Here is a 72,089-nt window from a genome sequence, read left to right on the forward strand (position 1 = left end):
CCCCAAAATTGAATCCGGCCCTTGTTGCTGCTGACCCATGTCTGGCAGAAGGATTACATGTATGTATGTATGTAGGCATGTACACACAAACACTAAGCACCATAAAGAAGGAATGTTATTTCATATATATTATAGGGGTGCATTGATAGAGATTTTTGGGACCAATACAGATAGCCGATTTTTAAGGAGGCATATTGGCCAATACCAATCTGATTTCTGATACACCTGCATGCTGTTGGTAAATCTGGTGTGGTGGAAGGGGAGGGGATAGGGAAGGGGTATGAGTGGGCAGATCAAGGACCCCACAGTGAAGGAGAGAGTGGGGCTGGGGCTGAGGAAGTCACTGCCCAGCTGGGCAGGGCAGGGAGTAGGACAGAACTGCCACTCATCTGGGGGACATGGGCGGGGGGGGGGGTCCTTGCACTTCTGCATGCACCCCAGGAGGGCTTGGGGTGGGGAGGGCAGGGTGTGCCCCCTGGATCTCTGTGGTGTGCAGGTGGAGCAGGCTATAGCTGTGGGCTGGGACTGGCACCAGGACGGTGCCAGGCAGGCAGCAGTGGCAGTGCTGGGAGGGGGTTATGGGGAAGGGCTTCACCCACTCCAAAAACTGCTATAGCCTCTCCATAACCCCCATCCCAGCACCATTGCCACCTGCCCTGTGCAGATCCAGGGGCACATCCCCCTCCATGCCCCCAGACAAGTGGCGGGAGCAGCAGCAGGAACCGCTGGATGAGCAGATGATCTGCCAAACGAGGTGTGCACAGCAGAGGGAGCCACCCCCTCCCCTTTCCTCATCCCCCAGTCAAGCCGTGGCTCCGTCCTGTGCCTTCCCCACCTTGGCTGGGCAGTGCCTGCCCCTGCCCCAGCCCCAGCCCACACCCTCCTCACCATGGAGGCCTTGTTCTGCACCCCCCCATGCTCCTCCCCTTCCATCACAACAGCCTTACTAGCTGCACACAGCTCTCCATGCTGAAGGCTGTGCTTCTCACTGCCTATGTGCTGTGCTGCAGCTGTGCATGTGCACGGGCTATTTAGTGGTCAAATTATTGGCCACCTTGGGCCAATTTTTGATATAGCCAATTTTCTTTATATTGGTGCCAATCCAATATGGGACCAATGTACCTGTGCACCTCTAATACTTAATGTTTGCATACAAAATAAAAACACTCTAATACTCTGAAATTATAACACTGCTTCTGTCCTCAAAAATGACTTCCAGGATTTCATTCTGTAACAGGGGGATATTGCTCCCTGTTACTTGAGTACAGTGAGGAAAGAAACTTATCCCAAGGGTGACAAACCAGTGAGAAAAGCTGATGTCATGAATCAATGCTGGGAGTGTTCACCACACTTGAAAGACAAGAGACTTGGATAATTTACTGACCAGAAATTATGAGGATAAAAGGGAGATGAGCGAGCAGTGTTGAAACCCCCTCTCTCTCCCCGGAAGGGGAATCCTGAGCTGTGATGATTTTTGTAATGGTGATACTCTTCATGCAGAGACACAAAAGAGATGGAGCTCAGCATTTCATGACAGCTGAAGGAACAGAGGCAGCAACTGAAACTGATGGTTGGTTAACCCCAGTGAAGGTAACAGAGGAGAACTATAGACGTTGTTGTAAGATACAGAATTTGATAACAAGTCTGTGAGGACAAAAGCAAGTGCTCTAGACACAAGTTGTGGATAGTGACATTTTTGGAGAAGTTTCTCTTTTCTTTTTCTTTCCATTTTTTGTTTGCAATTTATAAGGATAGTGCTGTGGGCAAAGCACACCTGTAGAAACTCTGAATCATTGTATCTCTCCTAGAGTGAGCAGACCTCAGGGTCACAGTGTCATTCAGTGGGTTAAAATGTGTTTTTCCAACAATGACAACATCACAGTTACCCATGTGTTTGTTTTTTTTCTTTGTCAATTAACTCAAGACATGGCAGGCAAGTAAGCTGTGGGAGAAACTTTGAATCATTTTTTTGCAATCTTAACTTACTTAGAAATAATACTTGCTCACACATTCATATGGAACCATTCTTATTTTGCTTGTGTTTTACTTTGAGTTTTCCATTTTTGAGGTACTCAGGCAGAAAATTCTTCTATCATCATTCATCACCATTTGCATTATGGAGTAGTTTTGAGCCTCTATCCTTATCTTGAAGAGTTAACAATCTAAGTAAAAGAGGAGATGACAGGTATATGCAGCACAGAAGGACAAAAGGAAATGAGTCAATACTTATTACCATGATAAACAGTGATCACAGCATGCCTGCTGCCTAGCCACAGAAGAGATGGATACTTTAGAAACTACTTTTGATGCATGCAAAATTAAATCTTTTTTTTTCCAATTGAGTGTATTGAACTCTCTGTAAAATCCTGCTACAGAAGTATTTTGGTTTTGTAATTTTCCAAGTGTAAATAATCTTTGTAAATTAAATTGTCATGATGAGAACTGAACACTGACATGTGAAAGCAGGATTCCTTCCCCCCCCCCCCCCGACAAATAGAAAATGGAAAGAGAGGAAAGTAATATTAAATAATCTTACAGAGGAGGTATTCTTAACTATACTTTATGTACTATTAAATAACATACTGCCAAGTGTAGGTGAATAGATATTAAGCTATAATTCTGATTTGAAGCAGTGAATGCATAAACAAACTACTCAGATTCACTCTCTGGGTTTATGATCAGGAAGACACAAATAATTTATTTTGCTTTGTATGTTGATTTGATTTGACTCAAAACTATTTTTCCTTTTAAAAATAAAAAGGGAGGAAATTTATGAAAAATGTACACCTTTTGTTCCTTTTGAAATTTAAATACATATATATTTTTTATAAAGTAGTCATATTTTTCAAAACTGCCTTACTACATCATTCCAGGATTTTTTTAAAACCTACTTTGAAATAAACGTTGATGGTCCTACATTTGTCCATCTTGAAAGATTAGAAATGCAAAATGGGCACTTGTGCTGCATGCTACCTCTAGTCCAGGGGTGGGCAAAGTCCAGCCTATGGGCTAGATTGGGTCCCCAACTTACTCCATTTCCCAGCAGGCCCTGCCTATGTTGATGCTGCTTGTTTCCATGGGGACCCCAGCAGTGGTGGAGCCATGATAGCATGGGACCAGGGTTTCCATGGAGACTGGCCCCAGAAGTGCTGGAAGGAGGCTGGGTGGGGAGCTGCTCTGGGGCTGGAATCTTGTGGAGGTGACATTGTGGTCCAGAGCTGGGGCAGAACTGTGATCCACTGTCCACATGCCTCAGATAGGGGCATGCAGGCAGTGGATTTTGTCTCTGTCCTGGCTCCAGACCAAGATGAACCTGCCACAAGATCCCAGTCCTGGACCTGGAACAACTCCCTGCTCTGCCATATGCCCTGCCAGTGCTCTTGGGGCTGGTTTCCAAGGGAAACATGATCCCATGCTGTTACAGCCCCACCACTGCTGGGGTCTCTGTGAAAACCAACCATAGCAATATGGACAGGGGCTGCTGGGACATGGAGTCTAGCCACCAGCCAGGCCTGCCATTTTGCCCACCCCTACTCTAGACTGATCTTAACGGATAGTGAAGATAAATCACTTGGGCCAAATCCTAGTTCCCATTCATGACCCTAATTGTTGGGTATATATCAATGTAATTCCAGTGTTCTGGATTCAGTGGGTGTGTCTACACAAGATGCTTTATTGCACAGTAGACTAATCTTCTGCATCTACAGGTGCACATCATTTACTGTGCAGTAAATTAGTCCATGTGCATTTATCTACTACATATAGATACAGGTAGTAAACTAACTATGCACTATCAACTGCATAGTAGTGCATGTGCAGATGCTGTCTGGAAGCAAATTTTCTTCTGGTTAGCCTCAACACTAGGAAGCCAAAAAGGATGGGGAACTCCTTTGGTCCTGGTACTACTCAGCTCCTTGCTCCCCTCAGAAGCTAGGAGATGAGCAGTGCCCAGGTGAAGTAAGTATGTGTCTGCCCCCTGTCCTCCTTCCCTGTGTCCTGACACTGCTCAGCTCCTGGTTTCCTATAGGAGCTCAGTGCTGAGCAGTGCTGGGACTTATGAGCTTGATGCTTACCTGCACATCCTGGGTCTTGCTGGGAATTGTCCCTTCTGGGGCTGCTCCCAGTCAGGTCTGGGTTGCATGGGGATTTCCCAAAGAAGTCCGGAGCTGGACAGGAAATGTCCCACCTCTGGGGCAGTTTCCAGCTAGCCTCAGGCTGCTCAGGGAAATCCCTATGTTGGGAAATTAAATCCCAAACCATACTTACTTGTCAAAACCTGTAGTTTTGTCACTACTTACCCACCATGTAGGCACATGGGGCACTTTAACGCATGCTCGGGGGGAGGGGGGAGAGGGAGGGGGCATTTTAATTAGAATAGCTCTGAGAGATGCTTTAATAAACATACCACTGTGTCTCCTGTATCAACGTTCCTGTACTTAAAAATGGTGGAAAGAGCACCTCAATGAGCTCTAGTTCAAGTGCCCTCACCATCATTTTTAAGAATGGAGACACTGATAAATGAGATGCAGGAGGTTGCTGGAGCACAGCAATTGTCACGCTCCAGCATACTCAATTAATCAAGTGCAAAAATCCCCATGGAGGGTAAGCAAGGGCAGCTTTTATTAAATACCTATTTTTTATTCTAATTGTGATTTCAGTTGAATGAAATATAACAAATTTATCCAATTTTTACTTACTTTTTACAAGGCATAGCAAATTCAATTTTTAGAAGGAGAAATTTGGGGAAGGTGTCATTTCATGCCAGTAGCAATAGTAATTATTATTTAGTGTATCTATTGTGGTAGAACTGTGAGCTCCAACTATTCATTCCACATTTCCTGCCTCAAGCATCTTACAACACAAATAGATAAAACAGTAAAAAATGTGGTTGGTGGAAATGACACAGAATGATGAAGTACATTTTACCTAGGAAATGTTTGGTAATTTGGTTATGGAATCTAGGTCTCTGATTTCCAGTTGTTTATACCACCTGCTTATAATCTAATCAATCCAAACCACCAAAAAACATGAAGATGCCCCTATTCCCTTGTGGTAGTTCTCTGCCACCCTCTGTAATATGTCTGCCTTCTTACACTTGTACTTATGTCTTGCCTGATGATGCAGTGAAGTCCTATAGGTCAACATATTTATACGATCACCAAAGGTGAAGTGTTATACAGTATGAGCCAATCTGTCCTTAGATATGCATGCACAGTTCTCCTTGATTCCAGTGAGAGTTCCATATCAGTATCTGTGGGCACAATTTGTGCCTCTATTTTTTTTTTTTCTTAATAGATTTAAGACCAAGAGAAGAGCTTACATCTACCTTCTCTTTCTTTTCAAGAAAGACTTGCTCCTTTTAACAATTGGCTTCTCTGTCTGTAATCTCTGATTGCTGTTACTACAAGTTGTCTATTTTTGATACACACCATTTATAAAAAAGGAATACCCTTCATGGCAAGTTATCAATATAGATTAATTAAATTTGGAATGTGGGCCCTGGGCAACCAGCAAATAATAAGGTCAATGTAGGTACCACAATAGCAGAGAAAAAGTGCTAAGAAATAGTACTATAATAAAGGAGATGTCACCAGCACAAGACGTAGAAGAACAATTCCCTTACTGCATGGTGTTGTGTTCAGGGCCTATGCTTCAGAAGCCAATTGGGTTACAAAGACCCTTTTCATAGGGTCATATTTGACCCTTTTTAATTCATCCACTGCTATGGAACCCGCAAGAAAATCAGCATGACTTCCTACTCCACTCAATTGGGTAGTTAGGAAATAATTAATTCATAACTGAGGTTCTTAAAAAAAATTTGATCCTCATCAGATTGATCTGATCCTTATCAGATCCATCATCCCTAAAATTCTGGGGTGGTCAGTTTAATTGCCATATGCAGAAGCTAGGGCAGTGTGGCATATTAGAGACAAACTTTTTCAGAAATGCATGAGCTTTCATAGACAACAGCCTACTTTGTAAGATGGTATGAATGGATATTGTTAAAAAAAGATGATATGGAGAAGGGAAAAGGACAGAAATAGGGAACTCTGCTAAGAGAGGTAATAAGTAGGTTAATTGTATCAACTGACATGAACAAGGCTGTTAATATGTAGAGCAGCATCAGAGCTAATGGTTAATCCAGGGTAATAGGATATGAAACCATAGTCCCTGTTGAGACTATGATTAATGGTCTGTGGATAAGCTCTTGTTCTATAATTTTGTGGTCAAGTTGTTTTTTAGATGATTTGGTGGGCGGAGTTGTTTTGTTTTGTTTTTTCAGGACAGTTACTCAGGTAGGTGTGGGAATGTTCAGGAGTTTAAAATGTTCTGCAATGGGTTTTTATGTGTTTCTGGACTTAATGGCAAATCTGTGTCCATTCATTCTTTTACGTAGGAATTGCTTTGTATGGCTGTTACAGCAGAAAAGAACTGTAAACAGGTGATGGCGTGTATGACATAAGTGGAGGAACAGTGAATAACCCCAAATGTTATCATTTGTGTTGTTCAGTCCAGTGATAATCAGGGTTCTAGTTTTCCCTGATAAAAAAAAGTCAACCCCAATTTTCTGATGAAAAAAAGTAACCCCAAATCCACATTTTTCCGCTATTAAAGTGAAACACCACTCTCTCTATATAGTGGTGTTTCATTTTAATCATGGAAAAATGTGGATTTTGGGTTACTTTTAAATCAGAAAATAGGAGATTTTTTTTTTTAATCAGAGAAAACCAGTTAGGTTGGACTTAGGTAGTTTGTTCCTGGAAAGACAGTGCTTGAGGTTGGCAGGGAGGGAGAGGGGTGCCTGTAAGCCAGGACAGGCTTAACTGGAAAGACTAGCTTAAGGAATCAGTTGTCACTTATTGATATGTATAAGTTATTTGACCTGTAACTGATGACCACAGAGATTCTATTGTCCTTGTCACATCTCAGCACCAAGACTTAACACTAACATCTTAGATACATTAACTACCTTCACCTTCCTTCTTCACCTGGGAATGTCTGTCAGATCAACATCAAACACATCTTGAAAACTTTTCTAACAAAGCCTAGAGAATTCCAGGATAAAAAAGTTAAAATTTGGTTAATACCCCCCCAAATAAACCTTTTTTGGTTTGCTTAAAACATTCTGTTCCAGGTAAATAGTGATCACCTGAAGGGTATAGGAAGGTGCTGCCAGAAAGTGGATGAGAACCAGTATTTACTCCCACAGCATACCTCTTCTTCAGATGATTCAGGCAAGCTCCCAAACTGGGGAAGGTTAGCTTGACATTTGTAGAATACTGGATACTTTATATAAAGACACCAGTGCATCTTATATCTTTCCTGAAACAGAATGAACAAAAACATATTTAACATTGGAAGATTAATTTGAAAGCATTCCCTTTAGAGAACAAAAGTAAGACCCAACCTGCTCTGATTGCCAATGCCTAACAGACTATACCATATTTGTTCTCTTTCCTAACATTGCTGCTAATATAACTGCCCATGTTCTAAGTGACTGAGGGCCAACCTTCTCTGATGTCAAGCTCATAAATTAGACTCTTTTGTTTACACTGTCCTGAAGTGAAATTGGCTTAAAAATCCTCATCTACATGCACAAACTCTGATCCTAAAGCCAAAGGCCAAATTATAATAAAAGTTTTAATATCCATAGAAAGCATCCACTTCCCACTCCCAGGCTGCATCTACATGAGACGTTGACTGCACAGTTGTTACTGAGTGGCCATATAGTACTTGTACAAACAAAACTTGTACAGGAGTTACTGTGCAGTAGTGTCAATGAACAACATTTTCATGAGAATGAGACTAAGGACAGAAGCAACTTAGCCGGGGGGGGGGGGGGGTGGGGGGGTGGGCTTCAGTCTAGGCAGAGCTCCACAGCTGCAGGTTGCCTGAGCAATAGGTTAAAGTGGTAATTAGCCAGCAGGTGGTCAGCTGAGCGGAAGGAGGCAGGGCCCTAGGTACATATATGCTCAGGGTTGGGGCTGGTAGGGTGTACTCTTTGTGGCGACTGCCAGGAGAAGTTGCTCCTGCACAAGAGAGCTACCTGAGACATTTTGCTGCCTGCTTTGCTACCTCCAAGTGCAGTAAGGCTCCAGGAGCTCACAAGATATCCAGGGCTAGGGAGCAAATATCCTAAGGGTGGAAATTTCCCTTCTTAAAGGGGCAGAGTGTGGCCTTCATTGTCAGTGTTATGTTATAGCCCAGGGGCTTATGTTTGAGCAGTTATTTGTAGCAGAGGTTTGGCATGAGGCTGTAAAGGGAGGTACGGAGGCCTCATTAGTGCCCGGAGGGGGCATGCAATTGACGTGAGTCCTGCCAGAAGCAGGTGCAGGGTTCGAGCAGTTAGGAAAGCCCACAACAGACAGAGTGGGAGGCACAGGGCGCACAGGGCCAGAAGGCCCAGCGCCAGAAGAGCGCAGCCAGACAGGGGCTGTGGGCTCAGTGCCCAAGGGGCACAGCTACACAGGGGCTGGAGAGCCTGGTGCCAGAGGGGCACGGCAGAGACAACAGCGAGGGAGCCTGGCACCAGAGGGGTGCAGCAGACAGGCCAAGGAGCCTGGCACCAGAGGGGCACATTCAGATGTGGCCAGGGGTTCAGTGACTGGAAGAGAGTGAGCAGAGCTAGTGCCTCCAAACCAGGTGTGACCCAGTGGGCCTAGGCTAGGTGACCTAGCCAGATTAAAGAGGCAGTGGCTGAATAGGCCAAGGCCCCAATAGAGGTGACAATAGTTATACCACACCCCATGTCTCACAGGTGTTAAAGGGGAGATTTGGAACTACGCAATTAGCCCATAAGACTTGAGGTGCTCCATGCAGCACAGTACTGAAGAGAGATCTGGCAAAGGGATCAAGGAAGGGATCAAGTTCTATTGAGATGCAGCAGACCTGGGCCACATGAAGGCTTGTGGGCAGCCTCCTGATTTATTTTACCAATAAGACATGGCAAATGAGATAAGGTGCCCTCAAGGCAGAGCTGGCATGGTCATGGAGCTGCCAGGGACATCACAGCTACCCCTAGGGATTCCACCCCATGACAGACAGGAAGGGTTGTTCAGTGCACATTTCTGAACTTTCAGATTTTTTGTTTCAGTTTTTAAATGTATTAAGCGAAATATATCATCTATTATATGAAGGCATAAAAGAAAGGAACTGATACGTGCTTCTCAATGTTTTAAATTTGCCAGTGAAAAACCAAACACTGGGAAACAAACACATTTGTGTAATTGAATGTCTTGCTATGATGTCTTACATATTTGCAATTCAATATCCATGTATCAATATCCATTTTCTGTCTTTGCTTGATCCCACAGCTAGACTTGCACCTTCCATGCACTGACCTCAAGTAAACACTTGATATGTTGTTTTCTTTTACAAGGAGGTGAGACTGTAGATCATCGTGGATGATATAAGCCTGATTCTTTAAATTTCTTTAAGAAATACCCTGATATTTTATGTCTTCTATATGAAAGTTAGTTCTAGGACACCTGTTTTCCTGGTCAGTTAGAGTAGGTCTAACAGAGTCAAATTTATTCTATAAGTGGGGTGGGGAGGGGCAACTTTCTTATTCATCACTTCCTTTAATTTGATCCATGCATCATTGGTGTTATATTACAAAAATGTTAATTAATTTATAATTAGGTATAAATATTTTCAAAATATGTTTCTAGAAAACGCAGGCCCTTTAAATATTACCATCTTCTCACGAAGCATTATCTCCTCACAACAAGAACATTGTAATTAAGATTTCCACAGGATCCATAACAACGAAAGGTAAAAATACTCAAGGAAATGATGAGGAAGAAAATACCAGGACTTCTAAACAAAGAAGCATAATTTGTAGATGCACATGTGTTGCAATGAGCTGCTAGAAATGACAGTGGGAGAATTAAAATTCCTAGGAAGAACTTCCAAATGAGAACAAAGAGAAGAGTTTCAAAATGAAACCAAAAAAAGAATGAGAAAACAAGACTTTCTAATATCAATATAAAAGACTGAATCTTTGTTTGGACAGAAACCAAAGATCATTGTACACATTTGATTTTAGTTCTTGGCTTTTGACTTTGTTGATAATGAATAAAAGATAATATAAAAATACCTTTTGGTTTTTTCATCTGATCTTTCAAAAGAGAGAGAGTCAACAACTGAAAGCTGATCTATTCAGTAGTGTGTTTAAAAAAAATTTGAGAAATTCAGAAATGTTAAGCAGATACATCAGTTTCAGATCACAGAGAACTAGGATACTGAAGTTGCATAGCCAGAACTTTGTCTTTTACCCACATTTTGAAATAGGAAAGGAAAGGAAAAGAAAGCCAATAATATCAAAACAAAGAAATGCATGTCTAAGCTTTTCAGGGTCAAAAGAAAAAAGTGTAGGAGAACAACATGTTTCTTCAAAGAAAGTATTAAAATATGTTTAAAATAGTGTAGATGCAATACCGCTTTTTTTTTATGTCTATATTAACTTATATAATTCCTCCAAGGATGAAAAAAAAGAAATACTTTTACTACTGTAGTGACTGACTTCTTTGACGTCAAGCACTGTGCAAAACATGTAGAGAACCATCATTATCCTTTAATTTCCAAGAGTCATTAAAATGATTCATGTTATGTAGGTTTACAAAGATTCAAGAATAAATTTGCTTAAAATAGAAGTAAATATAACTTGATCTTGTAAACTATTTCTGTTTAAGTTTTGCATTAAAGTATGGGTTTCCATATTTAATTGTATGGGATCATATTCATAGTTTAGGTTTGGCTTAGAAAATAAAATGCACAACAAAAAAACATGTCTGTACTATAGTGTAATGCTTCTATAACCAAAGAATTATTTCAGTTACACAAGTTTGATTCTTCAGCCATGTCTTCAAATCTGGATACTCAAACATAGGCATTTAATTTCAAGTCTAAATATGAGATTTATATTCAAGTCTATTCTGCATACTCTAGTGTCACAAAAATCCATCCCTCTTCAAGGTTTCCAAGTGATGAAGAGCTGTACACACTGTCATTAAGTTTCTCCCTTGTATAAGAATTCTCTCCATAAGAACTATTACATAGGCCCAATTGCATAGTGTTTATAACAGGGGCTTTCAACCTTTTTTGAGCAATGTACCCCTGGTGGCCAATTGAGAAGAGGGGGCGGGGGGGGAGTGATAGCACCAGCAGGTAAGTGGCTGGGGGGGGGGGGGGAGTGGCAGTGGCCTCACATAGAGTGGCAGCACTGGGTAGTAGATGCCATGTGTGAGCTTCGCCCCCACCTCCAGCCAGCTGGGTGGTGCCTGTTTGGCCTGTGGAAGGGCGCTGCTGCCCCCACCCCACCCTCGCCCTGCTCTTGTGAGGCAGCAGTGCAGGGTGGCAGCACTCCACCCCTGCCCACCTGCGCATACCCGCTGGGACCCTTCAAAGTACCCCTGGGGGTACACATAACTCCAGTTGTCAACCCCTGGTTTAGAACATTTACCCAGGACATGGGAGATCTGAAGGACTTTGAACCCTCATTTTCAACTTCCCAGAAGTGTGCCCCAACCTGTTGTTAAGATTACTTCTGCTGTTCAATGAGTGTCTAATATACAATGCATAAAATGTTATGGCAAGCAAACTGGGTGCTGCCTTTGTTGCCTATTGGTTAGGAAACTTCTCTTGCTGGGGAGGGGTCCTGGCCTTTTTGCCTGCTTCTTAGCATTGTTTGTGTATTTTTATTAGCCATTTGTTGGTCGCAGTTCTGACAAAAAACTTCCTTTCAGTTTAGACTATAGTTCTTCCTCTTCTGCTTACTTAAAGAGGGTAAATAAAAATAATTGTTCTATCTGGTAATTAGTTTTGGCTGTTTCTACTCAGACTAAGAAAGAGTATTTTGTGCCTGAAAGCTTGTCCAGCATTGTTTCGAACACTTTGTGGGGGGGGGGGGGTGTTTGTGTGTGTGTGTGTGTGTGTGTGTGTGTGTGTGTAATGTAATACCATCCCATTATTTGTTTAGTAATTTATATATATATTACTAAGTACATTTTGCTTTTCATTCTTCTCTGAAAAATACCATATTCAAGTAGTGGTACTTGGCTCAGCAATAATTCTTCCTAGTTGTTCCAAATGGATCAAAGTCTTATATCCATTTCTATCTATGAAAAAAAAAAAGATTTACTGTTGCAGGCCTAGAGAACCTACATGCCTCAAGGGGTCTACTGATTACCATACCATCACTGTAATTCAGGGGAAGGCAGAATATGGCCCACAGGTTGGATCTGGCCTGTCAGGCACTTCCATCTGGCCTGCAGTGCTCCCTAATGAATAGCCCTTCTGCTCATGAGGGTGGGAGCAAGGCAACCATGTGTACATGCCTCCCAACATACCCTATTGTGCCTCACTTCCACCCTCATGGGCAGAAGACTCCTGCTCAGCCAGCAGCAGCTTCCAGGCAGGGCTTCTGCTGCTGCTGCTGCAGTCATCCCCATGAGAATCTGCTTGGCTTCCCGGGTTTACAGTTTGCTCCAGGCAGTAGGTAAGGAAGTGGTGGGGGCATGGGCTGGGGCCTGGGCAGGGGTGGTAGAGCTGCAGCTGGATGGAAGTGCAGAGAGCAGCACAGAGTCCACACCCAGGGGGGCATGTTGGGCAGGGTGTGGGTGTGAGGGAAGGTGGACAGTTCTGGGGACCCCTCATATACTTCCCCACATGGTGTGCAGTCACTGCTGCTACAGCAGCAGCAGGCAGGGGGTGCTTAGACAAAACCAGGATCATGGTAATGATACACAAACTTAATTTTTATATCCCAGGCTGAGTTTGGGAGGCTGAAAGATAGGGGAAAATAATTTGTAAACAGTGAAGAATTATTATTCACTAATCAAGAGAGAAATATGTTACCTATTTTCAAGACATTACTTATATTTTTTCCTTTAAAAAATCTCTATATTTCTACCAGCCACAAATATAAACCATTTTCCTTTTCCTTAGACCATTTATTTATGTGCCTAAGCCTGTTGTATTTGGTTTTATATGCATAAATGTATATAAATGATTGTATAAGTAAGTGGATGTGGCCTCCTATTCTTTCGGTCCCTATTTCTTTAATTTTACATAAGGTCAACAGTGAAACTCTTTTTTACTTCAGATGTTTAGGCTGTTGTTGAGATGTCCTGCTTTGATGCTACTCTGTGATATTATTTTCACATTAAAAACATGTGCGTTAACCTTTAGTCCTATCATATATTTATAGCTTAGGTTCAGATGTTAAAAAAGCCTGATAAGGAATCAATCTAAGTTGCTCAATTTTCTATAAGCAGTGTAATTTAAATTGGTAATGAAAAAAACACACATTCACCTCCTGGGAGCAGATTGGGGGTGGTGGGGGTGGGGAGGCAAATCTTAAACTGGTTCCCACCATTTTAAAACCAGTTGATGCATGTCAAACTTCTGTTCTGTTACAGGTACAAGCTGATTTTGTGTGCTGAACTTCTGTTCTGTTACAGGTATAGAACAGTTTCTAATCACTTATTCCAAGGAAAGTGTAATGTCAGTATCTGGCCATAGAGGATAGGACTTCCAGAGGTCATCTAATCCAAACTGTTGCCTGAAGCAGGATCATCCTTATCCCATCCATCCTAATACAAATCCATTGTTTAATGTCTTAGCAAAACTACACAGTCAACTCTGATCCAACCATAAGATGTAACACCCTAATGTGCCATGAGTAAAGCAGGAGGATCACAACAGCCAGCATCCTGCTTCTGCAAATGTTGTTAAAATACATATGAGAGAATGAAGGAAGAGGGCAAGGCCCCTGCTACAGAGGATGGCAAAAACCCTGATAGTGCATATCAATCTAATCATGGAGTAAAATTCCTTTCATGACTCTAAATATGGTGAATATTAGGTTGGATATCAGGAAGAATTTCTTCACTGTTAGAACAGTGAGGCAGTAGAAGAGATTATCTAGGAAAGTTGTGGACTCTCCAGTATTGGAGGGGTTCAAGAAAAATTTGGATAGGCATAGGTCAGTGATGAATCAGGCATAGATGTGCTCATGTTCTAAAACTGGTATCAGCCATTCTTCTGGGCTTTGCTGGTTGCCACATGGAATTTTTCCTCCCTGCTGCTGTGCCAGAGTTTTATTTTTTAAACCTTCCTCAGAACACTGGTATTGGCTGCACCCGAGGCTGGGGATTTTGACTGAGGTGTGACAGTGCTCCTGCTCAGCCATAAAATTGGAGTTTCCTGGGTCTTGCCCCTCCACTCAAGATCAGACTGATCACCAGGGATCCTGGGTTTCTCTGATAAAAAAAAAAAAATCCCCAATTTTCAGATTAAAAAAGGAACCAAAATCCACATTTTTCTGTGGTCAGTATAAATATCTATATACTAGTGGGGTTTCATTTTAATCACATGCTATGGGTGGCAACATCAAGTGGCAGAGGGGTTAGCTGGGTCATAATCATGCTGCACATGCAGAGCTGTGTGGCTAAGTGGCAGCCAGGATTCTGAGTGAGCTGACTGAGTGCAATTTGCACCCAGGGTCACCGTCTACACATGTGTTTAGTTGCAGTTAAATACTCTGCCATAAGATAGTACTTGTCCCTAGCAGTACTATCTTAGTGCAGAATTAATTAATTTACTGTGCCCTAAGACCAGTGTACATGTAGACAGTGGGTGCATCTACACATGGGAATTTACTGCATAGTAACTGAAATTACTGTGCAATACGGGCACACTTCTACATGTGCACACCTGTACTGTGCAGTAAATATAGTGACTTACACTGCCTTGAGTGAAAATTTGATACCCACATCATGCAGGTATCAAGTTTATGCCTGATTAGTTACTGCACAGTAATGCATGTGTAGACACCTTACTGCACAGTAACACAGTGTGTGTGGATTGACTTGGGACTGACTTTAATGAACTTTAACACCTGCACATGTACATGCTGTCTTTTTCCCACTTACTGCACAGTAATTTACTGTACAGTAAATTTAAGCTGGCATAAATGCATGTGTAGACATGCCCAGTGATGCTTTAATACAGAGCTAATAAGTACTCTACAGTAAAGCGCATGTGTAGATGCACCCTGAATGTCTCTTTCTTATCTCATCCCGTGGCTTGTCTCTTTCCTTAACCAAATAATCTTTATTAGGTGTCTTGATGTAGCTTCATTGTTTCCTGAAGACTGTGGCAAAGAAGTTGTTGAGTAGCTCTATCTTCTTTGCATCTTCTGTTTAGAGTTCCCCTAGTATTTAACAGTGGACCCACGGCTGCTTTGGTCTTACAGAACACCTTCTTGTTGATTCTAACCTCCCTTACCAGATGCAGCTCATTCTTTATCTTTGCCTTCCTAATTTTGTCCCTGTGCATTCTTGCTGTTTCCTGGTATGTTTCCCTGGTGACCTGCCAATTTTTCCATTGAAAATATATTTTCCTTTTGCATTTAAGGCATCTCAGAAGCTCCTTGTACTGCTACATGTGTCTCTTACTATTCTTCTTATGCTTCCATCATGTTAAGAGTATCTTGTTGGAATACCAATACTGTGCACTTTAGCAGCTTCCTTCCTTCCTGGATGCCTTTATCCTTCAGTCTGTCTTCCTATGGGACCATATCTATTAGCTTCTTAAGTCAGGTGAAATTTGTCTGTTTAAAACCTATTGTTTTAGTTTTTCTGACCACATGCTTTCGCATCTCAGGATCTGAAATTCTATCATATCATGATCACTTGCTCCCAGGCTGGCCATCAACTTCACATCCTCCACCAGTTCTTCCCTATTGTTCAGGACAAGATGCAAAACAGATGATCCCCCAGGTGTGTAATATTACAGTAACTGTAATTGCTTTGATTGCTTATATTGTTATTTTTCTTTTTTTATATAATGAAATATACCATTAAGATAAAGTTAATCATGTTATGATTTACTTTTTATAATAATTTAATCAATCATTATTAGTGTTCTGGAATTAACCATCTATTTTACATTTATTATTGCTTAGCATAAATATATTGGATACATTGGTCTCATGATTTTAGACACATTTGACCTATTGGTCTCATGATTTTGGAACTTAAATTTAGTATAAGGAAAATGCTTATGTAAGGATTTCTGGCATGTCTGGCATATGTGGAAAGAGGTAATAAAAGAGTGAACGATGTATATATGTGACAATGTGAAGGAAGACAGACTTCTTGCAGTAGGTGAAAATAGCCTTCTGTGGTTTAACAGTTAAAGGCTACAGTTACATTGAGTCAGCAGTTAAGGATTACCAAATACTAAATAACGCTTCACCCGGATGGCTGAAGACTGCAAATGACAGCCCCACTGAAGACTGCAGACAGCAAAGCCAGAAGATTATGTCCTACCAATCCCAGGCTGCCAACAGGACAAGGAGGATGACTTTCATGTCTGACTTAGCTGAATCCATAGGCTTGTATGGACAGCTATCACTATAAAGAATGAACACAAAGACAAAGCTTTGGGTCTTTTTCCACCTGCAAGAAGGAGTTTTAGGCACGCCCAACAAGACCTGACTCCAGCCCTTGTGGTTAGCTTGCCCGGCCATCAGACTGACCTGAGTGACTTTAGAACTTGGTAACACCTTAACCTTTCCAGGACTGTCTAAGTTCTGTGTGTGTGTGCTTGTTTCTTTTGAATGAATAGATAAATGAATGAATGAATGAGTATGCATGGGAATGAGTGAAGCAAATAACCTTACTGTTTTTTATTCTTTTCATGTTGCATGTTTTATGTTTTATGTTCCAATAAATCCCCTGATAAGATTCTGGCTTGTTTTTAACTCACACCGTATGCCCTGTATGCACAACAGATGTATCCTCCACCTTCTGGAAAAAAATGTTATCCTCAACACAAGTTAGGAACTGGCTTTACATTTTATTTTTGGCTGTATTGTTCTTCATTCAGTTGTTTAGAAAATTTAAGTCTCCCATAAGTACCATCCCATAGCTTTTGGATACATTTGTCATGTCTTTGAAGAGTGCCCCATCCACTTCTTTTCCTGAGTTGTTGGCCTATAATAAATCTCCACCATTATATCAGTGCTGCATCTTTCACCTTTTGTCTTTACCCAAATTCATTCTGTTTTGCTATCTTCTTTTTCCTGAACCAGAAAAAAGTATATGTGTTTTTGACATACACGGCTACATCACCGCTTTTTCTCCCAACCGTGTCCTTCTGAAATGGAGTGTAACCTTCAATGTTGACATTCCAGTCATAAAAGCTGTCCCACTAAGTCTCTGTGATATCAATCAGGTCATAGTTATTTTCACAGGCTGCAGCTTCCAGCTTATCTTGTATATTCCCCATACTTCTCATATTTGAATACATACATTGGACTTATTTGCATTTTGACCTACTCACTTCCCTTTTGTGCCACTTGTTGCTGTCCTGTAGCTCTCTGGCTCTATCCCAGAATTTAACTTCTTCCATTCATTCCCCCATTAATTGTTTGCTCTGTTGCTGAAGAGTTTTGTTCATGATCCCCCCCATTGGAACCTAATTTAAAAATCTTATTAGATTAGCCAGATGATGTCTAAATATGTTGTTTCCAATTCTGATCAGAGGAAACCCATTTCTTGATAGCAATACCCCTCTTCAGAGCATCCATTCATTGTCCAGGAATGCAAAGCATTCACATTGACACCAACATCTCAGACATGCATTTAATTTTCATGATATGATGGTTTCAGCTGGGTTCATTGCTGGATTCAAGTCTGTCTACTTTCCATCAGAAAAGTAACTTGTGTGTAAAATTGTTTATAGATTAGTGATCATATTTACTCCTGGTATAGGCAGACTCATAGGCGATTAAAACCAATAGAGCTGTGCCTGCTTCAGCCTAAGATACCAAAAAATCAATTAGAAGAGTCTCACACACATACTTGTTCTTTTCTGTGTTCCTGCTTAAATCCCTAGAAGGTAAGAGAGGGCACTCTGCCTCAGCATAAAGTATATCTTTTGATTGCTGCAACAGTTTTCATTTAGAGAGCAACACAGTCAAATTAGCATTTAAAAACTTTATTTTTCAGCAACCCCTTAAGCTGGGAAGGGCTGGCTTGCATACTAACTCATCACAACAGGGCTTTAATAGCTTGGTGGATCCCTTCCAAGATGCCTTCTGACAAAAGTGTGGAAGTCTTGATCCAAAAATCAGTTCAAACAGTTCTGTTCAGAGAAACACAGGCTTTTTCTCCATGTCAGTATAGTAGGCAAATATTCTACCACAGCTCAAGGACCTCTGAACATATCTTATATGTTAGAAATTGAGCAGAGAAACAGGCAGAGTATTCACGTTTCCTTGAGACAGAAGGAAGATGTTGGTGAAGATGCATGCCATCTGGAAATGACAGACTATCTCTGTCAGAGCTTTCTCCTGACCCTTCTACCCTCACCTAAAGGCACAGTTGCCAACTGTCCATAAATTTACAGTCAATATGTAAACTAATAGGATAAAAACACTTGTCCATAACATCTGCAAAAAAAGAAATTGAGACATCCATAAAAACCTAAGAAGCCCTATACATGACTGAAGATGTATGATTAGAGTGAGTTTGGATGCAAGCGTTGATAAACATACAGAGCAGAGCAGTGTCACCTTGTGCCTGAGTTTGTGCATCATCTTGCAGTGAGCTCTTCCTCAAGGCTTTGTGGCTCACAGGAGCCTCCACAGTTCTCTTCTTTCCAATGACCACATTGTGCCACTGATTCCTGTTAATTGTTCTCTTTGCATGTGGGCAGGGCCACATGTCCCTAATCAGTTAGTAGCACAGGGCCAGGCAATGAAGTGGGCAGTGTAGCTACAATTAAGCCATGGGCCTGGGAGGGGGGAGAACTGGCAAGTGGGGCTCCATGATAGGTTGTGGGGAACAAGGCCAGAGGAAGTCAGGTTGCAGATTGGGTTGGGGGAGCAGCATGTAAAATCATTGCTGCAGTCCTGAAATACTTCGGTTGTTGTTAAACCCTTAAATTTTAACCCAACCCTGGTTACTGGCATTCAGGGCTGGGAAGAAGGTTTACATTTATATTATGTACCACATCTATCAGTAAAAATACTTGGTTGTCAGTAAAAAGTGTTCAGATTGTTAGTAAAAAAACCTGCTCATCAGTGTTTTAATAGCAAGAAACTGTGAGAGCTTAAATGAGCTGCCTGACAACTAATCATTTACACACTCCTACTGCATATGCTATAATACTTGGGTTAAATTACTAAGTATTCAGAAAGTGTTGTATTTCTGTACCCTATTCAATATCATAGTTTCATAGTTTCTAGGGTCGGAAGGGACCTGAACAGATCATCAAGTCTGACCCCCTGCTCTGGGCAGGAACAAGTGCTGGGATCATAATACTCCAGCCAGATATTTACCCAACCTCCTCTTAAAGACCCCCAAGGTAGGGGAGAGCACCACCTCCCTTGGGAGCCCATTTTAGAGCCTGGCAGCCCTAACTGTAAAGTAATGCCTCCTGATATCAAGCCTAAACCTGCCCTCAATCAATTTGTGGCTGTTATTCTTTGTTATCCCAGGTGATGCCCCAGGGAACAGAGCCTCATCTGTTTTCCGCTGGTCCCCCTGGCGAGTTTGTAGACCGCTACCAGATCCCCTCTCAGTCTCCTCTTGTGGAGGCTGAATAGATTCAGGCCCTTTAGTCTATCTTTGTAGGTAGCCAGTTGGGCACCTGGGGTATAATGGCAATGGTGACTTCTAGATGCCACTGTGCCACTCATCTGACAGCAGCACCATTCTGATTTCATTCTCTTCTTGTTACTTGGTATAATTCTTTGTTTTCTTTCAATTAAATAATACTGCAATTATTTTTGTAGGCCTTGCTGGAGCATTGATCAATATATGTACTGCTTACACAAAGCTTTTGCTACAGCATTGGCCAGAATAGGCCTGACCAACAAACCTGGCCAATGCATGGACTCCTTATGTAAGCAAGACCTGGCATGTGGGCCAGATTGGAACTTCTGCTAGAAGATGAGAGGGGGAGATAGCTGTACAAGGTGTAGTATAGTGCAGTGCCTGCATGATAAGTTAAAATAGGAACACCCAGGTCAGGATGAGAAACAAACCCATGATATAGGACTGTTCAAGACATTCAAGATATAGATGGAATGCAATATGTAATTGCTTTGATCATTGTATAAAAGGAGGGTTGGGAAGTATGGGAAGTTTGTAGTGACCTATGGGAGCCTGCAGAGTCTTGTGTTGACTATATTGTCAAGTTCTTGACTCCTGGTCTCATGTACTTGTCAGACCAAAATGTGTTAGGGTTTTGCTTGCAGACAATAAACCTGTCTGAATCTTTGCCACTGAACTGAACCTGTGGTCATTCTTTAAGACACGACTGGTGTTGGGCTCTCTTGACTGCAACTTTGTTGAAACCGCAGTTCCTGAAACTTCAACTTTAAAACTTCATCAATAATACCCAAGGAGGACAACAGCAAAGATGACACTGATAACACCAGACAGTTACTTACCTGAAGAAAAATATATAGGAAATTAGTATTCCATACTACATCGGAAGTCCATTTAGTCCAGAATCCAACTTATTACAGGGGCTAGTACCAGATGCTTCAGAGGAAGATTAAAGAAAACTCACAGTGGAAAATATGGAAGAATGGCCTTATATAGAAATGCTCCTTTTTATCACATTAAATACTGCTTAGTTCACACCCTGAACCTTTATATCTCTTACAAAATTTAACATAAAAGTCAAATAGTTTATTTGTTTCTAATGGTGAGGTCACACACATACACCCTTGTGAACAGTGAATAACCTTCATTCACATTTACAGCTGCCCCATTTAACACAGCTTTGTTCAGAATCCAACATTTTTTTTTTGCTTATTTTTCTTGTTATTGTAGTCATCAGTGAAGCAGTACAAATATAAATGCGAAGTGTGATTGAACACCTACCTCCCACCCACCCACACATGTAATGCATAAAACTACAGTTTAAATGTTTTAATCAAATTGAAAGGATATTATTTATATTTTTGGCTGTGCATATAAACAGCTAATAATTCCCTTTTCAGCTTTCTACCTTTTATAGCCTTTCATTTAGCTTCAATATTTCCTCTTATCTTTTATATTAGCACCTAAAGCTTAAATACACAATATCAGTTGCATAAGGGTGTTAGCATTTATCCTCATATTTTCATACATTGTAAACAATTTCATGTCAGGGTTTTTTTTTTTCTGGCAGGCTATTTTATAGTTAATTTATCTCTTTTTGTAGGTTGTTGCATAGTAACAATTATAATGTGAAACTCAATTCTGAAGAATATGGATATTTACAAATAACAGCTCAATACACTTCCTGAAGTGAAAGAAGGAGCTGAAGAAGGAAATACTCTAGGATATATGTTACACTGCAGTTCATTATATGGTAAATAATTTACTTAGGCTAATGAAGCACTCACTGCATTTATAAAGCTCAGCCAGCAGGGTTCTCTCTTGCATTATATTTCAGCTCAGCAAGGACGTTCTCTTTTTACAAACATATTTTCTCTTTTTTGGACTATTTTAACCCTGAAACAATACACCATTACTACCAAGAATGGAATCTTGTAACTATGAGTTAAGAGATTCTAAATGATTTGCACTTAGTACGGCTGCTTGTTTAGTGAAAAGATTTCTCAGATGCATAATGTATTCAGTATCAAAAAACTACTACTATATGTTCTTTTTACTTTGACATTGATAATTAAGTACCATTAAAAAAAATCCTTTACTTTAAATTCAGGAAAAAACCTGCAGAATATGAATCATTTGTGGGGAAGATTTTCAGAGGTACAAAAGACACAATGTCTTTGCTCACTTTCAGCTAGTGTTAGGTCCCTAGCAAACTTTTAGGTCATGTTGGGCAATTATTTGGGCTGGAGGACCACCTAATGAGTTTTTGTGAGCTGTTGAGGGTCACGCGTGCGCACACACATACACACACACACACATGCATGCAGGCACGCATACACTCACTCTAACACATGCACAGACACACACACATGCATGGGCAAAAGCTCCCCACAGATCTCCCTGGACCCCTGTCCCCTGCCCCAAGCCCCAGCACACAGCCAAGCCAGACTGGTGTGGCACTGTGTTGTCACACACAACTTTGGGCCATGTGGGTGCAATTGGAGCAGTTAGCTCAGCTCCTGCCTGATCCAGCCAGGTGCTGGGCACTGGGGTTTGGGCAGGAGCTGTGCTGCGGCCAGGCAGGAGCCATGCCAGGGTCAGGAAGGAGCTGTGCCAGCCATTCCAGCTGTGCCCAAATGGTGTCGCCCAAAGCAGTGCATAGCACTTCACTAAGAGCATGGAACTGTGTTAGCAGTGCTCACACGCCTAACAGACCCCAGCCCTGCCTGGCAGGGCCTGGATAACCTAAGGCTCATGTCTCATGAAGAGAATCATACCTGAGCGTCCACCCTCACCAGGGGCCAGGCTGTCTTGTCTGCAAACAGTCACAGGGTCAGACCTGCATATGGACAGCTTTTCTGGGTAAAAGCCTGGCCAGGAGCTCAGCACACCGTGCCTTGGAGCTCAGCACACCCTGCCACTGAGGGCTGGGGCCAGGGTAGGGAAGGCCAGGCAGGACAGTGACTTCCTGGCCGCTGGAGCTGCTGCTGCAGCTGGCTATGGGACAGGGAAGGGAGAAGTGCACCAAAAACCATGGCAGCCATGGGCTGGATACAGTTCTTCTTCAGAGAAACAGTCGCAGCCCAGATAGAACCATTTGGTGAGTTAGATCTGACCTGTGGGCCATATTTTGCCCACCCCTGCTTTAGGTCTTCAAAAAGCTCATTTATATCCAGGAACATTATTTAACTTTGCAACATTTAACATCACAAATGTTTCTAAGCACAAATGTTTTTGTGGGAAAGGAATAAGCAGTGTAACTTTCTCATGGGATTTGTTCCCTGTCATGCACATGCATACAGCCAAAATACATGAGACATTGGGAAATATGCAGTATCATGAAACTGTCTCCTATCTTTCTATTGGTGAAGCCCATTAGGCATCTAAATGGACTTAGGTGTCTAGGTATAATTCTGTCGCACCATACTCAAGTAAACAACAACAACCACAAAATGGCTCATTGATTTTAATGAGGCACAGTGACATAAGATAATACTTAGGTAAGGTTCATACCCAGAACTGGTGTAATTTTAGGAGACACTGTAACAATGAAGTTTCACTTAACAAGAAAAGCTGACCTGTTTGCCACACTCTTGTTCTGAAAACTGTTGTGTAGGAACGTGGTAACGATATAAGGATAGATATTCTGAATTCTCACCATAGTTATTTTTAAACTATTTCCTTTTACCCCCTCTCCCCACTTTATTTTTAATGAATATGTGTATCTCAGTTAAATTACAAATATCTTTTAATTGCTGTGTTTATTGGAACTAATGAAAACACTTTACAGACTGAAACTAGTACCTTTGTCACAAGCTGGGATCAAGAGTTTTTCAAACTAGGATAGCTTAGTTAGGCTCTTAGAACCATATTCAGACATCTAAATGGGAAGCTTCATTTATAAAAGAGTTGGATGTCCAGGTTGTTTATTTAGGTGCCTAAATATGGATTTAAACACCTACTTTTGAAAGCCTTGCTCTCTAGGTTTAATTATGCTCAAGACATATCACATGGACTGAAGGGCATGATTACACCACAAACTTACCATGCCACACAATGGTGACTTCTTGAATCACACTGTAACTACACTCACGGCACTATGCCTAGGATAATTGACATGGTCTCAGCACTTATAGTATGTGAAGGGTTGTTTTTTGTCTTTTATTTTTTTATAATGCATAAAGATATTAATAGAAAAATGAAGATTGAAACTGAAGTGTGAGTTAAAAAGGCCCTGAACTCTTGCACAGTCTTGTAGTTGTCTGGATATGGTTTCTATTTCCTATTATAGTTTCTATAGGGGACCGGATCCAACAGTGACAAAATACCATCAGAAAAGCTGTTCTAGCAGATTAAAAAAATAAAGTCACATGACATTCCCATCCTGATTTTACTTGGAAAAGTACAAACATCTCGCATAGCAGCTCCCTTGCATGTAATTTTAAATATATTGTCTACTGACTTATGGGGAGGAGGGGTCCTAATTATGCTTCACTCACATTAGATAAAATGGAGAACAAGGACTAGCATGATTCTTTCATACTTTCCCCTTTTCAACTCAATGGTTTCCCATGCCAGGATTCATTTCTAATCCCTTTGTTCAGTTTCCAATGCATTTAATTTCTACCAAGGTCAATATGACACATTTAAGAAGTGGAAAACAAACACCATTTAAAAATCATTTTAGGTTGTTAAGTGACAGCAATTTAGTTATCCATCTCATCAGTTAGAGAAGACTTCCCTGTAAAAGCTAGATGAGTAGTTAAGAAAGGACCTGAATGAATAATTAAAGCCTTGAGCAATAAAAAGCATGAGGAATAATGTGTGGGGATGGTTATAATATTGATAGGCTGTTTTATTGTTCTTGTTATTTGAAAGCTCAGATTAGTTAGTATTACCAACTGTTTAGCACTTCAATCCTGTTTAGTATGTTCTGTTGATAAAAGTGTGGTTGTGGATGTGGGTGTGTAATGTTAGAGTTTACCCTTGTAAACTACTGCATCATCAGAGCTGGAATCAACCCACTTAACACAGGAAAATCTCAGGCCATCTGGAAGAGGGAAACAGCAGACAGGAAGAGAATGGAGATTGACAATTTAACACTTCTTTGCAGTTTTGTGCCAGAGTAAATAGGCTTTTGCTTGGAAAAGGGGTGCTAGTAAGTGAAGTAGTCACAAATGAATACAGAATTGGTGTATTGCACACCTTTTTGCGCTTCTGTTGAATATGAGCACAAAATGTAAATTTCTGGTAGGGATATTTTGTAGTTGCATACAAATAAGGTACACTTGCAGTTTCCTTAGTAGCATGGTCTTCTGCCTAGTTTTGTCTTCTGCCTGGTTTTTATGCCACTACACCTAGGATTAGGTTTTTTGCATCACAGTGGATTGACATAGTGATAGATATAGGATAAGAAATGTGCCCTTCTCATGCGATATGCTGTTACTTGTGATGAACACGCATGCAGTCAAAACACGAGACATTAGGAAAGGTGCAGTATCATGACACTCTCTCCTATCTTTCTATTGGGGAAACCTGGGACCAGATTCTATTCTACCTGTTAGACATCTAAATGAATGGAAGTGCCTAATTATCAGTCTACTGTGCCATATTAAAGTCTAGAAAATCTATTAATACATCTTCTTCTGTAACGCATGGTCTTCTTCCCTTAAGATTGAGTCACAATGTTGCCCTATGGTAGTGTAGCGATCACATGGGTCTATACATGCCCAGCAGCTACACTGCTATAGTGGCACACCCCCCCAGTATAGTGCGCTGCTACGGTGACATAGTGGCGAAATCTAACCATGCGCCATATGCACTGTGCAGTGACCACCTGTACTGCACCATGTTTTAGTACTTCCTTTTGGTTTCAAAAGGAAGTACTAAAGCACAGTGCCATAGCAACATCACCATATGGCAAAGTATAGATGCATCTCCCCACCAAAAAAAAAATATTGGGGTAGAGGAGCACAAGGACCCAATCACCTTCTATAGGAGGGGGACCCATTATTTTTCAGGGACTTGAGCAGAAGGAACCAAATTACAGTTAGGTGCTTAAGTTTCTGCATGCTTAGGGGCAGATGCAGGGAAGATGGGGTCATACCCACCTTGGATTTCCAGTCCACCCACAGTTGAAGACAAACTGCCTGGCAGTGGCAGAAACATCTCTTTTCAGACAATAGTGAGGGAGTCACTAACTTAATGGTTCATTATAACCTACTCGATTCTTTCTAAAATTTTCATTCCACAGGTGTCAAATAACCCTCCTATTTAATGGTTGATAGTAATCAAACTATCCTTCTTTCTGAAAATATGCTGCTCCTGGTAGTGTACCTCCTATTCCACAGCCCTGCCGACAGTTTTAACTTTAGCTAAAATCATTAACTCAGATTAACTTAGATAAACATTAATTCAGGAAAGAACTTTCAATAAAGCTCTGGGTGCATTCTCAAGATGCTCAAGAAAGCTAGATTTTGTTTTATGAATCTGCAGAAGAGATCTACATTCAATTCTACAGGACTAAAGAAACATATTGTGATTATTTGTGGCTTGTTTGTTGTGTTTTAGCAAATTAATGTACATTCCAATAAAGTTATTTTTTATTCCTCTTTAATCTTAAACTGGATAGTATAGCTCCAGGCACCTAGCATATTGATAATGTTTTAAGTTTCTTTTTACTTGGAGAAAAATATATGTTGTATTATATGCAATGCATATTCAGAATCCTAGATCCACCTATGCTTATGCTTTTAATAGGTGGAGTAGGCTCTGCCCCTTGATGTTTACATCTATCTGATGTTTGCATCTGTGATGTGCATGTGTTACCCCAAACTGATCATCTAAATTGGATGATAAAAATGACTAGAGGTATGAAGATAGCACCTGATACCTGGATAGTTCTTTGTTGTGCACCTGCCAGCAGGAATCTCTGGACAAAACCTATGGCCACATAGAGATGTTATAGGTCTACTGGGAAAATCACCACTCAACCAATAGAAGGTTGCTTCTCATGGAAGCAACATACCCCTTCTGACAGAAAGATCTTTCAGCTGCCCTGCCAATTTTTAAATTGTAGCCATACTGGCACAAGCAGCAATGAGAAGCTGGGGATACAGGGGACAAGGATCAGGGAGGTTCTCCTTGGTTCCACACCTCCACACTTCTAGCTTTAAATGTGCAGTCCACCTTGTGTACAGCCTCTGGCTATAAATTTGCCTATTTACAGACTGACTCCTGAGACTGGGGAGTGGATAGACTGCCAATTAATGGGCTTTCCTAAAGGCAGGTATTGCCCAGGGAGAAGCTCCTTTAGTGACCCCTGGCTGGAGAGCTTGCCTGTGTAGCTGAAATGCATGTATACTCCAGCTCACAGACTATTTTTCTAACAGGAAAAAATGCAGGTATAATTTGTTCAGGTTCATTTGTGTATTTTTTTTCATCTTTACCACCAGTTTATCCAGGTCCTATAAATCCTGTTAATCTGGACTCCACCCATGGGACCAGTGGCCTTTCTTCTGCCTTTCTCCATCATCTTAAAGCTGATCTTTGATCACAATGGAAGATGGAATGCTGCTGCTACTGCAGTGCCAAGTAGCCACAACCTTCTGCCAAACGATCTTTATCTCTGGCAGCTGAAGTATAATATGACTAATCTAAAGAACCAAAGCATGATTGCTGGTGTGGGTTGGTCCCCTGCTGAAGTCAGTGCAAGGTGCAAGTTCTGGCACAAGCTTTTAGTTACAATTCCAGCTGCCCTTGGAGAGTTCCATATAGAGTTTCTATTCCAGTTCTCTGTTCCAACAAGCTTTTCTACCGGCTTGAGCTGAGTGAAGCTCATTAAGAGCCCTGTTATACAGCTTCATTGTATACACAAGTCCTGACAGAATGGTACAAAACCTTTATTTAATCCTGCATGTTCCAATGGAAACATGCGGGATTAAAGCCCACTGACACTCTTGCAGGGCAACTAAATGATTTGTTTGCTTGCCTGTTATAACTTTGGGTCCCCCTTTCCCTTTCATTTCTACAAGCTCTCTAGACCTATTTTGTTCTTTTTTAGACAGTTTCAGCACTTCTGTTGAACCACTTTCTTGACAATAATGACCTTCTATCAGCACCATAAGAATTTTTTTTTTCTAAAAAAGCACATGCACAATTGGTTCTCTGAGATATCTCTCCTGAGGTACCCGTTCCAAAGCTACAACAATGTCCATTACAATAAGACCTCTATTACTTTATTAAGTGTGAGCTCAGCTTCTGATAGTATTTGTTCCAATTATGTTCATTCCTTATGCCACAAATTAATCTATTTCTCCAAAAGCCTTTAAAGTGTCTCTGAAATCACAATGGTAAGATTTCTTGTCTTGTCTCTCCCTTTTCTTTCTTTTTTTTATACTGGTTGAATCCACATTTTCTACCACTGACAGTTTTGTGGATCAGATAATATTCCAGGATGTTTTCTGGTATCTATAATTCCCCTTTCTCCCAACCTCAAAATGGTTATTTTGCATATTCTCAACAGACTCATAGTAGATATTTTCTTTCTCACAAATAGCTGCCAATTTAGGTCTTACACAAACAATTTTTTTGTTGAAGTTACCCTCTTTCCCTTAGTTTTCTCTTTCCTGTAGTTATATCTGAAAACTAGAACTTTTGGGACATGAATAAAATATAACATTTCTTTTTCCTTGGATGAGAAATACTGCAGAAAAAACGAAATTTTAAAAAATCTGTTCCTCAGATAGCATTATTAATCAGCAGATAGTAAAAGTGCTTTACAAAAGACTCTTCAAACATATCCCTATTTCTCATATGGGGGTAAAGGATGCACAGTGATATGAACAGGGATCCTGGTTTTCTTTGATTTAAAAAAATCCCCAGTTTTCAGATGAAAAAAGTAACCCCACATGCATGTTTTCCTATGCTTAAAATAAAGCAGCACTATATATCTATATCTATATATCTATATATTAGTGACATTTAATTTTAGTGATGGAAAAGCATTGATTTAGGGTTGCTTTTTTCATCTGAAAATTGAGGAATTTTTTAAATCAGGGACAACTAGGAACCCTGGTGATGAATGGACTTGCTGATGAATTCTTCCAGTGGTAGAACTAAGAAAAAAAAAAACATGTCACCTGAATCCTAGTGAAGATCACTATCCTTTCTGTCACATAGGCTACTTACAGGTGTGAAAATAAAAATAAGAAACAGCATTTTAATTTCAGCTCAGTGTGCCCCTGCACCACATGCAGTGCATACCTAGAAAAGGCATTATGTCAATTTGGCTCAGTTCACCCAATGTCTGTATAGATTGCACGCTTCAGCAAGGCTTTCTTGTGCTTTTATCTAAGAGCTGCTTCAATCAGCTTTTAGATAAAAGCCCCACTGAAGCACATTGGGTAAGACAGGTCAAACTGATACATTGCCTCTTCCAGTAAAGTGCTATTTTGGGCAGGGGGAGTTCATGTCTGTTAGCAGCCATAGTCTTCTTGTCTTCTTGTGAACATGCAGTGTCCTCCAGTTTGATCTCACAGACTGGATCCAGACATGCAGGCATGTATGGTTTGTGGTGTTGCAAGCCTCTGTGCAATACCACAAACCACATGAGTTGCACATTAATCAGTGCACCACACTGCTAATTTGCAGTACTGAAGAAAAATTTGCTAACAGGATTTCCTGGTAGCAAAACAAACAAACAAAAAAATCCCTAAAAAAATGCAGCTTATCCTACGCCAAGGTGGTGAGCTCAGGGACAAATGCAGAGATGAGAAAGCAGACAGGGCTGCCTGCTCTCCCATGTCTGCACACTGTGTAGCTGTGCTGAGGCACCCGATGCCTCAGCCAGCCTCTCCCCCCTCTCCATGTGCTGCAGGGGAGGCTAGCCAGGGCACAGGGTGCATCAGTGCAGGAGATGGCTAGCTGCTGCTGAAGCACCCTGTGCTCCAGCCAGCCCACACATCAGCATGTGGAGCAGCAAGACAATGTGTCCCACTGCAAAGCAAACTGGCAGGGGCGTGCACTGTGGCACAAAGTAGCCACACAAATTTGTGCTGCTACTATTTGTAGGCATGACCCAGCCTCAGGTGCCTGAAAAGTTTTAGGGAGATTTTAGACACAGAAATCAGCAAAAATATTTAAGTTGGGCCTTATTCTGGTGGCCAAACCATACTAGAAACCCACGTCTTGCATCTTAAACATCCTTAGGAGCCACCATTTTAGCTTCTAGCTATGGCCACATATACATCATATTGATAAACCAGACACCTAAGCCACATGTAGGGGCATTCTTTTGCAGTGGCACAAAAAGTAAGAGCACAAATTTGTGCTGCTACTTTTTGCTGTTGCACAAGTGATTGCACATGCACTATGTTGAGGGACAAAATTCCCCATTTTGGGCAAACTGCCTGTTCTCCATTTCTACCAGCTCCCAGCATGCTGGACTAGTTGGGAAGAGCTAGAGGAGGGAGACGCTATGGCTGCCAGCAGCTGGAGCATCTTCCTGGAGGACCCAGCCTCCAGTTGTTTTGGAGCATGTGCTGCACCTCTTTTTTTTGCCATGTTTTTTTTTTCTTTGATATTGGGTGCTGCGAATTTATACATATATTTATTAAACTGCAAGGGAATTGCCAAATATTTCTAGTTTGATATGTTGCACTTGGTAAAATGATTGCTAATACTTGGAATTATTTCACTTGTATAGTGTTTGTTCTTCCTTTGCTTTTTGATGGTCTTGCAATTTAATTATTTATCTCTCTGCTGTCCTCTCTAATTTAGGGAATATGTTTAAGATTTCTGAATTAATTAGAGCAAAGACTGAAAATGTCATCCCATAAATTCACCAACACCAACACAATTGAATTCAGTGAAAAGGAGAGTGCCCACCTTTTATATAACTACTAAAGCACATACTCAGGAGGTGGAATATTTGGGTTGTAAGATGAGTCAGTGCTTTTCCAACTACCCCAAAATTTTCTTAAGATGTGAGCAGGTCAGATAGTGCCAGGAACTTGCATAATGCTATGTCAAGCCTCTGGAATTCTGATCATTTCCAGTGGTATTCAGAAAACAATGACTCACTATAAGGTCCAGAAACAGACCGTCCTGAATCTGAATACATCATCTTATTCACTGTGGGCTTCTTATATATGTGTGCTGACTGAAAAACAAAGCTCACACATTTTATGTTATTCTAATCAATCTGGCCCCAATCATATTTAGCAATATCATTTTGCAGTACACTGCAATGTAGTTCAATAGCTAAGATGTGATTAGAGATAAATTGAAGGAGCTGGATGAAGAATAAATTAAATTAATATTTAGAACTCATGGTGATGAGGACCAAGATTTAAGATCCCATGAGATTTTGCCCACAATGCTGGAGATGTTGTAAGATCAGATCTTTGTAATACACAGGTTTGTATGGCTTACCTCCCTTCCCCCCCCCCCCCCCCCCAAAAAACCCCACAACTGATTTTATTAGGATGAAAAGAGCAGCTAAGAAATATGCAAGATTTCCTCTGTTTTCCATTCTCCCTTCTAAGCAGGATTAAAAGTGGCTCTGGTAAAGGATAAGAAGCCTGTAATTACATTCTTTCTCCAAATCCATTGTATCATACAAACAATTTTCTATCTCAGACAGCAACCTTTTCCTTTCTTACAGCACAAAAAATGATCATTAATCACATCCATACCTTCTTTCTCATGTGAATCTAAAATTAGCCAGAATCTTTCAGGACAGTTGTATAGAAATTGAGTTCTTTTGTGCCAATTTCACCATTTCCCCAGTTAAAACATGAAGTCTAGCAGGATGGGATAGGCAGGGAGGAGGTGTTGGGGAAGCATCTGTTTCCTTTTCATTTCTTTGAATCACATAGTGCACAGGAATGGCATTATTTACACATGCATATGACACCAGGAGGTGAAGAGTTGCCAAAGAATGTAACTCGTACAGGGTATTGCAGTCATCACTCAGATAATAGTACTTGTTGGACAAGGGAAGAAATGAAATAAGCTTGTGATAGGTCATGACCAGGGATCCTGGCTTTCTCTGATAAAAAAAAAAAAAAAAAAAAATCCCCAATTTTCAGATAAAAAAAAAGTAACCCCAAATACACATTTTTCCATGATCAAAATGAAACACCACTGATACATATATAGGTATATCTATCTATCTATCTGTTTATCTATGTATATGTTAGTGGTGTTTCATTTTAATTACAGAAAAATGTAGATTTTGGGTTAAATTAGAAAATTGGGAGGTTTTTTTTAAAATCAGAGAAAACCAGGATCCCTGGTCATGACTAAGCCAACTTTGACTTGATTCCGATTAAATATAACTATCTAATTTCTGGATTTTGTTCAACTTCCTCAACTGAGCCTAATAATCTTAACATCCACAATTCAACATACTTAAAATGAAGATTATGTTTGAAAGATGCTAAAAATTCTATAAAGCATCCACAAACAGCACTATGGTTTGTATAGAAAATTATACAAAATTGAATGAAGCCAAAAGTATTTTATAGAAATGGATAAATTACTTTAAGAAGATATATAATTTAATAGAAACTAGTATCTTTCTGTAGGTTTTATAAGATGTTATACATAGGGATATAACTCTCTATTATGTCCTGTAGGGTGATTTATAAAATATTTTTCATCACATTCTATATGACTTTTATCTAAAAAAATTCTTACTCTTGAATTCAGTATCTTAAAAATAATTAATATTAGTTAAGTATCATTTCCACATAGCTGCTGTAGGCTTTGGCAGTTCTATTTTGTTGTTGTTGTTTACTTGATTATTTGCCCTCATGATTCAGATCTCCATAGAAACATCACTTTGTGACTTTTATAGCTGATGTGTTTCTTCTTGGAAAGTGATTTGTTGGTGCTTACTTTTGCAATGGAATTTCTTCTTAACGTGTCTCACTGACTTGTCCAGGAATAGCATTTTTATCTCTCACAGTTCAGTTATATTTCAGAGCAAAGCAGGCAATCTGACTTCATCCTTCCTTATTAATTGGATGAACTCTTATTGGGCATTAGGATGACATGATCTCTTTATAAAATGAATGGAGTCCTTTTTCACCCAGTCCTGTTCCCTCTCCCCTATCCTTACTAAATTAATCAAAACACTTCTTATTTATTCACATACAGTGTCCAGTTTTCTGTACAGGAACAGAAGACATTTTCTTCAGAAACTGTTCCCATAATATGCAAGAAAATAGTTTTTTAATAGGTTTTTTTTTCTTTTTTTATTTACTGTTTAAACATTTGCTGTTATTCAGTAGGAAAATCTCTAATATGATTATGGTGTTAATAATCTGATGTGATTGAACATTACTAATAGAATAAGCATTTAATAATATGATGTGATGGACAGTCACAGTTGTTCACATATTATTCTGCATAGATAGTCTAAATAATTACCTTCTTAAAGGACATAAAATCAGAACACATACACTTAAAAGTTAAAATTTTAAGATGGTTAAAATAATCAGTTGCTTTGCTGGAAGCTGTTTGTTTTTTCTATGGAATTAAGCTGCTGCTAATACATTTTCTAAACAAGATCAGATTACATTTTATCTAAGTGAGAATTTTTAGATCTAGATCTTATGAATTAACCTTTGAAATACAAAAAATAGAATGTTGAAAAATGTATCTCTGCAAATATATGAAAAGATATACCATGATGATATGAGTGATATTCTTTATTGATGAGGAAATATCTTTGAGCCTCCTTAAACCTCTAACCAATTATTAAAATGATTGGTATCTACCTGAAGTCTTAGAACTCTCCTATACTATCCTTTAAAATTTGTATTTACTACATTAGAATAATTATTTATGATTGACTCCTGAAAATGTATCATTACTAGATGGAGAGGAGTTAAGGTTAAATATAACAGACGGAAGTTATAAGTAGTTGTTGAAGGAATCTAATAAAAGTGAAGAAAGTAAAACGAGTATCCCAACTTCCTTCCATGACATAATTACCATGAGTTTTTATTCCAAGATCAGATTAGTTTTTTGTTGTTGCCACATCTCATTGTAAAAGTCATATGGCAGTATTTGAATCCATGTGTCTTCCTCCCACATTTTGAATATCTTGTGTTGTCATTTTCTGCCCATATATCTAGATTCTTGTATTTTTGTTGCGGTACTCATCTGCCCACACTGTTTCCAAAGACCTCCCAAATTAGTATCGTCTGTTGTTTTCACCCAGATAATTAAGGAAATGTTAAATAAACATATATCAACACAACTCCGCATAGAATCATGATTGATAGCTTACCCAGCTTAACACACAAAGATCTATATAAATTAAATCTCTTATTCTGCAGGCCAGATCTGTCAGCCTATGCCAGGGGTGGGCAATTATTTTGGGCCACTTAACAAGCTTTGGTGATATGTCAAGGATCACATGGGTAGTCCTGCCCCTTGTCAATTGCCCACCCTCTTGTTACTTTCTTGGGACCAGAACTCCCACCCCCTAGCCCCTGACCTTTGCTACCAGTGGTCCTTCTCCTTGCCCCCCCAGAAATACACCTTTTGGGGGGGGGTTGCCATCTTAGACCCAGAAAAAAAATCAAATCATACACTAAAAGTCAAACACCTACTATAGCATTTTTTAATTTTGTTACAAAAAATATTTTTGTCATGATTTGTATTTGCATACTGTATATAGCGGTTACTGCATAATAACACACAAATACTTAGTTTTGTATATACTGGAGGGAGGGTGTATGTGTGTTGTGTGTGTGTGCTGTGTTGGGGGGGTGCATGGTGTGTGTGTGGTATGTGTGGTGTGGGGGGAGTATGTGGGGTGTGTATAATGTTTGTGTGTGGTGTGTGATGTGTAGGATGTGTGGTGTGGCATCTGCCTGTATCACCGGTGCTCCCTGCCACTCATGCACAGCCCCTGCACTAATACAGCATGCAGCGAAGCCCCATGTGCTGGAGCCAGGTGCCTTCCCTGCCGGGACTGTGCAATGCCAGAGAGAAGCCTAATGTTCTGGAGTGAGCTTCCTTCCCTACAGGGGCTGTGTTGCAGAGGAGGGAACCCCCAGGCAGGGAAGGCAGCTAGTTACAGAGCCTGAAGTTTCTCTCTGGTTCTGTGCAGCCCCAGCAGGGAAGACACCTGCCTTCAGCACGTGGGGCTTCGCTCCCTGCTGTATGAGTGCAGGGGCTGTGTATGAGTGGCAGGGAGCACCAGCAATACAATCACCCATGCAAAGTATGCGCCCCTTGCTGCGATGTGCAGTGCTGGCCAGAGTCATTCCCCACCAGGTGCCAGTGCCCTGAGTGCTCCACCTGCTGCTGCTGTCACTGCCTGCTGGGGCTGTGCGCCATGGAAGACATGTGGGGGATCCCCACACATCCCACTCTCCCTCACACCCACACACTGCCTACCCCAGCTCCGTGCTGACACTGCCCCCTGCCCCCCTGGGTGCGGGCTCAATGCTGCCACCAGCCCCATGCTCTGGGCTCAATCCCAGCTGCAGTCCCACCCCTGATGCTTCCCTACCTGATGCCTGGAGCCAGCAGGAGACCAGGGAAGCTAGCTGGTCCCAGGGGCTGTGGCAACAGCAGCACCACATGGAAGCTGCATACTGGCCAGCCAGTTCCGTCAGACCATAAGGGTGTGAGCTAGGCAATAGGGTACATTTTTTGGGGCTGTGTTTATATGTGGGTGCCTTGCTTCCACCCTTGTGGACAGAAGTGCTGGGTGGGGCACAATATATTGGAGGGCCCCATAGGCTAGATGAAAGTGCTTGGCAGGCTGGATCTGGCCCCCAGGCTGTATTTTTCCTGTCCCTGGCTATACACAATTCATAGTGTTATAATGATGAAGGGCTATTCAGTAAATGCTTCATTCAGGATTCAATGTTGCCTAGATACCAGTTACAGTGCATCTAATAATGTTCTCTACATTGTTAAGCTTCCATGAAGGTCTCCAGGGAACTGTGAAAACGTCGGCTAAAGGGGTTCTGGTCTAGTTCTCCAGACTGGGGGTAGTGCAGGAGGTTGGTAACTCACCCAAGTCAAAAAGGGGTAACTCACCCATGTTCAGTTAGAATCTACAAGAGAAGAAACCAGATGGAAACTATGGTTTGAAAGCTTTTGAAGTTGTAACAGGCAATGATTCATAAACCATCAAGTGAAGGTGATGATGATTATGACAAAAGGTTATAAAAAATGTTTAAAAATCAAATTAACCTTCCTCAGTTAAGTGTGGGTTCAACTAGTATTCATTGATTTATAATACCAGAAGAGAACTTTCTAATGCTATAATTTAACAAACTACCTAAAACAAGTTACAGAATTCCCCTGAATAAATTTTTCTTTGAATTACAGCATATCTTTTATAAAATCATCCAGTGTGATTTAAGAATTTCCAAGTATGATGAATCCACCATAGTCCTTGGCATATTGTCCCAATATTAATTATAATTGTTATTAATACTTTGCATATATTGCTAATCTAAAATTAACTTCAACTGCCAGCTATTGCACCTAGAAATACCTTTCATTAAATATAAGGAGGCAGGGACACAAGTGTGCAGTGAATCACACCAAAATCCATCCCATACAAATTTTGCCACCAAACCACAATTTGACGAACCAGTGGCTGCTTTACTTGGTATGGGCAGTGACAGGGGAAACTATGGGCATTGACTGATGCCAGGCATACTGGGATGCATGCTCTCACATGTGCACTTAACCACTTATTAAATCAGCATTGAAGGGTGAGCTGCGGACATGCCAATCCTGCTATTTCTCCATCACTGGACAAGTTGCAACGCAATCAGTCTTGTAACAAATGCAACATCTATTTATAGCCTCTGATAATGAAGAATCTACTATATTGTATTATCATTGCCCTTTGTTTACAATCCAATAACAGTACTCATATGCTTTATAAATTTCATCATGGAAGTGTCTCTGTTTCTGTACTGAATAGATCATTATCTACCTAGATATGGAAGGGCTTAAAGTCCTTGCTCAGTGTCATGAATTCACAAGATGTGAGAAGAAGGTCATTCATGTATGGTTTTGTGATTTGCTGATATAAGTAAAATCTCTTTATGGCTAATATTAAGATGTGTTTAGATTCACTATGGTATTTGATGTCTGTCTGAAATTAAGCTATGTCTAGTTTTTTTCATTTGTAGGCCCATATGAATGATGGTATTTAATATTAATATAATTTTATTCTTTTATATTGTAGCCAGTCAAGGATGGTTTATGAGGTGTCAGAAGGAACAAAGACTATTTCCACATCTAAAGATCAAAGCCTAGGTGGCTGAGAAAAGTATTCACTGGGCTCATCTATACGTGCTATTAATATGCATGAACAAACTCTAGAGCTTATTGCCATGGAGTTTTTGGCTCATAGGAATGCCTTTTGCAAATGCACCCAGGAGTAAAAAATTCTGGAGCATATTTCTATGGCATTTATTTGTATGCAACACGTGGAGCCTGGTCAGAACGGCCCAGGCTGGCAGGGGACCCAGGAGGTCAGCCTACCAGCCCAGGGCTACTCCAACCAGGCTCCATATACTGTGAAGGGGCTGGTGGAGGTATGAGGGTGCTTCAGCATGGGGTCTGACTTCTGGCTAGCCCCATACTGAATCACCCTTTGCCTCAGCCAGCTTAGGCAGCATTTACACATGCACTGATATGCACAAAAAAGCTCCAGAACAGACTAGTGACTCTATTTTACAAGTACTACCCTGCTGCAGAGTTAATTAGTTTCATGTACCCTAATAGGGGCACATGTGTAATTGCCAAGACATTTAATTAGTCAACTGTGCAGAAAACATCTCATGAAGATGCGTATACTGAGTATCTGCATTCACCTGACTATGAATATTGATTGCCCAGGTGAAAACAGATATATGGGCAAAGGCCTGACTGAGGCTATGATAAACATACATTTCAAAGGGAAGAAACATTATGGGGGAAATAGTTTTCTGCTCAAATAGTATTTCATTAGAGATGTAACAAGTGCCAAAGAGCACGTACCTTGATGCAAAATGCTCCACGCCAGGCAAAGTGAGGCTGGCAGTAGTGGAGGTTTGTCCCTTTAAAGACACCATACTGAGGGCAGATGTCAACCTGCTCCAATGGAGACATCTTGGGGGAAGACCAGGGGAGAGACTGATAAACAAAAGTGCCCCTCTGAAAGCCTGGGAAAATTGCGGCATCCTGATTGGCTGGGAGGGATCCTTTAAAGAAGAAGGCACGTGTGTGGGCCCTAAGGGGGAGAGGGATCCTTACAGGGGTGGATCCACCCCTTGGGGCAGCAGGAGCTCATAAAGAGGACCTCCAGAGGACCCAGGAGCTTGCAGCTTGGAGGAACCAAGCCAGGGCCTTAGGATGCGACAGGCTGATCCCTACAGGGACCCATTCCCCAGAACCTATGAGCCTTGTGTGGGGTGCAAAGGAGGATGAGACCAGAGGAGATAGTCTGGGGTCCTTAAGCATCTGAAAAAGGCCAGGTTGGCCTGAGGGGGAAGTGGTATTGGGTGTCACACAGGGGAGCTGTGTGATAGAGAAAACCCTACAGGGCAGTGAGCAAAGGGTTGTGGAAAGGCCCAGAGGGGTTGAGAAGCACGGCAATTTTTTGTCTTGCTTTGTTTGTGTTTTCCTTTGAGTTAAGGTTTATACCAGGGCAGGACAGCACTGTGTGAGGGCATTGGGAGCCAGAGTCAGACACCAGATGAGCCAGGGGGCATGGTGTCCTATTTTGGCTGCTACCTGCAAGCCCAGCTAAAGACCTAGTTGTATATGCTGAGCCCAACAGACCCCAAGGTGCACATCTCCTGCTGACCACTGAAAAGGTGCAAAAGGCATTTTGTTGTCACCCTGAGCATCGGGGTATTATGCCATTCATATATTTAAAGTGTTGTGTTGTTAATGTGGAGTATAGCATGTTGGGGTTAAACTAGTAAATGCGAAAATGTTGGGCTGTTTATTGGTTAACTGGTAACCCAATAGTTATGTTAGTTATGTATTTTCCTTTTTATGCTATTTATAAATTCAAGTGTCTATAATTACTTTGTGTGTGTGTGTGTGTACATATATATATATATATATATATATATGTAGATATATCTAGATATCTAGATATCTATATCTAGATATATCTATATAGATCTATCCATCTATCTTTATCTAGATATATCTATATATCTATATTATCTATATTATATATATCTATATATAATAGATATATCTATATAGATATATCGGTTTAAACTGTCTTGTACTAGAGGAGGGGAACTCAGGATACTCTGCTGCTTAGCTGCTACCATTCCTTTAATGCGCTGGGAGAAGGATTGAGGCCACTGGCACCTGAGGGATCCAAGATTGGCAGTAGGCGGTCCCTAGAGTGGTAAAAGAGGGTTACAGAAATGATAGGTTGTATCTCTGGGATATCCAATTAGCAGGGATCCTGGTTTTCTCTGATTAAAAAAATCCCCAATTTTCAGATTAAAATACCCACAAAATCCACATTTTTCCATGATCAACATGAAACACCAGTATGTTTCATGTTGATCATAGAAAAATGTAGATTTGGGATTACTTTTTACTTTCAAAGCCCACCTCCAAGGTATTTTAGTTCAAAAGCTCACCACCACCATTTTCTCAGCACTGATGTGCATTTCACTGCTTATACAAGTAGAAGTGTTACAGCGCTTTCATATTTACAAATGCCCAGGGTGCTTTAGTGTCCACAGTGGCTTATCTAGACCACAAAAGCTGACATGTAACAGAAGACTTTGGGTTGGTCAGAAGTGGAAGTTGTATTTTGCGGATTAGGGCTAAAATGCAGAGATAAAGTCAAATCCCTATTTCTGATATTGCCTTGTGTTTGTTTATTCTTGTTATCGCTGTCTGTTATCTCAACACATAGCTACCAAGTCTTATGTTTTGTCTTGTTTTTGTATTTCTTTTTCTTATCTTTTAGAATGTACTTATTGTCTGTTATACATGTGAGTTCAGAGCATTTGACCCAACAGCAGGAGATGATTTATAAATTCTGAGCATATGCCAGATAAAAGAAGTCATTCTTTTAGCTGGCAAAATATCTGTTGCCAAGACTTGGGTGAGGTAGGAAAAGCTAGGAAAACCTGGGCAAGCGGGGTGTCTCTAGCACATTCAAGTATCCAAATTCTGTGGGTGCATCTACATAAGATGCTTTACTGCACATTAGACTAATCTACTGTGCAGTAAAGTGTCACTGTCTACATGTGTGCAGCAATTACTGCACAGTAGATTAGTCTAATGTTCTGTTTTAGATATAGATACTATAAAACAGTGCATTCAACTAATATGCCAAAGCAACGTGTAGATGCTGACTGCGAACAAATTGTTCCCAGCCAGCCTAGGCAGCAGGGAGCCTCAGCAGGTGGGGAGAGATGACCTGGCTGGGCAGAATGCCCAGGCATGTGGAGATCTGGATGTATCCCAATCTCCGTGTGGCTGGGAGATAGCTTCCTGGCAGCCAGGACAGCTCTCCCAGCCACATGGATATCAGAACCAGACTCGGTGCCCCCTGCCAGCCTGTGGCTGGCTGCTGCAGGGGAGCAGAGCAGGGCAGGAGCAGCCCTGGATTGAACTTCTCCCATAGGGAGCACATGTGCTCCCAATGGGTGAATGTTGAGATGTGTGGGGGGCACAGTTTAATGTGCCTGAAAATCCAGGTGCATTAATTGTACACGTAGACATACCCTGTATGTCTTTAAAAAAGTGTGCCTGCTAAAGTAGCCCCAAATTGTATTTGCTTTTTTTTTATAACTGCATCATATTGATGGCTCATCTTAAATCTGTGATCCCCTGAGAACTCAAAATCATTTTCAAGAAGATTACTGCCCAGCTAAACATTTCTCATTTTGTCTGTCCACATTTGTTTTTGTTCCTTAAGTGTGGTACATTATATTTGTTTTTGTTGATCTTTGTTCTGTTGTCTAGGGCCCCGCTGGATTAATACTTGAAACACTTCACTTAAGTGTATCATTGTCGTGCCATTTAGCATTAATCCACTTTGGTTGCCTCTATTCAGCCAATTATGTATCCACCCAACAATAGTTCTGTCTAATCCATCTTTTTCCAGTTTACTTATAAAACTGTCATGTGGACTATATTGAAAACTTTGATTTATTCAACTTAGATAAATCCCCTCCCCTGGGAGCTGCCTGATGCCAGGGCTAGGGAAGATTGTCTTGGCCCAGGAAGGGTTATTGGAGCCCACCCTGGCAAGGAGGCAGCTCCCAGGAGAGGTGATTGTTCTCCCACCCACTGCTGTCCAGGATGACAGGGAGCAAATTTGCTCCCAGTTGGCCATCTACATGTGGGCTACAGTGTAGTCACTATGGCATATTTGCAGATAGCAAATTAACCCCACAGTTGATTAATTAACTGCAATAAGTATCTGCAAGTGGAAATAGTGACAATTTACCAGGCAGTCATTTAGTCACCTGAGCGGTATACAATCTTGTGTAGACGCACCCTGTGTTCACTACATTTCCTTTATCCATCCATCTAGTTATCCTGAAAAAGAAGGATGTCAAATTGGTTTTGGTATGACTTGTTCTTAAGAGATCCATGTCTGTTGCTCCCTGGTCCTCTAGATATTTTGATTGTTTTATGTTTTGCTCTACTAACTTCCCAGGAATTGAAATCAAGTTTACCTGTCTATAGTTCCCCAAGTCCTCCTTTTCCTTTTTAAAAATGAGAACAATGTCCATCCACATCCAGTCCTCTGGGCCGTTAGTTGTCACCCATGACTTCCAAGTGGTTCAAGTAATTCCAACATTTCTTCAGCCAGGTCCCTCAGCATGCTGGGATGAACTTTGTCAGGTCCTGCTGATTTCAATTCGTTCAAAGCTATCAAAAGCTCTCTGACACACTCTTTACTTGCCTTGATCTGCTGCTCTTCTCCCTCTTTGTCTGTGTTGTTTTTTTAGCTGTGTGATTTTAGTTTACTTTGTTCATGTATTCATAAACTTTCTGTTTCAATCTCTCCCCACCCCTCACCTATCATATTTATAGAAACTGAGTTTCTCATGTGAATTCTACTCCTGGAGCTGGGCAGCTAAACTTTATACAGAACATGCTATGCCTAAGTCCCTTTATGAAACAAATGTTTCATCCCCCATTAAATTTCAATTGGAATCCTTTAGGCAGATAAGAAAATCCAGTTTATACATCCAGATATTCTGCTGGGTTTCAGATGTGAGACATGTCTGCTTCATGTCTGTATGTCCCAGAATACAATACTTTCCAAAAATGTAATAAGATACATTTTTAAAGAAGAAGCACCTGGTCATACTCTGAGGTCAGGGCTGTTCAACATCTAAGTAGCCAGGGACCATCCATACAGGCCTTACCAGCTGAGGCTGCACACTACGTGGGCTGCATCATTGCGAACCATGGGCTCCTGTATCCTACATTGCTGGGGTGTCTCCACACTGTACCAAGCTATACAGACATCCCAGTCCTCCTTATCTCTCCTGCCAAAGGAGGAAGGGGAAGCCTGGAGACCTCAGCTACTGCTGCAGTCAGAGTGATGTGGGAAAGTAAGGCTGGGTGGGAGCCCATGGGCTGCATATTAACTTGTCCATGCATGGACCGCATGCATCCCATGGACTGCCAGTTGGACAGTCCTACTCTGCTGGTATAGACAGAAGTAACAATTGTACTGTTATCAAAAGATACTGATACAAGCTATTACAATTACATCTGTTATGTCTGCATGATTTTGTAGTGATACAAGTGGAGTAAAACATCTCCAGCTTAAACCTTGATTTATGGTGCATCAAAGTTAAAGTGATTTAGCTAACTTTTATTGCTATACGACTAAATAGATGTGCCATTTGAATCATGACAGCTGCTGCACAGTCCCAAGCAGTAGCCTCCATTTCCTTATAAAGCAACTAAAATGTATGCTTTGCTGTAGCCTGAGTCATAGTTGTCATTCATACAGCTTGAACATGTAGCCAGTGGACAATATAACACCTCTTATTAGTGCTAGGAAATGTGAACTATGTTGCCTATTAATGAACCTGATACTCTGGCATATTATCTATTAAATAATCATATCTACATATATATAAACATCTGTTGAATAGATGCTCTGACAACAGTCATTCCTGCCAATATTTATTACTATTTATTATACATCAAATTTTAAGTAAACAGATGCTACATATTTTATTTTCTTTCAAATACGCTAAATCCCATTTAATGCTTCCTTCTTCCTTTCTTTTCAACATTAATTTTTTTCTTCACTGACCATGTCTATCCAAACAAGAAAAAAAATCAGCCTGACAAGCTTAATCAGTCATAGATAAGTGCCATATTAGAAGATAAGACAACTTCAGTTAAATCCAATTTAACAAATTCCAGGGTAAAAATGAGTGCAAGGAAACAAAGTCAGTCCATCCAACTTGATGTTAGAAAATATTAGAATTCCTTTATACAGAGCATTTCACCTTTCAGGTAAAACAAAACAATATGAAAAAAAATTACCCCACAGTTATCTGGAACAATTGTAACATCCAGGGGAAAAAGAAAGATGCATTTTTAGCTTTACTGGCCTCAGTGTACTGGGTAAAGCAATCCATACTCCACAATCATATTTCTATATCTTTATACATTTTTCAATATCCCTAAATGCCTAGTGACATAAAAGAATGGAGCTATAATCTAGATAGAAAAAAAAAGTTTCCTCAGCATTACAACACAACACAGATTTATAAGACAGTGTTAAAACTGCGTAGCTCTTTATCATCCTTCAGAATTACACACTGTACAATGCTTTTGGTGGTGTACAAAGCCTCCCTGAGGCTAGCCCATATTCTGCATAATGTAACACATTACAGAGATGGAGGTCAGAATCACTTCTACTTTCATAATTGATTTAAATCTTTTCTCTTTCTATAGCTGAAGCTCTCTTATAGCTTACTTTCTCAAACCCCACTATATTACAACTTGTTATTATTGTTTTATTATTCTTTTGCAGTAGCATTTTGTCTAGCGAGATTATACCTTTCAAGTCTTTTATTTTTCTGTCTAATTTATTCAAACTCCAAATAAAGCATTCTTTTCTTTTCTTTTCTTTTCTTTTCTTTTCTTTTCTTTTTTCTTTTCTTTTCTTTTTTGGTTGTTTTTTGTTTGGGGGGGGGGTTGTTTCTTTTCCCTTTTGCTTCCTAGAACAAGTCCAGCAGTTTCAATAGATGCTAATTTCTGGTTGAAGATTGTTCACTTAAATTTAATGGACCAGTTACAAGCTATTTAACAAATCAGAATTCCAGCTTTGTGAGAAAAAAAAAAATAGGGCCCTCTTCTGTTCACCTATTAATATTTTTATTTGGATAGATTTATTTTTTAACATATTAAATTCACCTTTCCAAACCACTATGCTTGTTCTTATACATGAGATCATACAATATGAAGAGGTTGGGAGAAACATTAATGAATGTCTAAGAGCTGAATTCAACTCTCAGTTGTGTCAGTATAAATCTAGAGTAACTGAGCATAGGGCACATCTGCTGGAGACACTTTACTTGAGATTAGAGCTAATTACCATGCCGTAAGCATCACTGTCTACATGTGCGAGCACTTATTATGCAGTAATTTGCTTTAATAGTGAGTAAATTTGTTACCCGCAAATGCAAGTAGTAAATTTACTCTCAATTAGTTACTGCAATGTAACACACATGTAAACAGCTGACTGGGAGCAAATTTGCTCCTGGTCAGCCAGGCAGCAGGGGGAAGGGGGCAGCAGGGGGAAGTACCCGAGGAACTGCTTGCTGCTGGAGCAGAATCCACCACTACAGCCCAGGTGGGGACAATGTCCCTCTGCCCCAGCAGCAGGAAGCTCCCAGCCCCCACTTCACAATTGGGGAGTGAGGGTTGGAAGATCCTTATCTTCAAGCTAAGCTTCGCAGCTATGGGGCTGGTGCTGGGACATTCTTCTACTCTGCTGAGCAGTAAAGCATCTCACATAGACATGCCCAGTATACTTCAAAGTGGCACTGGAATACAAAGTATTGTTATAGTATTACTTGGGTAACTGTTTAGAATGAGGTAATTCATTGAATCTCTTTCTGAGGAACATGGGAGAGAAGAACATCCTCTCTGCAGTATCATTCATTTAAGTCATACAGAATCAGTGTTCCTTCGGTTTTGGTATTTACATAAGTTTAAAAATGGATCAGGATAAAACTGGGGAGAACAACACAGAAACAGGGTCTCTTTCCACTCCTATCTGCTCCTTGTTATCATTTTATGTTAGTTATAGCACCTAGCTTTATTCATACATACTGCATCACACACTATTTTAGAGGGTCCTGGTAGAGCAAGTAATGTGAGAAGAAACAGAAAAGAGGTAATGAGAAAGTGAGGTAGGTGGACAGATGGAGGGCCCTGTTCTGTATGTATCTTGGAAGATTCCATGATTTGTAGGAATACATTCTCTATGTGAATAGAGATCAAAACTTATATAAAAGTATGTGCAAGGAGAACACCATACATTTTTGTAAAAGCAGCTTTAAAAAAATAACAGCTACTTCAGAAGTCCTTTAAAATGACCATTACCTTTCCTTCAAGAGGAATATTTGTCATTTGTGTTTTGACAAAAAGTCCCATTACTCCATTTTAGTCCTTTCTTATATTTTTAGTTTTTAGAAATATATTATCATATTTTAACTAAAACAATCAGCCTTATACAATATTTACAACTGCAATAATAAACAATCTGATGCCAAATTTATCCCTTGATTTTAATTATGCATCTACATTTGCTTTTATTCCCTCTCTTTTCTCACCTAAATCTAGAATATAGTAGATAATACATCTGAGGAATACTTAAACAGAAAGATATTTAAGCATTCACCTTATTAAAAGATGTTGCCTAAGAGAAAAATAAAGTTGATAAATTCATCTTCTAAGAACATTTAATACATATTATAGTTGTAGTTGAAAATGAAATAAAGAACAATGTGTTACATTTAGTTACTCCTTAAGTATTTTAATAAAAGGAAAAATATGTTTAGAATATTCTGAATATTGTATAGGAAATTTCCAGGGTTTTTTTTTTTTTTTTTTTGGTTACCTTAAAATGCTTAATATAGAAAAAAATTCCAATTCATAAAGTTGAACACAGGCAGATATTTCATGGATAGTTTGCTGCATGTTGCTTATTGATGGTCATATAAAGAAACAAAGAAAGTTCCAGATTAAGAATGTATCTTGGCATATTTAATTAAAGCTAACCTATTTTCATATAAATCTTAAATATTTTCCCTTCCTCCCCCCATCTTTTGGATCTATATTGAGAGCCATGTAAAAATGTTTACAAAAAGTCTTACATTATAGATCTCAGATAACTGGGAGTTATATGAATGGACTAAGATAGTACAGGCAGTCCTTGACTTACAACATTTTGAGTTACAACGTTTCACATTTACGTTTCTAAATTGACACCCTGTTTCAACTTTCTGATGTCAGTTTCAGCTTTACAATGCTTGGTCTGATGTGATGCCATGACAGCGAACAAGTTGCTGTGTCACCCATCTCCCTGGAGAACATCTGTCCAAACTTCCTTGGACGCTTTCTTTAAGAAAGCAGACAAGACTCCAGAAAAATGTGCAGCCAAGACTCCTGAGAAGATTCCAGCCAAGAGCCCTTCAAAAAGTCCAGCAAAGTCACCTGAAAGAAGTCCTTCCAAATCAATATGATTGCTATTTACAATATAAATATATTCATGTAGCTATATTACTCATCTATAATTGATTGAGTACAACATTCTGGGTTATTTTTGGTGAAAAAAGGGCATCAGGCCTTGGTTCAGGAACCAATCCACCATTTATAACATTGTTTCCTATGGGAAAATTGGTTCCAAGTTATAATGTTTTGACTTAAGACGCCCTTTTCAGGAACCAATTGTGTTGTAAGTCCAAGGACCGGCTGTATTTTGATTCTAGCAGAAAGTTGCAGTCAAACCTTCTGATCCTTCATTCATGTATCTCAGGTAACATTTTTCTATTTGAAAATAAGTAATAAAACATTTGGGATATAATGAGTGGTGGGTACTAGATAAGAAGTTAAGTCTGAATCATGTACAGAGAAACATGAGTAGACTGTTGTGCCCACATGGAACTTATTGACTTCATTGGAGATCCAGCAGATTTAGGGATTGTCCACTAGATCCCCAGTCCAAGTTAGAACCTAGGAGATAGAAAGAAAGGGATGAAAGAGAAATGAATATCACAAATAGAAAGCACTGAACATGTATAAATGTTTAGTTAAATATATTCAAATCCCTTCAGTCTAGATGGGATAGAAAATCTCTTAAAACACACACACCCTCATAAACTTTCTAATATTTCTTGATTCCATCAGGTTCCATAATTACATTATAAAGGATTTTGAGGGGGTACATATGTGATTCCTTAGCCACTTTGAGCTGAAGTCAGAAATATGTAAAGTGAATAACAACAACTACTACTCCTACTGCTACTCCTCCTCCTCCTCCTAAAGCTTTTTGAAAACTCATGAGCAGGGATCCTGGTTTTCTATGTTTTAAAAAAAATCTCCAATTTTCAGTTAAAAAAAAGGAACCCCAAATCTACATTATAAAAGTGATTTAAATAAAACACCACTTTTATATATTTTAATCATGGAAAAATGTGGATTTGGGGTTCCTTTTTTAACCAAAAATTGCGGATTTTTTTTTTAAATGAGAGAAAACCAGTATCCCTGCTTATGAGGTTAGATTCCTTTTAATTCTTCTCAGTTAAAAAAAAATTCAGTTTTCAATCTTCTTCTGTCATCAGGTTTAAAGACAAAGTTTGAACTGAAATCAGTGAGCTATTCCTAAACATCAGTGGTTGGATATGGTCTGTATTTACAAATATCAAGACTGAGCCAATTCTAATGGCTATAATTACTATTAAACTAAATCATCATTTTAGTAATGTAATGTTCATATGTCTAAACAAGTAACAGTGATCACTGCAGGAAGGAAGGAAGTGGAACCAGCTCCTGATGGCCCAGTTTGCACCTGGTAGGCTGCTGTTGTTCTCTGAACTCTATGCCTTTCCACCTTTTTGCAGTAAAAAATGCAGACATGTCAGTGGGTAATTTACACTGGGCATCTCTACACGAGATGCTTTACTGTTCAGTAGAGCTAATTACTGTGCTGTAAGTGTCCTCATCTACGTAGGCAGATGATTACTGCACAGTAGCTGGCTAAAATCATGAGTAAATTTGCTACCTGTAAATGCAAGTTGCAAATTTACTTTTGATTGTAACTGCCCAGTAGCATACATGTAGTAGCAAGTATACTCCCAGTCAGCTGGACAGCCTGGGGTGGGAGATTGCTGTCTATCCCTGGCAGCTGCCTGATGCTGGGGCAGGCTGCACCACCAAAGCCCAGTTGGGGACAGTATACTCCTGCTCTGGCACCAGGGAGCTCCCAGCCCCAGCTCCATAATCTGCAGGGGCCAGTTGTAGGACCACAGGAAGCAAGAGCAGTCTGCTGCTAGGAGCCACAAATCCTCTCCTAAGTCCCTGCACATGTAGACACATGCCCGGAAGAGCTTACTCTCAAGTAGTTTACTTGAGAATAATGTGCACTGACATTATTTGCATGCGTAAACATGTTCACTATGGGTTAAATTTCCATGGTAGGGTTACTGCATACCTGTGCCCATATGGAGATGTGAAGTCCACATCTCACACATTTAAAAGCATTGTATAAGAATCCTCTATTACAGGCTGTCATCAGGAACAGAAACTGGGTTGTTCAGCAACAGTATAATGGCTAATTACCTAAGCATAAAATAAAAACTAGCAATATGTGATAGACCAAATAACTTCCTATTCTCTCTGTAGACAGAAAGCAAGAAGAGGAAATGACATACATTATCAGAAACACTATGGAATACATTCTATTTCCCTTTGTGCTCCTAAATGGCAGTTTTCTGCATACATGGGTGTTTTGATCCTGCTTCTGAACTGTGGCTGAGACTGTGTGGTTTCCTATATAATGGCCACGTCACATGTATATTGGCCAAGCATTGCCCAGCTTTTGCCTCTTATAAGATATGCGCCCTGGGGAATGTCCAAGGCTTACAAGATCCCCACACCCACTTTTAATGTTCTACTGCCTACTGAAAAGCATTTATTTCTGATGAAAAAATATGTTTAAAAGATCCCTTGTAAACATCTACTACTAAAAATGACTGGAAGTGATTTTGTAATCTTGGAGAGCAGCAGTCTCTGATGTTAAAAAGTGTCAGTTATTGAAGAAAGCTTTAAGAAAACTGAAAGGTCCTTAATTCTAAGGGCCCCAGCAGTATAATGTGATGGCCTAAAAATGGATATTATTCATACTTCTAACCTTTTCAGGGAACTTGTCCAGCATAATCTATCATATGCAGATATCTTTTGCTTACAATGGCAATTTTATGTATTCATTTTACATATATATCCTCAGTTATCTGCAGGCATTAATCCTTCTCTATATAACCTCAGTGCTTGATTTTGATATTTGACAACTAAAAAAGATGTGTGAGGAGAATGCCACCAACAGCAAAAAACAAAAACCCACACACAGATACATACTGCTAATATAATCCTCCTCCCCCCGCCCCCTCCCCCCAGCTCAGTTTTAATTATTATTTCTCTATCTGGGGGAAATGAGAGATTCTTTGGTTTTGGTTTGGGTTTTGGTTTTGGTTTGGGTTTTGGTTTGGGGAGGTGGGGCTTCCTAATTGACAGGATCTATTCAACATGCTCATTATATAGTGGTTTTTTTTTTTTCTTCAGAGTAAACTGTCTCTCTTGTTCTGTTAAACTTTGTGTTAATACATTTTCATTTTCTCAGGTCTTGAAGCCGTGTATAATAAAGTTCCTACTTGAACTTTACATCAGTTATTAAAATGATTATAAATACCTGTCTCCTCCATGAAAGACTTAAAAATACAGAACAACTGAATATTTTGTTTCTGTAGATATTGGTATTAAAGCAATTATGTTCCTTATATTTAAACTTAATATATAGATAATATATATAGGATGCTTTGTAGTAAACAAGTGATAGCCATGATCCTACTTGGGGAAAACTGTTGCAGGGAATGAAGGCAATGCAAAGCAGTACATTAATTCTTGGATAAGCTACCTGCAGCACAGGTAGAAACATGGGAAGGAAAATAGGTTCTGCAGAGCCAATATATTCCATCTTGCACAGATTGGCATGTGAAGGCAGAATGGAGAATGGAGTGGGCTGTCTTGTAGGCATTTATTGTTGCTGCTTAACACATCAGTCAGCATACTGCAGTGATACACAGGGCAACTTAAATGGAGCTTAGCACTTCATTCCTCCTCATGGCAACATAGGTCCAGGAGAAAGATTGCATTTACCTGAGGTACAGTCTCTTTCCTATGTGGCACAATTATATGTTGGTCTTTATTCTGGACTTTTGAAAAGCCACAGTTTAGATTGTAAGCTATTTGGGGTATGGAATGTCTTTCTGTGACAGGGCTCTGATGCATAATTTGGGTGTTATAGCATAGCATAACACCCAAATTGACATAGCATCAGCAGGCAAAAACTGTGATGCCACGCTATGTCACCATAGCAACGCGCTCCCTCATTATAGTGTGCTGCTACGGTAATGTAGCAGCTACAAATAACCATGCTTGGCCGGCATGGTACAGTATAGGTAACAGTGCAGTAACAACAGTAACCGAGGGAGTAAAAAGCACCCTATTCAAATTTGCTGATGACACTAAGCTGTGGGGGGATGTGGGCATGCTAGAAGGGAGGAATAGGCTGCAATTGGACCAAGACAGGTTACAGGGGTGGGCAGATGAGAAGAGGATGGGTTTCAACATCAAGTGCAAGGTGCTGCACCTGGGGAGGAAGAACCAGCAGCATACCTACAGGCTGGGGAACTCCCTTCTTGTCAGTGCAGAGGCAGAAAAGGATCTTGGAGTCATTGATGCCAAAATGAACATGGGCCGACAGTGTGGGGACGCAGTCAGGAAGGCCAACCACACCTCGTCATGCATTCACAGATGCATCTCAAGCAGGTCCAAGGAGGGGATCCTCCCCCTCTATGCGGCACTGGTCAGGCCACAGTTGGAGCACTGCATCCAGTTCTGGGAACCGCAATACAGGAGATATGTGGACAGCATTGAGAGGGTTCAGAGGAGGACCACCCACATGATCAGGGGGCAGCAGGGCAGACCCTATGAGGAGAGGCTAAGGGACCTGAACCTGTTCAGCCTCCACAAGAGGAGGTGGAGGGGGAATCTAGTGGCCTGTTACAAACTAGTCAGAGGGGACCAGCAGGTATTGGGGGAGTCCCTGTTCCCCCGAGCACTACCAGGAGTGACTAGAAATAACGGTCACAAGCTGGCAGAGGGTAGATTCAAACTAGACATCAGGAGGCGCTACTTCACTGTCAGGGCGGCTAGGATCTGGAACCAACTTCCAAGAAAAGTGGTGCTGGCTCCTACCCTGGGGGTCATTAAGAGGAGGTTAGATGAACACCTTGCTGGGGTCGTTTGACCCCAGTACTTTTTCCTGCTATGGCAGGGGGTCAGACTTGATGATCTGCTCAGGTCCCTTCCGACCCTACTAACTATGAAACTATGAAACAGAGCCATATGGACACATGTAGATGCACCCACTGTATATATTATGTTAAGTGATTTAATTCTGTGCCCTAAATCAAACTGTCTGGTAAGTTGATTTATAATAAGAATGTGCACAGGAATAAAGACACATGAATTAACAATAGTAATGACTTTTAATTAATAGTGCATTAAAGGCTGCATCTTTGTTTAGGAAAGGAAGAAAGACAAATAAAGAGATTTTTGCTTTTTTGTTTTGTTCTTACTAAGAAAATACTATGACAAGGAAGTGGTAAACATTTTCTATATGATGTTCCCTTTGGCAAGCTGAATCAGATAATAATGTATGAAATATTCACAATATAAATGAAGTAAAGTGAGATTAACACATTTTCTAAACATGCCCATTTAAAAATAGGAAATATATTTCCTTAATGCATGCTTTCAGAAAATATAAGTTTAAAATCAATTTGGAGATTTTTATTGCTATTTGGATATATAAATAGATTAGGTTTCATCTGTTATTGCTCTTGGCTGGTAAATAATGTGTAGATATCTTAATCCTAGTTCTACCCTAGTCTCTTCTGAGTGGGTAACTCCATAGTACAGGTACAGAAATGGAAGGTCTTCAAAATGCCAGCTATCCTTAACTACTTAGTTTGAATAGACTGAGAAGAAGTTTCAATCTTGACTGCTTATTTATCTACATCTCTAATTAGATCTCTAAATGCATATATTTAAGTACCTGGAGAAGGGGTAAAAGTGGGCATAGCTATAATGGAAGAGATAGAGACCAGTGGAGAGCAATGAAAATGGTTAGAGGGGTGGGGTAGATGACTTTTGAGGAGAGGCTGAGGGAACTGGGTTTATTTAGTCTGGAAAAGAGAAGACTGAGGAGGCATTTAATTGAAGCCTTCAATTATCTGAAGGGTGATTACAGAAAGGATGAAGCTAGATTGGTCTCAGCAGTGACAGATAACAAAACAAGGAGCAATTGTGTCAAGTTTCAACAAGGGACGTTTATGTTAGATATTAGGAAAAACTTTCTCATTTAGGAGGAGAGTAAAGCACTGGAACAGATTACCTAGAAAGGCTATGAAATCTCTGTCCTTAGAGGTTATTAAGATCCTGGGTAGACAAAGAATTAGCTAGGATGATCTATTTGAGGATGGTCCTGCTTTGAGCAGGGGTATGACTAGTAGGGCTGTGCGAAATAGCACCATTTCGTTTCACCTTCCATTTCAGGGTTTCAAAGGGACAGTGTTTCATTTTGCTGTTTTGAAGCACCATACCATTTTGTTTCGTTGAAACTGTTTCGCTGTTTTGACGCTGTTTCAATGCATTTCAACATTTCTCCCATAGGCTATAATGGGGAATCATGACAATGCCTATAACTTTGTCATTTTTTGCCTGATTTGGATGAACATAGCAGGAATGGTAACTCTTTCTGATGGCATGAAGCCTGCGAAGTTTCAAGGAGATAGGTGAAGGGGTTTCTGGGAAACTGCACCTCAAACTTTTCAAAGCAAAACATATCAGTTGCTGGCCACGGCAGCCTGCTGTTATCCCACATGAAGATCTGGGCTGTTCCTGGGGGGAACAGGCCTCTGGGTCTGCACACAGGATGACAGCAGGCTGCCACTGCTGGCTGGGGCCAGCACCAGAACTGGGTTCTTCCCGGCACTGAAACCCCCTATGCCGATAGGGGGTCCGCACTCCCAAGAAGAGCTGGGGAAATGACCAGAGAGCTGGGGGAAGTGATCAGAGAGCTGGGGAACTGAACAGGGAGCTAGATGTCAATATCAGTCCTTCCCCCACTTCCCTTTCCCTCTTCCTGTCCTTGGTTTCTGTTTAGTTGCAGAACTTTTGAAATGCTTTGAGTGCCCTTGTTTCATTTTGAAGCTGTTTCAAAGCCTTGTGTTTCATTTCAGTGTCACTGTTTTGAGCTTGAAATGTATCAAAACAGCTTCGAAATGAAACATGGTGCAATTTTGCACAGCTTGAATGACTAGATGACCTCCTAGGCTGCGTTCATATGAGTGTGGCTGTGCAGCATGTGGTGCTGCATACATGTCTGTGGTACCACATACCACACACTCAGTTGTTTTCCACACTGCAAGGGAGCAGAACAGGGGTGGGTTTTGATCCCTGAATATCCAGGGGTCAAAAAAAAATGTGGGGAAAAAAAAGCAGAGCAGAACAGTGCATGGGGCATCAGCAAGCACCACCCAGACCCAGCGCCTGGCCCACCAGAGCTGCACTCCACTGCCAACCAGGCTCTATCCACCAGGATCGCTGCTGCTGCAGCCCCAGGAGGCCTCCAGGACCCCAAGTATGGGTGCTGGGGCTAGCCCAGGGCTGCCCCCAGACTCCCCTGTGCAACTTGGGGTAATTTGCCATGCACCAGAGTGCATGTGCCATGGGCATTCCACAGGGACAACTAGCAGTGCTACTAGTAGTCCCTGGGGAGCCAAATGTCCACACACATGTGGACATGTTACTGAGGTCTCTTCTAACCCTAATTTTCTATGATTCTATGAGTCTCTTTCACATTACTAACAACTTCTCTAACAATATTCTCTAATGTCCAGCAGCATAAGGCGCTGGACCTCCCCACCTTTAATTGATTTCAATATTAACCTGTGTGATAGCTGAATCTGTTCATCATTTAGATGAGGCATTAAATACCTTTCTGGATTGAGCTATTACAAGAAACAAAAGCCGGTAGTATGATGTTAATGCCTCTTCAGTTGACAAGTGTAGTTGGAATATTTACAACCTTTCACTAGGAATAATCCTGTGCATATGGTAGCTACATCTGGTAAACTTCTTTGGTTTGAATACTATTAGTGATGGAACAATTGAAAAAGGTATAGACTTTTATTCAAGCCTTGTTTAAATGAATTAATTCCCTACTCTGAATTTTCCTCCTTCCGTATATATGGATTCCTGGGTTAACTCCTTTAAATGAAGGCCAGTTAATGAAATTGTCAGTGAGATAACATAAAAGGATGCAGACAAGTATCACATATCAATATTAAAGTAGTAATTAAGCTTAAAGTTGGTGATAAGATAACAGAACGAAAGAAGTGATATAGAAAAGAATGAACGTCTAGGAATTTTATCTTACACAGAGGACAGTTATTGAAGCTTAGATGTTGCCACTAACAGATGAAAATAGTATGTGCCTCAATAAACTGAAGGAAAACCATGTGAGAAAACTGGGGGGTACTCAGTATTCTTTAATGGTAAGGTCAAAAGAAATGCAGAAAGGAAGAGTTTTTATTAGTACAGAGCTAACTGTTCACATATTACAGTCAGGTTGAAATTTAAATTAAATCTCAACTGTCAAGTAATTTGTAGAGTAAGAAATGTTTGGAGAGAAGAGAGACAGCCAGATTCTGAAGTAGTCAACTGAGGAAAGAAGTACCAGAGATAGGGCAATAACAAAAGAATTGTAGGCTCACATTATTTTTGTATTTTTAAGAGGATGAAAAATTGGATAAAGAGGTAGAATCAAATAATTATCAAATCATGGCAGTAATTTAGAAAGCAAACGTAAGAAATATGTACAGCTGGAGTGAAGTGGTGAAGGAAGAATCTCAGGAAGAAAGGAGGAGGAGAAAAATAGAAAATAGAAGCAATAGTGAGAAGTGGATAATAGAGAATAGGGAGCAGACAGTAATCCTAGATTGAAAAACAAAAGGAGCAGATGACTGTTGTGCCGAGAGCAAGGGTAGGTCTGGTTGAAATGGGAATATAAGTCATCAGAGCTACAATCATCCAGAGGTATTATGTCAATATTTCCAAATAGAAATGTTTCACTTTCAGACCAAAACCCCTACAAACCTCCATATTTGGGGGATTACAAGCATTTTCCAAGAAACTGTAGCTGTTGTTGGTATTGGAAATATCTGGTTAGATTGTAGGAGCTGATCCTAATCAAGCTTTAAATCCAGGTCTAAGTCCAGTTGCATCCTAAACCCATATATCCCACTTTCCAGGAATATGTCCTAACTTCTAGGTAATAGGCTGCCAATAGGCAGCCAAGAAGCAAAGTGTCATGGGACCAAAAAGCAAACGAGAAGTAGTATGCTGATTATGGTACATCCTTGGAATGGGAAAGTCCTGTGATCCAGCTCCTTCTCCCATAGTTATTTCTGATTTTAAAGCAAAGATACATAAACAGCCTTGAGAGCAGAGACCACATGCTACAATTTCCCTTTTCCGACAGGACTGACCCCCTCACTGAGTCCTACAGTGATACTCCATTCTTGTTATAACCCTGGACTGTTGATGCATTTTATATTAAACAGTCATTAGTTCCTACTACTTCCCTTAGGGAACTCTTTCCAAATCTAATATATCTTATCACTAGGAACCATTTCAAATATAAATCAACATTTTCCCCTTCTAAGATTTACCTATTTACTCTTATTTTTATCTCCTATACCTCCTTAAGTATCTTCTCTCTCCTTGGTTTTTACACTGCCATTTCTCCCCTTATCTGTTAGGCAAACTTTATGTATTTAGGAACAGATTCTATTTCACTTTTTAGTTACATATATAGACTTATGTGTCTATAAGTGATTCTATTCCACCTTGCTCGAGTCCCTGAAAAACTGTTAATATAAAAGTTGAGTAGGTCCTAGTCTATCTCCATACTTTTTTTGTTACTAAATCTTATGATGGTGGATGTCACAAAAATAGATTCATTAATAGATTTCCAGGGATTAAATCAGGGGGGGAATAGATTTACACTTAGGCCCTTAAAAGATGGGATAGAATCTGGTTCTTAGTGTTACGTTGTCCCAGGGCCTTCATAAACACAGATCCTGATTTTCTCTGCTAAAAAAAAATTAAAATCCCCATTTTTTGAATATAAAGAAGTAACCCAAAATCCACATTTTTCCATGATTAAAATGAAACACCAGTGTGTGTGTGTGTGTGTGTGTGTGTGTGTGTGGGTGTGTGTGTGCGCGCATAATATAGGCAGACAAGGTTCTTTGGGTGGAGCTGATATTTTTATTAGACCAACTTAATAGTTAGAATTTTTTTTTTTTGCCAAGCTTTCAGGTTTAAAAACCCTTCATCAGGCTGAGGAAGTCTCTGCAGTTGGTGTGTACTCTGGTGTGCACCAACTGTAGAGACTTCCTCAGCCTGACGAAGGGTTTTTAAACCCAAAAGGCTGCCAAAATATGTTTTTCCACCTATTTAAGTTGGTCTAATAAAAGACATCAGATTCACCCAAAGAACCTTGTCTTCCTATGTCCTTAGATCACCATGGCTACAACCTACATCCCTGTATGCATATTAATCAGACAAAACCAGGATCCCTGCTCATAAATAGACGTCCCAGCAACAAGTGTAGGAATGTGCTGCCAGGCTGGCAGGCACAGAATATATTGAAAACACAGAGTAAAGCTCTACATGCATTGGCATGAGTTGATTCAACTGAAAAGAACAAAAAGCAACTTAAGATTCACACAGGTAGATTCACCAGTTCCATATATCTCATACTCAGGCTTTTTTTTTTTTTTTTTTTCTTTAATATTGTCTTATGACTCAGTTCATGAATTCCCTTATTCAGTTTTCTTGTCCATTTCTGAACCCACAAAAATTTCAATCCCCTTCTGGTAAAGAGTTACCTAGGAAATATAATATGCCAAGCACAGTACAATGAGAACCACACAGAGGTCAGCATCTCTTGCCTCTGATGCTGACTGGTGCTCAGATCATATAAGTCTGGCCTTTTTGTCTGTCATGTAATATTAAAAATTCAGTTCTAATTTGCTGAATATATTCACTGTAAGTCTGATTTCTCCCATCAATGGATATCTGTATGCATCGAGATACCCCATGAAGGATGCATAGAGCAATACTATGGAAAATCTAACTTAGACAGAAGTACCAGTACCTGTCAAGAGCCACATGCTGGTATTTCAAATCTTCAGTTTCAATTTTGTCAAGTAGGAACACACAAGAAAAAAGAAGTAAGTTCAGAGAATGATTGTTTAATGAGCTGTTAAGCATGGTATTGAACAATAAATATCTGCTTTAACTTTAAAACGGTATGCATGTGTTGCTTCCTTATTCATCCTTGCTTCAAAAATTCAGCTGTATTTATTATATCCTTTTTGTTTTTTTCTGGTTTATTCCAACTGCAGTTCTGGGTCATTTAGCATTTGTCTCTCCTCCAAATCAGAGATTTGTTCCTGCGGGTTTGACATTTCACTCTCTGCCTCCTCTAGTAAAGAGAGACTATATTTGATGGATGGTAATAATGAAATATACAACATGCTGAGAATACCTTATATGCTTTTAAAAGATAGTAGTATGCCACTGGATTTATCAGAACATCTACAACACAGTATTAAGATACAACATATTTTTCTGGTTATTACCAGGGATCTTGGTTTTCTCTTATTAAAACAAAAAAAAAAAAATCCCCAATATTCAGTTAAAAAAGTAGCCCCAAATCCATATTTTCCCATGATTTAAATGAAACACCACTATGTATGTAGTGTCCCTACCCAGCTAGGACATTATCTACATGTGTGCTGCTATGGAGTAATATATATATTTAAATGAAACACCACTATATATGAAACACCACTAATATGATATATATGAATGACAGCAGTTTGTCTATAGGCTCAACAAGCACAAGTGTTCTTCGCAAAATCCCTTGAAGAAACATGATAACGATTTGTTCAAGACTCAAAGTAATAACCAGGGATCCAGGTTTTCTCTGATAAAAAAAAAAAATCTCCAATTTTGAATTTAAAAAAAAGTAACCCCAAATCCACATTTTTTCCATTATGTGTGTGTGTATATATATATATATGAATTGAATATATATATCCCTATATACATATATAATATATATATATAATGGAAAAATGTGGATTTGGGGTAGAAATGTGGATTTAATATATATATGTGTGTGTGTGTGTGTGTGTGTGTGTGTGTATATATATGTATATAGAATAAGCTTTTTCTATGATGATTACGGGAGGAAAAGCCAAATCCCTGGCAACCAAACCACAAAGATCTTATTTAAACATAACAAATAAAACATGTTAATAAATAAATAATCTCCACTACTGATTAAGAAAAATGCAGTCAGACCTTCCATTACATGTTAGAGTTTATTTTGCAGTTTAAAATTTAATTTATTTTAGACATTTTTCTATTGGTTCTCTAATTCTATACCCTTTCTTATCCCCTCTATGTATCTGCCTAACCTGTCTTTGTCTTCTACTGCAAGCAATTGGTATATGTCTGGCTTTATTTCTAAAGAAAAGAACATTTAAAAGCTTTTTCACATTATTTTCCTGTTGCATTTATCAGAAAAAGATTGCCAGTATAAGAAAAGTATTTTAAGACACAATCTATATTCACACCAACACTATGTGATGTGTCCATTCAAAAACAGCAGTTTTGTTTGCTATATCATATTATAGCAGAAACTGTTTCCCCCCCAAACTGTTCTGACTATTAGGGTAAATACTACAGTCTTCTACATAGCCAGGGTATCATATTGTATTCAGATAATATTAACCAAAGCAACTAAATAATTTAAGAGCTGAAATCCTATTTTCAAAATGGTCTTAGGCACTTAAAAAGTTTGTTTGACTGAAATTCAGTGAGCATGTCTACACATGCTATTAATACAAAGCAATAAACTCCAATGCATATTGTGCCAGAGTTTATTGTTCTCAGGTGTGCCATTTGAATGTGCACCCAAGACCACTCTTGTAGAGCTGAGACAGAGCAGCCACAGCTGGCAGGGGGATCTGGGGTCCAACCTGGGGCTGCTCCAACCTGGCTCAGTGTGCAGCAGAAGGGCTGGCTTGGGCACAAGGATGCTCCAGTGTGGGGCTAGCTGCCAGGCAGCCCCCACACTGAAGCACCCTTATGCCCCACCCAGGTAGGGCAGCATTTACATGTGTGCTGCTATGGAGTAAAAAAAACCTCAACACCAGGTGTGACAGCTGAAAATTATGTCTGTGTGATAAAGGTGCTTGCTGAAGGCTCTATGTAAAGATTAGACCAAGAGTTTTTCTGTCATTTGTTTAATTATTAAACTATATGTTGTTGCTAAGAGCCTAATTAAAGTTTAAGATATAGTAAGGCCTTGTATGAAGTAAGGCCTAGTAAATTTAGCAAAGCCTTGAAATAGTTAGGCCCTGTGGCATAGTTAAAATTAATCTTATCAAAAGAATGCAAGGCTTATACTGCTATTGGTCAATCTATGGACAGTTGAAGTAAAAAGAATCTGAATGGCTGTAAGTTATTAGCACAGCTTAGAAATTGTAAATTGTCTGGCACATCAGGAAATCATTCAGAAGGAAGATGTAGCCCTCTGAAAGAAGTACTGATTGAAGATAAACTACTGGCTTGGATCAGTGGGCCCATGGACCTCGAGGAGCCCAAGGACTGAATACCAGGGTCCTTCCCAGTACCCCTCAGACAGCGCTGATTGGGGATGCCTGACTTTGCTGATCTTTGCAGAAGAGAAACTTGTACATCAGGCATCAGAGGGGACTGCTGATAAGTTGATGATGCAAAATATTATTGTCTGTTGTTTTATTATCTGTGTGTAGTCGTGTTTTTGTTAAGTCAATAAACCTTTCTTACCTTTCTACCCCTGACCATACTCTCAATCCCGAACCCTCTGCTGGCAGCTGGGACAACCAGGGTACTACTTTTGTTTACAAATACAACCCTGCTGTGGAGTTTATTAGTTTCCTCTGGCCTAATAGGACCACAAGTGTAGACGCAAGACATTTATTGTGGAGCTAATGAACTAATCAGTAAATGTCTTGTGTAGATGTACCCATTGACTCCTAAGATATTTATGAAATTTTGCCTTCGTGTTCAATCTCTCACCTTCTCCATGTTATATCATCCCATGTCCTTCTATTGTAAGATCACAAGGGAGGGGAATATATCTGTAATTTGTTCTTTGTGCACAATGAACAGCAATGTAATTTACAGTAATTAAATCGTAATAAACTAGCGACATCATTAAGTACCAAAGAAGTGTCAGGGGCTGGGGTGGGGGGGGTGGAGATGTACAGGGCAAGAAGAAGAAACTTCAATCAACAAATCTTTTGGTCAAAGACTGATTCTACAAATTTTCAGAAATTAATCCAATGAAGAAAAAGTCACATTTCCTTACTTCAGAAAGGAACAAATACCCTTACAGGAGTAATAAAACTCAAGTAAGAAGACTAATAAGCATAGATCCTGATTTTCTCTAATAAAAAAAAAAAAAATCTGATATTAAAAAATAACCCAAAATCAACATTTTTCAGCTCAGAGAGCCACTCTAATTAAAGCACATACGTTGTGTGTATCCATTTCCCCGTGCTTAAAAATGGCAGGGGGACTGCTTAAACTAATGTTTGTTGAATGAGTTTTAGATAAAGCACCTCCCACTGTCATTTTTAATTGCAGGGACACTGATACATGACACAATTACCATGCTCCACCAGACTTGTCTAATGGAGTCTGCTCCAATGGGGTGGAATTCCAATGCATTGGAGCAGTGTCCCTGCTTGTGTATAGGAGCCTGGAGATACTAATTTTAATGCACATTAACTAAAGCATGTTAATGCATGCGTGACACACCCTGATTGGAAATCTGTTTCACTCTGTGACAAGTGCTTGTGCACACACACCTTTCAGAAGCAAAACTGAGGGTGAGAGAGTCCTCTCACATTTTAGTCTAATAGCCTAATGTTTAAGGCACTTCCCAACAGAGCAGAAAACCAAGGCTACAAACAGATGTCTCATTTGAGAAGGTCCTGATGAATTTGAGTCAAGGCCCAGGACAAAACAAGATTTATACATATAGCCCTTGCAAGCAGTATTGCTGCTCAGTGGCCCCAGAGAACACACAGCCTGATGAGCTCACCCCTGGAATGAATGGCCAGTAACTTGAAGGAGAAGCTATTAAGTTACAGACAGAACACTATCCTGGGGAAAAAAGTGTTAGCCCATTTTATTTTTCATACTTCACAGATACTTAAAGTGGGACAATGGATTGTCCTACCTCTGTAGGATCATGGAACAAAAGGCTGGTTCTGGGAAAAAAAATATGATGCATCTTTACACCCCAATGTTCTAGGTCTCCCTCCCATGCATTGATGTTTGATCTACATTAATATCTTCCTAACCAAATGTACTGGCTAAGAGGCCTATAAACCCTCTCTTAGTTGGTGGTTCTCCTTCCTTTGTGCACTTTCAATTTTATCTGGTCACTTTGGGTAAAAATATTAATTTAATACATTTTACTCTGATCACAATCCATGCAGCTATGAAAGACTGAATTAGATTCTTCCTGACTGACACATCAATTGTAGAATTAAATTCCATTTGCAAGGCCATCTGTGCAACCTTTTGTATTCAAAGTTTTCACTTGATTACCAGAGTGCTGTCACATAAAAGAAAAACAAATTGGTTGGCTTTAACTAAAGGAGACATATTAGGGCAAATATGAATTTTTAGAAGTGCTCCATATTAGTCCATCTCTCCTCTTAGTGGAGACAACAACAAAATTCCCTGTAATTTTAAACACAGCAGAGTTAAGTGAGTTATAAAGAGTTATAGAAGGACACTATTCAAGTATAATTGGGTACATCACTTAGGCCTACTGAATCTTTATTATGGTTGATTATCCATAAGCCAGAAAAAAATAAGCTTAACTTTGAATCCCAATGAAAATGAGTAGGTAGAGCTGAGATTTAAACTTGTAAATTTAGATAAACTGATGAAGAATCATTGAGACAAAATAATTGTAGAAACACAAAATAGCACTTAAAATCACTATTCAGAGTAGAATCATGCTTCAAATGTTGAATTTTTTTGAATTATAGTTCTATTTAATATTTGTTTCAAAGCATGCACATAATATAAAGACAGCAAACACCACCCACTGTTATCACCAAATATGTAACTCCGATGGTAAAGGAATGACCAGTAAGTAACATTTTTATCCTCCAACAGGCAATATCATCTTCCCAAAAGTCCCAGTAAGATGAGATTTGGACAGCACTCTGAAATTTAAGAAATCTGAACTATTTCAAAAGAAATCAGTGAGTTTTGAAGCTCTGCAGGACTCACAAAGAGCCAGAGCATTTTACATGTAATCATATAGAATAGTAGTTGATAAAAAGTGTATTATAGGTTATTTTTAAAGATGAATCCTCAAAATAAATGAGACCATATAATCCACATCTGGAGTAGATCATATAATCATACAAAATTAGCATTGGAAGGGACCTTAGGAAGTCATCCTGTCCAACCCCCTGTTCAAAGCAGGACGAGCTCCAACTAAAGCATTGCAGCCAAGGCTTTGTCTAGTCCAGTCTTCAAAACCTCCAAGGATGCAGATTCCACAGCTTCTCTGGGTCACTTATTCCAATGCTTTACAAGCCTCATCATGAGAAAGTTTTTTTCTTAATATCTATCCTAAACCTTCCTTGCTGCAACTTGAGACCATTGCTTCTGGTTCTGTCATCTGCCACCACTGAGAACAGTCTAGCTCCATCCTCTTTGTAAGGTAGTTGAAGGCTCCTATTAAATCCCTTCTCAGACTTCTCTTCTCCAGACTAAACATGCCCAATTGCCTCAGCCTCTCCTCATAGCCCCCCATTGGAAATTAATTATGGAATTGGTCCTTACTGATAAATATTAGTATTCAGTTGTTTGACCTTAGACCTTTTTAAGGGCAAATTAAAAAAAAGAAAAAGAAAAAGTAGTCTTCTCAACATCAGAAGTTTTAAGAACGTGATTTTTAAGAGCATTTTTAAAGCCCTCATTCTATTAATTGTATTTAGCAGTTTTATTATAATGTAACAGTCCTTTTGCCATTGAAACTTATTTAAATTGGGTTATTAGATATGTATTTGCACACATAGTCACATAAATTATTTTTTACGTTTTTTTCTGGGAAATATTTCTAAGTATAGACAAGGAATACTGTTTGCTTACTGTTTATGTATAAGGTAGCTCTTGTATTGCCAGTGGCATCAATACATAGTCAAAGAATTCTTATGAAGTTATTGATGTGGTCACAAGAGTGGGATACATCAATTGTCCTACCATAAAAGTATCTTTAGACACTGGTAATTTAGTAGCAGTATTTACAATGCATTGCTATTGGAAGATGATAAATATGGTGCCAACAATGCTCGTAGGAAGGTTGTCCCATTTCAATTATGTTGGTATAGTTAAAGTACATACATCCTATGTTGGGAAGGGTAATAAGCTCTATAAGTCACATGCTTGCCACATTAACAGGTTCAGATACCACTAGTGTAAAATTTCACACTCCTAAATGTACACTGATACAGAAACTGTGTTTAGGTCATGTCTAATTAAGACAAAACAACAACAAAAAAACCCAAATGAAACACTCCCCCCCTCCTCCCCAAAAAGCTTTCAAACTATAAAACAGCATTGGAATAGAAGAATGAAGAATAAACACAGCATGAAGATTTTATAAGGGTTAATTGACACAGCTAACCAGATCTAAAGTGTCTTTGAGTATTTGAGAAAGCATTCAGAATCTTACACTCCTGGTCCACAAAGGCTTGAATTTTTGCTACTTCTATCAGCATTTCACTGTTTATTTTTCCTTAAAGTTTGGATTTGTGCTTGTATGCCTGCCATTCTTTTCTTCTTCCTTGTTCCAATGTTATACTAAAATTAAAAAATGTACTTCTCTTGGATGTCAAGATACCCATTTTACGATTTGGCTTCAATTTTTCTCTCTTAATTAGCAAGTTATAGCAGCAGTACCCACTATTCAAAGAGCATACACAAAAACTCCTCTTTACTATTGATTTTTTTCACATCTCAGGCTCTAGTACTATTTGTACTGTATTAGTGCTTAGGTGTTTCAGACAAGGAGCAGGAGCTCATTGTATTAGACGCTGTACAAACACAGATCAAAGTGACAAGCCTTTATTACAAAGAGCTTACTCTTTGAGTGAAGATCTTATATTGTCCAAGTCTCTTCTTTCTTCTGTCTTTGAGCTACAGTCACAGATTTTTCACATTCTCTGGTGCTGATTTTTAATGCATTTAATTTTCCAATTTCCTTTAAAATTTCTGAAAATCCCAAACAGAGACCAGAATTTTAATGCCTGCCTAAAATATGGCTCTTACAATCATAGTAATTAAAGGAATAGATGTTGCATTTATTCTAGAACCTATTTTGGGGCCTTGTTACTTGGTAATTTTGGCAAGCTCCTGCAGCTCCTAACACCTGGTTTGTCTGCACATTAACACCTGAAACTAGCTTTAAGTACTCTTTAGGCAGCTCAGTGTTGTACTACTCCAGGGCAGGTTTAGCTCTGATCTGTGTTACTGAGCTTGTGTCACACTAAAGTTATCCTATTGTAGTTTATATTGCTGTTAAAAAATTGGAAATGATACTGGTATAAAATTATGTGTCTGCACTCATATTATGTCAGGTTGTAGAACAACGATCTGGGACCAGTTTGTTTTGGAAAAACAGACTGTAGGCTCCTATAACAGTACCCATGACTAGGTAGTGGGAGAGCAAGTAGTAGCTTAACGTAAAAGCTATCGTGAAATATCTAGTTGAATAGACTCATGCTATTGACAGACAACATATACACTAGTGCAATATGCACTTTCATATGGTTACTAAAGGTTTATCACAGGGTAAGTACATGTGTTAAAGTAGCTGTGAGTGTCTTGAATTATGTTTGTTTTATTAGACCAACAAGATATTTGCAAAAAAGAATCTTTAATTGCAAGCTTTCGGGTACAAACACTCTTCATCAGGCATTGGAGAAAAGATACTTCTCCTGCCTTTGTTCCAAGGAAATTTGCATCATCACAGAAACTCACAAGAGGTGAGAGGTTCCATACCAGCTATGAACTGGCTGCCCAGATGAGTTTTCCATCTTTTGACTCCTCTGTGAAATCCTGTGAAATATGAACTTTAATTTTTACCCAGGACAACTTTTATAATCTTTTCTTCAATGCCTGATGAAGGGTGTTTGTTCCTGAAAGCTTGCATTTAAAGAATTTTTTTTTTTCAAAAATCTTGTTGGTCTACTAAAAGATATCATCTCTACTACAAGCCGTGATTGCTGTTTCCTCTAGACCAATACAGCTACAACCCAGATACCTTGAATTAAGTTTGTAATTGTATTGAAAAAAATAGCATGTGTTTAGATAAATAAAGACTAAATCATAATTCCTGTGCACAAAGGGGTAGCATTAAGGTTGTATCTTTCACCCTAGTAGTAACTAATTTTTGAATGCTTAACCATCTGGTCCACATAGTCTATGAATAGAATGGCTTTTTCCCTTCTTTTGATGGAGCATATTCGGCATAATTATATTATTATACTGGTATCCATACAATTATATATAGATAGGCAACAGCCAATCCTCTGGATCAGGGTGTATGCCTAAGGGATCTAGCCAAGTACCTGATGAATCTGCTTCTGGATGACAAGCCCAATTTGAAAGCAACACTGCCAGTTACAAATTTCACAGATCTGTATGTTGTCTGAACTGGAGTCCAAGTTTGCAGCATGCTACTTTCTTCTTTCTCACTTTGCTTCCATCCTCTGGATCAAAGCAATGTCACATTGTTCTGCACCCAGTGTCAGATGTTCCCTCCAGTCAGACAGGACTCTGCCTGCTCCACCAAGCTTTCTACATTGATGTTGAATTATATCAATTTCATATAATTTTTACACAGGTCATAGTACTGCCATAAAGGGCAACCCCACTTTCTAAAGCTGTTTCCAATCTCACTGTACAAAATATTCTTGTGGATACTGTCTCCTTCCATTCTTCTAACATAGCTGAGCTATTGCAAACTCCTTTTGTTGATAGCGATTTCTAAGTATGTCAGTCCCACATGCTCTATCACCTCTGTTTGGTATTTTGTCTTCCCACTTTATTTACAGGATCTTACACAGGCATCTCATATGGAAGCTGTTCGATCTCTTGATGTGCCTAGCATATGTAGCCCATGTTTCTGAAATAAAGAGCAGGGTTGACAGCATACAAGTCTCATAGATTTGCACCTTCACCTTATTTGACAGGTTGTTGTTATTCCATGCATGTTTCTGTAATAGGCCAAAATTCTTAGCTGCTTTTCCGACTCTGTTAGTCAGTTCAGTCTGAAGGTCAAGATTCCTGCTGATTGTAGAACCCAAGTAACAAAAGCTGATGATGATGCAATAATTTGTCTTCCAGAGTGATGTCAGGTATTAGCTCTTCCACCCTGTGGTACATGAACACCAGGGATCCTGGTTTTCTCCGAAACCTTCAAGTCATTGTAGGCAGTTCATCATCAAAATGTGCAGCAACAATCAAAAACTCTAACAAAATGTCAGACATCATTAAGAAGGTGATAGAAAACAAAATTGGGAACATCATCCTGTTATGCACCTATGACTAAAGGATTGCTAGAGCATAATGAACCTAAAGTGAACAAGAAATACACCTCCAACTATTTAACTTAACTAAAATGTAACTTTATTAGCACATTAAATAAATTAATAGTATTGACATAGAAAGAGGTAAAAACACTTACATAAATGTGGTTGTCTGTGGATAATGGCTGCTTTCTATTCCAGATGCTGTTGAATGACATTTTTTCATGATTAAAATGAAACACCATTACATATACATATACATATACAAATACATATACATATTAGGGTTGGGCAACATTTGGCTGGCTGTTTCATTTTGACACTGTTTTGACTTGTTTCAAGCTCAAAACAGCAAAATCAAAACAAAACAAAGGGTTTTGAAACTGCCTCAAAACAAAACGAGGGGAGTCAAAATGTTTTGAAAGTTTTGAAACGTTTCGAGTTTCGAAGCTGAAGCTGGGCTTGCCTGCATGGAAACAGAAAGTAAGGAGAGGGAGGGGAAAGAGGGGGAAAGGACTGCTCTGACACTGATTGTGTAGTTGGGCAGTGACTGTGATCCTTCCCTGATGTCCCTTCCAATCCCAGTGCTCTGAGGGAGAGATGGCAAAACAGCATAAAAAGCAGCTTTGTTTCAACTGAGCTGCTTTCTGCCTTGGGGACTGTTACTGGGATGTCTTCCAGAAGCTCAGCAGTGTTAGACAACAAAGACTACCATTCATTATCTACTTGCTAGCCTAGCAAGTGGGATTCAGCAATACATTTTGCTTTCTTTCTGTACCCTTTTATTTTCTTATTATATCCATTGATTGATTCCTTTCAATTTATTCCTCCCCCAAAATCCTCTTTTTGTTTAGTCTATTTTAATTCTTTTCAAATCTGTGCTTTCTCTCACAGTGTGCATTCCATTCACTGTGCAGGGAAGCACAGCATAATTCTATTGCATACTATAATATAGAATTTATGTAGGAAAACACATACATACATTGATATGTTTTTATTTTATTTATTACATAAATACATACATATATTACATAAATACACATACATACAATTATCTTAATATCTACATATATTACATAAATCATGATAGATAACATTACAGAAGAAGAGACAGATTTTCCAGCACACCAAGGCAAAGACAAGACACTATGAAACACACCATGAAGCATGGTGGAAAGGCAGCTGGCAAGCCTTCAAAGAGGGGTGGAAGAGGAGGTAGAGGGAGACATGTAAGTCCCACCCCCCCCCCCCGGCAAACTGAGACACAGGTTCTTTGCTACAACAAGTAGGAATGAGGCTTCCACTAATACAGGCAGCAAGGAGAGGAAATCTGTGCCAGTACCTGAGCCTGTGCCTGTGCCTGAGTCTGCATCCCCTCCAAAAGCAACAGCCATAACCCCCCCACACTACCACCATGACAACAAGCAGCAGCAGCAGCACTAGCATGACAGTCTCCTAGACCCCCATTTCACTTCCCATGTTGATCCTTCCTGGGCCAGAGGAAGAGCTGGAGCTGGAGCTGGATCTGAGTGCCCTAGCAAGGGCAGTTCTGGGGAAGGAGGGGGAATCATCTGAGTTTGTGCTCCACACCCCTCAAGTTTCCCCTAGAGCCAGGTATCCTTCCTCTGAAGGCACTTCAGCGGGGGTTGAGGTAAAGGTTGCAGTGGCAAGCAGCTCAGCTGAGTCCGCTCCTCCTCTTGCTGTGTCTGCTCCTCCTCTTGCTGTGCCCCTGCCTGCTGAGGAGGGGGAAATTGCAGCATCCACACATGCACCCGCATCCCAGAAGCAAGTGGGCAGTGTGGTCTGGGATCATTTTGAGCTGGCAAATGATATTACATACGCCAGCTGCCTGTACTGCCAAGCCAAAACCAGCTGGGGAAAGGGAACAAGACACATGAACACCCCCTTACCCTTGCTCCTCCTCAGCTTGGCACCAGTGGGAGAGTGCCCAAAGGGTAGCCCCTTTGTCACTCCAAAGCTCCCATCCCACCAAATCAGAGGCAGGCCACCCTAGAACAGGGAGGGAAAGGCAGCCAGACAGGCGGATGCATTGCAAGAGTGAGCAAGATCAGCCAGAGCACTGGGGAGATGCTTGTTGTCGATGACCAGCTCTTCTCCTTAGTTGAGCAGCCAGGGTTCAGATGGCCCATGGTGCTCGTGGTCCCATCGTACCAAGTGCCTTCACACACCACCTTCAGCAGGATGGTAGTGCCCTCCCTGTATGAGGTATGCGGGGAGTACTTGAGGGTGGAGCTGCTCAAAGCAGGTCCAGAGGTGGCCTTATACTTCACTTAAGACATCTGGAGCAGCTGGGGTGGAGATCATACATACTTCTCCCTCACAGGGCACTGGTGCGACCAGTTAGGCCGTTGGTGGGCTCTCCTTCAAGCCAAGGTGATGGATAAGTCCCACACAGCCAGGGAGATCATGGTGACCATGAACCGCTTGGTACAGGGTTGGCTTATTGGGCAGGGCAAGCTCACCTGGAGGTTCATGGTCACAGACAATGGGACCAATATGGTCAAGGTGGTCCACGATGCCAACTTTGTTGGCATCTGCTGTGTGGTGCGCAAGTTCCACATCATTGTCAAGGATGCCTTGGAGGGGGATAGGGCTGCCAGTGATGGTGCCATCACCACCAGCAGGCTCATTTCTAAATTCAGGAAGGTGGCAAGCTACTTTGACCAGAGCATCAAGGGGGGGGGGGGGGGCAAGATGCTGTGGGACAAACAAGGAGAGCTGAACATCCCACAGCACAAAATCATGCAGGATGTGGAGACTTGGTGGAACTCTACATACCTGATACTGGAGAGGCTGGTGGAGAAACTGAAGCCCATCCATTAGATGGCCTTGCTTGGGGAGATTGGGATCAGCAGCCCCCTTAACAGAGCTGAGTGGGGTACCATCTCCCAGATCTTGGTGGTCCTCAAGCCCTTCCTCGAGGCCACTAAGAGCCTCAGTGCTGCTGATGTCCTCCTTAGCCAGGCAATCCCCATAGTGAGGGAACTTCAGAGCCAAATGGAGAGCTTCCAGGGGATCAATGTTCCTTGTTGGGGCAAGCCACTGCCACCAGATGTGCAGGCACTGGTGAGACAGCTGAAGGAGGTCATCAGGTAACGGCTTGATCCCTTGTGGTTCAGTATAGTCCACATGCTGGCTGCCATGTGTGACTCAAGGGTGAAGAGTAGCATATGCAGCAGCCAAATCTGCTGGGGGAATGTGGAAGAAGGGGATCCACTGTCCTGTGCCAGCACACCATCCACCAACCAGTCTCCTCCTCCATCACAGTTGCTGCCAATGTGGGCCAAGGTCATGGCTTCCATGGTGGGGTCCAGAGGCACTAGACCTCACTATCAGGCAGGTAGCGCTTAGGCCTTGGTGGCTACCTATCTCACTGAAGACGTGAGTCACTGCTGTGCAACCCCTTGGCCCACTGGGCAAGCCACAACCAGATGTGGCCAGATCTGGTCACAGCTGCTTGGGAACACCTGTCATGTCTACCGACCAGTGTTCCAAGCAAGAGAGTGTTCAGCATTGCTGGGGATGTAGTAACACCCAGCTGTACCTCCTTGGATCTTGGTTTGGTGGAACAGCTGGGGTTCCTGAAGGTGAACCTCCCACTGGAGTTCCCCAAGCTCCAGGTATAGATGGAATGAATGCCACCCTCCTCACTTCATCTGCACCTATTTCCTTTTTTCATTTTTTAAAAACCATTTAATGCTCCACTCTCAGAGATGGAGGGGGCAATTACTGCATCACCAGCCAGCAGAGGAAGAACATGTCCTGCTGAGCTCCTATACCAGGACAAACTTGGAGGTATGGGCTGGGGCTACGGGGAAGGAGACCCCAGGTCCTGGGCATGACCACTAAAAATGCACTGTACCAGGGTCGGGAGGCCTGATGGGACTACTGGTGGTGCAGCAACCCCAGGAAATGCAAGAACCAAAGATTCCTGTGGTGAAAGGTGGGCAGGAGGCACCATAACATCCAGCCACCACACACATGCAGTCCTGTCTGGGGAAAGCCCAGATCCATCACATCTTTGACAGGCCTAAGGCTTTCTGGTTGCAGTGGAGTTGTGAGGCTCCCTGTGAGCTCAGCTTAGCTGTCTGGGATGCCAACTTTCTTGTTGAAAAACCCTTTGTCAGGCTGAGGAAGCACCTGCAGTTGGGGTGTGTGCTGTTCCTGGATGGAAGAAATAGAGACTGGCATGCAATGCAATGCAGGCAAGAAAGCCATCAGTAAAAGTGAAAATGGAAATGGAGGCATTGGGGGACAGGCTGGGGTGAGGGGGAAAGGGGCATGTAGCAGTGCACGTAAAAGTGGAGAGGTAACTGGGGAGTCAGATGTTTGGCAGGTTGTAGTGTGTCAGAATTCCAACGTCTACATTGGGTCCATGAGTTTCTGTACCTAAGAGGTTGATGAAGTGCTGTTCATAGGCTTGTCTGTGAAAAGTGGTTTGTAAACCCCTTTGAGGGTAAGGCCTGAGAGACTGGAAACAGGTGGTGTTCTGTTCTTCTCTTTGATAGATTTTTGGTATGCATTCATTCTGGTTTGCAGTTGTTGCTTGGTATGTCCATGTTTTTTCCATCAAGGCACTTGGTGACCTGATGGAGGTATGTATTGTATTGTGAAGATATCTCCATAATGGAGATAATGTTGGCAGGTTTTGCATATCTTGTCATGGCATGGCCTGGATCCATTCAGTGTGTTTTGGGTTGTAGGAAGCTGGCTTCTGGTGATGAGGTTAGTGAGGTTCAGTGCTTGTTTGAATTTACAAACCACTTTTCACAGATGAGCCTATGAACTGCACTTTATCAACCTCCTAGGTAGTAGGTACAGAAACTCATGGACTCAACATAGACATGGGAATTCTGACACACTACAACATGCCAGACATCTGACTCCCCAGGTATTTCTCTACTTTTACCTGCACTGCTACATCCTCCTCCTCCCCCATTCCAGCCTGTCCCTCACCCCCGATGCCTCCATTTCCATTTTCACTGACTGGCTTTCTTGCCTGCATTGCATGCCAGCCTCTGGCTTCTTTACTATTCCTTCCATCTAGGAACAGCAGACACAGAAAGTGCAGGTGCTTCCTCAGCTTGATGAAGGGTTTTTTTTTATATTTCTGTAGCTATTCAATTGGTCTACTAAAAGATACCAGATCAGATTAACCCAGAGAAGCTTGTCTGTCAATGCCATGTCCTTAGACTAACATCCCTAGCACCTCTCCCCAGTCAGCTGACCAGAAGGAGGCAGGGCCCTGGACACATCTAAGCCCCAGGGTGGGGGCTGGCAGGGTGAGTTCTCTGGCAGCTGCTGGAGAAGAAGCTTCTGCAGGAAAGGAAAG

The sequence above is a fragment of the Alligator mississippiensis genome, chromosome 1 (assembly GCF_030867095.1).
Source record: "Alligator mississippiensis isolate rAllMis1 chromosome 1, rAllMis1, whole genome shotgun sequence".
In the NCBI taxonomy this organism is placed as follows: Eukaryota; Metazoa; Chordata; order Crocodylia; family Alligatoridae; genus Alligator; species Alligator mississippiensis.